The sequence below is a fragment of the Desarmillaria tabescens genome, assembly GCF_030435595.1.
Source record: "Desarmillaria tabescens strain CCBAS 213 chromosome Unknown EV420scaffold_133, whole genome shotgun sequence".
Classification (NCBI taxonomy): Eukaryota; Fungi; Basidiomycota; class Agaricomycetes; order Agaricales; family Physalacriaceae; genus Desarmillaria; species Desarmillaria tabescens.
Window position 1 is genome coordinate 21,496 of NW_026848432.1, and position 72,089 is coordinate 93,584.

The 72,089-nt window shown below is 47.6% G+C and overlaps 3 protein-coding genes across 3 annotated transcripts; 2 read left to right on the forward strand and 1 right to left on the reverse strand.

The window, feature by feature from the left end:
• Window positions 1-28,308: 28,308 nt before the first annotated feature.
• Window positions 28,309-29,551, reverse strand: EV420DRAFT_1673726 (lectin; the record flags this gene model as incomplete). The annotated part of the gene is made up of 4 exons (XM_060479126.1): window positions 29,491-29,551; window positions 29,212-29,440; window positions 28,789-29,161; window positions 28,309-28,734 (listed from the first exon to the last, which is right to left on the reverse strand). Coding segments are annotated over exons 1-4 (1,056 nt in total), but the record flags the coding sequence as incomplete, so codon positions are not given.
• Window positions 29,552-31,700: 2,149 nt separating this feature from the next.
• On the forward strand, window positions 31,701-36,106 carry EV420DRAFT_1623533 (uncharacterized protein; the record flags this gene model as incomplete). The annotated part of the gene is made up of 16 exons (XM_060475949.1): window positions 31,701-31,767; window positions 31,812-31,879; window positions 31,932-32,040; window positions 32,101-32,549; window positions 32,716-32,788; window positions 32,837-32,876; window positions 33,004-33,088; window positions 33,138-33,183; window positions 33,241-33,301; window positions 33,350-33,370; window positions 33,420-33,458; window positions 33,510-33,640; window positions 33,690-33,932; window positions 35,585-35,644; window positions 35,698-36,002; window positions 36,062-36,106. 16 exons carry the CDS (start codon window positions 31,701-31,703, stop codon window positions 36,104-36,106), a joined length of 1,842 nt encoding a protein of 613 aa, XP_060322151.1.
• Window positions 36,107-56,419: 20,313 nt separating this feature from the next.
• Window positions 56,420-57,017, forward strand: EV420DRAFT_1591257 (uncharacterized protein). The gene has a single exon (XM_060474922.1). The coding sequence runs from the start codon at window positions 56,701-56,703 to the stop codon at window positions 56,965-56,967; it is 267 nt and encodes an 88-aa protein (XP_060322152.1). The 5' UTR covers window positions 56,420-56,700; the 3' UTR covers window positions 56,968-57,017.
• The last annotated feature ends 15,072 nt before the right edge of the window (window positions 57,018-72,089 follow it).

Consider the following 72,089-nt stretch of genomic DNA (forward strand, 5'->3'; position numbering starts at 1 on the left):
GGAGCTGGGATTGAGCCTGTGCGAGGAGGGGAAGGAGGAGAAAAGGGATCATCGTAGCCATATGGACGTTTGATTGGGAGGCTGTCTTTATTATGATAAGGACTTAGACGAATTGCCGGCGGCGGGCTAATCAGATAGAAACATGCTTTCGTATTATAGATACGCTTTATTATTCATACACTTATCAAGCTTAGTTATACATTTATACTGAGTAATGATTATTCTTCTCCGGTCGTCACGCCTGAAATCTGGCTAATCGTTCTGGGGTGGGTTGGAAACATTCGGGAATTTTGGTCTTCTCCCAAGGTTCTCCTTGTATCAGAGCCGCGAGACCTTTGGCACATGCAGGTATACGCGCCATTCCTTGTTTTATGTGTCAGCATAGACGATCTTTGTTTGAAGGAATAGACCTGTACCATGGCCTGCATGACCCGCACAGATGAACGCGCCAGGTTTGTCGTGTAGTTCGCCGACGAATGGGACCACTACGTGTTTACAGATAGTTCGTAAGTTTCGAGATTTTTTCTCAAATAAGTACACTCACTTTCCGGAGTGTAACCCATAGTCCCTGCCATGACGATTAAAGAGCGACTGAAATAGATAATATACTACCCACCTGTCCAGTCATGTAAGAGACCCTCACCCACCGCTTCCGTTCCCCAGTTTTCAAAGTACGTCGGCATGGCAGTCTTCAGATGCTCAGTAATCTCCGGAACCTTGACGCTGTCGTCCGTCTGCCCCACAATAACCGAGTCGGGTACTTTGAACCTGCCACCACCGATGATGATAATACCATCCTTGGGACGCTGGATCATATAGTCGTATCCACCCTGAGTTCAGGTTAGAAAGTTTCTCCAATCCAAATGGAATGAGACGTACATGTCCCCACTGATACGCGTACGTATGTGAGAGCATATTCTTGCCAGAGTACGCCTTGGTGGGGACGATGGCTGAGCATTGCCCGCGGATGGGGATGATGCCCTCAATGAACTCTGGTAGTAGCGTAGCTGTAAACGCGTTGGTCGCGTATACCACCTTGTTTGCCGTGATAGCCCCTCGCGGAGTCTCGATGATCCACCCCCCATTCGGTGTTGGGTTCACTGCCGTAGCTGGTGTAGATGTCTGAAGGTTGAGACCGTATTTCTCGATACACTGAGTGAAAAGATATGCGACCAGTTTGTAGGGGTAGAGCGATGCAGCAGGGAAGGCGGCTACTAAAACGGCTTCGGGGATTCTAGAGAGCTAAGAGTGGGTAAGGACAAGGGTAGGTAGGGGTGTTGATTGAGACTTACGCGTTTCGCTTCTGCTGGATCAGGATACCACTCGATGATGCCATCAATAGGACCACTGTCTGCTTGGAATTCTTTGTAAGAGCTGGTAAGTTGGTCGGCACACTCCTGGTCCATGGCTACGTCAAGCGATTTTCCTCTCCACCAGTCGCAGTCAATATTTTCCTTCTCAATGAGTTCGGCCACCAAGTTGAGGTTGTCCTATCGGTCGTCAGACCAACTCCGATGGGATGTTAAGGAATGCTCACCATCTCATTCTGAATCACCTTCAAAGCTTGTTCCTTACCGAACCTGGCTTTATACCTACTATAGCCTGTATTACTACCATGAATACTCTTTATTCAACCAATTGAACAATAACAACGCACCTCGATAACAGTCTGGCCTACAATGACCACCATTTCTCCCAGTAGCACCGTCACACATCTCCCTCGCTTCCAACACGACTACACTTTTCGGAGGGTTCTCTCCCGTGAGGAGAAAGTACGCCGTCGACGCGCCCGTGATACCTGAACCGATAATCACGACATTTGCCGTGGCAGGCAATGTTTCAGTGGTACGATGTCCGATGAGAGGCGACGAACGGACCCCCTGCAACCAGAATGAAAGACAAGGATTTGGGCTAGGGAATCCTGGAGTAGACATGATCGAGTATTAGCGTAGGCAGAGTAGTGTTCAAAGTATATCTCTACCGAGAGCGGCCCGGTAGCTAACAAAGACATATATAGAGGAGCTTATCAACGAGCGTAGTGACCACGGGGATATTAGTTGCTGACAGATGATACGAGATGGAAGCAAATATGGTACTACCAAATCTGTGTCGTGGTAATGGTGATGCGAGTTCTTGCAGGGGTGTAAGTACTGCGGTGGGTAGCATTGAAGTTTACGCCTGAGTTAATGGAAAGTCCAGGCAGGCAGGCAAGGAAATCTTCAGTCGTCCCGCAGCGACAGCGATCAGCCTTGCAGAGGCAGCCAAGTAACGCAAGGAGAAGATATTCTTCAACTTCTTGCTTATACTGTGGCTTCAAACAACTCATTGTATACTTGCGGTGACTCTTTGAGTCTCACACGACCCCGGGACGAGTTTACTGGTATTTCCGTCAGGATAATTACTAGAGAAAAAATATCATTGAGACAGTAAGAACTCTGGCGGAGACACGGACCTTCGTGATGATTTCTATGAAATTTCTGTCCTTCGCGGCTTGTTCGCGGCCAAGTGCTCTTCCGAGTCTTCGGCAGGCATCGGCAGGCCCAAAGAAATCTAGGCTCGGGCTATCGGGCCGTTGGAAATGCCGGCGGCTTCGAGGTTGCATGAACTTGGCGGGCCTTTTCTGTCTTATACCGTCACTACGATGACCTTGTTGGCCCGTCCTACCGCGAATTCGTCTGTCAGCTCTTGCAAGTAAGATCGTTAAATAAAACTCATAAATTCTTTTTCTCTCCCCACTCCGACAGGTTCGTATTCAAATTGTTTTCGCGCTCCAGTAATATCAATTCTTTGCAGGATGTAGCAACTGTACTGAACCATGATGAGCACGCAGAATAGAGCAGTGAAGGATGGAGAATATGCGGCAATGGTTCTAGCGAGTTATTGAACTCGATCCTTCTCTACTTTTGCTCTATAAGATGGCGTTGCCAACTTTAGGCCCTTATCAGCGAGGCGTACTGCCATTGGCACACCCCGATGTCAGCCATGTCAGCTCAATCTGACCGCCAAAAAAATATTGACATTTGCTCATGCTCGTGGCGGCCACGTTGGCATTTCTGCTGTCAACAGGATGAGGCGTGCAAGACCTTGTAGTGTCTTTGATATGTTCTGAATCATGTCGTCAAGGGACAAGACTCGTTCTCTCACTTACAGCCAGGCATCTTCAATCACCAACAATGTGACGTCGTTGTCTTCGGTTAAAGATGCTTGCTTCTCCGTAATTACATTAAACTTTATTAGACGCGACTCGTTGGCCACCTTTTCTGGAAAAGAACATATTAGATTAGTACCATGGTGCGTCTTATCTTTTTCCCTCCTGGCAGGGCCCTGATCTAAGTAGTCGTGTCTTAGAGCCTCGGAGCCCGGAATCCGCATTGAGGCCGTTCAATCTCATTCTCATCAGATGCAATCAACGGCGATGTTTTCGGAATGATAGTTGTGAGATATAAGAATGGTTCACGCTTGCAGCGTGGTCAATCACGACCCTGTCAATTACGATGCGACCTCTCTCAGTGCAGGGACTCATTTGGCTCCTCATCATCAGATGGGTTTCGATTGTTGTATTCGCCCATGAAAACATCGAACGCTGCGTAAGCTTCACTTTCATCCTGTGAGCTACCCTCTGACCGAGATCAGTGCAAGGAACTTTCCTTGACTCTCGATGTCGCCATTCCTGGTTCACAGCACTATGACTCTCATTCGAGCACCTACTTCTCGCTTGACCAGGGGGGCATGCAACCGGCTTGCGTGGTCTTTCCCTCGAATGCCTCCCAAGTATCTACGGCCGTATCTGTAGCTGCACGCCATGGGTGTCAGTTTGCAGTCACAAGTGGAGGTCATATGGCCTGGGTTGGTGCATCTAACATCGGTACCGAAGGATTTACCGTTGATCTCGCAAACATCAACATGATTGCCATCTCCGACAATGGCGGTAGTGTGACTCTAGGCTCCGGGTTACGCTGGAAAGATGTATACGACTATCTTGAGCCTCTCAATCTCACTACGGTTGGCGGTCGGGTGCCAAGTGTTGGAGTCGGAGGATTTATCGTTGGTGGTCCGTGAACTTCGTCCGCTAACAAAGATAAAAAATGCTGATGATATCCTCAGGAGGCATCTCGTTCCTCTCGTTTCGGCACGGGTTCGCCAGTTCGAACGTTATCAACTACGAAGTTGTCCTTTCATCGGGAGAAATCGTCAACGCCAACTCAACGAGTCACCCCACCCTTTACTGGGCTCTCAAACTTGGCAGTACCAACTTTGGGATCGTCACGCAATTCACCATGTCCGTGTTCCCCATGGACAGCGTCTTTGGTGGCGCCCAGGTCTTCGCGATAGAAGAATCTTCATCACTGGTGTTCTCCCTAGTCCAATCGTTGGGCTCCTTAAATGAAAATCCCGATCAATCACTCGCAGTGCTTCTCACATGGTCTGCTGCTACGCAGCAATACGTCGTCTGGGTCCCACGCATCCAGATGGACACCTCGAGTGTACTGCCGCCACTGGTATCCGCTTCGCCACTGCTCGATACTCTCAGGATAACCAAACTGAGCAACATCTTTGCAGAGTGGTCTGGCGAGGAGTCTGCAACTCGTGGGTACAACCAGTGGCTCTCCCTGACTATCAAGATAGATAGTCAACTCCCGCTAGATATCTTTTCGAAGGGCCAAGAGTTGTTTGGAACCATAATCGAACGAGCCGGATGCCATTGGGGTTTAGGTGTCCAGCCACTTTCGCGACGAATGATTCGAGCGGACGCGGAAAGGAACGGTGGTAGTCCGTCCTCGTTGTCCCTTGATGAAGACTTATTCGGTTCGTCTGACCTTCTTAAGATCTTGGACTATATTGATGGAAGATCACGTAGTTTTGATATTCATGTCCTCGTGGACGGATCCTGTCGATGGAGAAGGAATGCGTGCTGCGATTCGACAGCTGGCAGGGTGGTCTGAGCAGGAGGCTATTAAGAAGGAGCTGCTAGAAGATTTTGTTTATATGAACTACGCTTCGGGCGAGCAGGATGCTCTCATGAGGTCTATCAGCGCAGAAAGTCTCTCTCGCATGTTGGATGTCCAGAAGCAGTACGATCCTGGCAACGTTTTTGGGACGCTTTGGTCGGGAGGGTTCAAGTTACGAGACTCAAACGTAGTTACTGGAACTGGTCGGGACACCTCAGAACTATAGACGGGGCCTCACAAGCGGCGACTACTTAATAACGAGCGAAGATGGAGTCTTGTTAGAAGGAGTAGCGCGAATAATTGAAGTAGTGGTAATATCAACATAGCAGTACTACATTTGAGCGCGAACCGGGATCGGCTTGCGATGTTGGGTAACAAGTGGTACAAATCCACGAGACGATCAGTCGCTTTCACACCGAGCGCCAGGGTCTGGCTAATTCTGACAATATAAGTGCTTGAATCTGATTGTTGTCTTCCTCTCCGAGGTCTTTCACTCTCTAGTTTAGTCCTAGCTACTCCATCTTATTCAATAGCGACAGTCTAGTGGCCATGTTCTACGAGTCTCCATGGAAGATGAATTTGGTACATTCATCATGGTCAATGTTATCCATGTCGCGCAGACCGCATCGGTTCGCACTGGATCCGCCATGCTGGTGTTAGCGATATAATTGTCATAACATACTGAGTCCTTGCCGGCTACATTCTACTGCTGAAAACTATCTATGACAAGTTGTAGAAATTGTTACATCGGCTACTATCCATAGGGATCATTGTTGTCGTCATCACGAGTAAAATGTTAAGCACGTCGTCGAAAACTATTACCGAGGTGACTGGTGAAAGATCTCACCAGAGCATAAGATCGGATCCACTCGTCATAAAGCTGGGGATCGAAGGGTGGCATGTCCATTTCGTCAGCCCTCAAAGAAATGGCACTAAACCTGCCATACAACTTGAATTTCCAGTCAGACAGTGCTTCATCGAAATGGATCCACGGAATCATACTCCTTCCCGTAGGAAGGTAAGTGATCGAGTATCGATTCACAAAGAACTTGATGGATATTTCGGCGAAGTCATTATCTTGTGGAACCTCTTTAAGAGAGGCTATCCACCACCAGAGGCAGTCACTGGTGCGCTGGAAGTCCTTCGCTCCATCGAACGGAATAAAGATGCTGAGTTTTCTTACATCGCATAGGGTGAGGATAGGCGGTGCGTTTCCTAGAAGAGGCGCGGTAATTAGTACACAATCTATAATGAAGAAGGTAGTACCGACCAAGATATAGATTGTCGCAATTTATACTCAAGTCAAAAGGATCTGAGATTTCGACCAATCTGACAATCTCTTGTGCACTATCCCTACCGCCCTTTCCTGAGATTGAGAGTCCCCCGAGCTCGCGGAACGACAACGGGGACCAGAGTTGGGTGAAAAACTCCAGAAGACTAGAATCTTCGCCCACAGTAATAATCAGATTTTCGATCTCGGGACCTTGCTGGTTAAGCATAATCGTTTCTGGATCTATGGCAAGAGGTTGTAATGGCAGGGCATTAGTGATGGAACACTTATGGAGCTCTAGCCCTTGTAGTGGGAATGAACGGATAAGGGAGCATAGTTCCTCGCCAAGCAGTGAGACTTCGATCAAGCCGAGATACGTGACGTTGCGGAAGGCGGTAATGGAGGCATGCCACACATGTCGCGAGGGATTGAAAAAGGACCAGTTCACCTGTTCAAGGAAGATTGTACAGATATCTTCGTGTCGAGAGAGTTCCCATAAAAGTGAGGGGAGGTATGGGTCACTGGGGCTACCGGGTCGGCCTAGACTTTTGATGAGGAATCCGTCGTAGCCAGGTTTAAGGAGGTGTTTGAGGGAGGGTGCTTCGAAGATGCGGGTGCAGAGATCTTGACAAGTGTACGGGAGGCCGAAGTTCGTACTGAGGGTGAGGTAGGGATTGTCACTGGGCCTTTGTAGGAAGCTGAGAAATGATTAGAATCTTGTAAGCAAGTCAGAAGATTGGCAACTTACTTCGTCCGTGGCTTTGCCATGTATATCGGACAGTCGGAGGGTAAAGCAGAGGGGAGAATCCGGGTTGACAGACAAATGATCCGACCATGAACGGCGTTTTATATGACGATCTGCAGTGCCACATTTGAAGACAAAGACAAAAACGTTGAAAAAGCTAACAGTGTTGGCCTTGCTTTTTGGAAATGTAAATACGGCCCTTTATTGTAGGCTTTGACCAATAGCGATCGCCCCCTTGTTGTCTTAAACAGTACTCGGCCACGAATGGAAGGATATGCTGGCACTTACCTTGCGACGTCTATATGACCAGGAATTTGAAACCTGCTAGTGAGGGTCAAGTCGTCCGCGTCCAGGCGTCATCCCCGCAGTAGAAAAGATACGACAAAAAAGCCCCTAGGCAAGGCCATTGATATGAACGGTGCTGTAAACGGCGAATCGACAGTGTTGCCTTAAAGTTGAGGCCAACCTCGACGAAGTTTGAGCTTGACCTTCTGCAAGATTCGGTTTGATTCTTTAAGTGTGAACCTAGATAATCGAAACAAAACATATAAATTTGAGTGGTTCTCCAGGTGAAGTACAGACCGATTCAATGGGCGCTCGAAAAGTTCACGGATAAGAGGTTACTATTCTAGGGTTAGGGTTATTTGCCTTTCTTCGGTTTTCACTCCGCCGAGCAGGGTGAAGCTCCAACATCCAAAGATCACTCAACTCGCACCTCCTTCCTGGTTGTGCTATCTGTTTCGGGATGCAACAGCGTCTTCATATCCATCATTCAGAAACAAGGCGCCGGCTCTACTGCTCAACATCGTCCCGCCAACTTTCGCTCTTGATCCCCTTCTTTTCGAAAAGGATAGCGTGTTTCGTCCGACTATCGGCCCGGGTATAACCAACCTGTTTTAGTGGCTACAATGTTTCACTCCGCTCGGCGGGGTGAATCCCTGCCATCTAAAGACCACTCAACTGGCACCTCCTTACTAGGTCTCCCACCATGATCTTCTATCCTCTTGACCATCTCTGGTCTCCTCTTTCTCTTTCTTGTGTCTTTGGGCGGGGGTTCGTACAATGACCCTGTCACTGTGTGCTGGCAATGCCGCACATTCTTCACAGAGACCTTAATCCGATGAGCGTTGCGCCGCATATTGCGCGAACTATGTAGGGCGATGTCCTAGTGAAATTAGGGGCTGTACTTTTCTTTGCTCCAAGCATCAACGCACGATGGTTCTCCATAGCCTCTGTGCTATAGCGTGTCCCTGGAAAGGCTATTGCTGCCATGGAGTGCCGTCACAAAGCCTCCTGGTCCCAGCACCTTTCCTTGTTCACCCCTATATTCATAGGTGCGCACTTTCAATCTCATCTCGCCCCGTTGAACGGGGTGAATGGAAATTTGGTCGATTACTCGCTCGCAATTAATCACTCCGTCTGCTAGATGTCGTCTTCGGACGCTATTTCTTTCTCTCTCATGTTGTCCTTTGACACTATTTCTTCATTCGTTGTTCGTATGCTTTGTCGACGGGTTTCGTATAATGATCCCGTCTTTGCTCTTTGACGCTATCTCTTCCTCTTTGCTCGTTGAAGGCTGCTGAGCCTTTTCACTGTACACAGAAAGAAGGCATCGCACATTCCTGCATTTCACACCCTAGTATACTGTCCTTATTGTTGCTCCCCACGTCGTTCATGACGCTACACTGGCGACGCTTTATACAAATGCCGTGGTGTCACCACATCGGGGTCCTTACACTGCAATTATCTCACTGCAATGTCTTTCCTTCTGGTACATATTATGCATGATTTGTCCCTGTAATCCCTTCAAATCCGTGAGACGTTCTTGGCTGGTGACTGAGGATATCACAGCGGCATGAGGGATTGTGGTCTGTGACACGTTCCGTGTCAGCACATAGCCCCGGCGTTTCTTTTTGGGACCTAGACCGGTTATCTATTTATCTTCGGGCCTCGATTCATTGTTGCTGAAGTTCTGTCCCTAATGACAGCAAAATACGTCAAGTTCTCAACTGTGAGATAAAACAAGCATGCATATCTATGTGTTAGTAGCCCGAACAAAGTAGTATTGCTAGTTTTTGATTAGTTTGGAAGGGAGAAAAAAAGTCAGCGTCAACTGGGCGCCGCCGCGCCGGATAAGGAAAAAAAAAAAAGACGGTGGGTTATAAGTAATTTCAGAAAGATAGAGAAAAGAATTTCAGAGGCATGAACTCAAGAGAAAAAAGAGGCATAGGGATTTGATTCGAGCTACGCTCGCGGAACCGTCTCTCCTGACTCATTGAAAGGCCCCAAATCAGTCGCACTCATCCAAGAGCTATCGTCAGTACCTGCTTCCTCAAACCCGGCAGGAGGCGCAGAGATCAGTGTCTTCCATGAAGCATCCGTGTAATACCTCTCCGACGACCCGTCGTTGTATGCAATCAATATCCCGGCGGCAACCCAAGCTCCAGAAACGGGCGGCTGATTCTCTCCATCAACAGCAATGACATTTAGGTCCGGATCCAACTGGGGGATCGAATATGCTTGCATAGATCTCCAGTCACTTCCATTACCGATGTTACCACCATTGACATACAGCGTATATGCATTATCCCTGAAGAGCTACGGTCAGAAAGCGGTAGAAAAGAGGGGGGCAGTACACATACGTGGTGATAACGACCTTTCCACACACAGCAGCTCTCCCATAGGGCGAAGTGATAGTCTTGCGGAAGGGCCTATGCCCAACAGGTGCAGTCTGGTGTGCGTCAGTTTCGTTGGTCCAGATCCGCCTCGTACCCGTCACGTTGACCGCTGGCGGGAGTACAAACGGCTGACCCCAAGGCGTGCTTGTCCCTGCCATAATCGAGACCGCATTACCCCATGAAGCGTCGTCGAAGCTAGGGTTCGTCCAACCGGACGGTGGTACAGTTCGCAGTGTCTTCCACGTACTATCGGTGATGATAGTCTCGGTGGTGCCATCTTTATAGTCAACAAGGATCGTGGCTATAAGCGATGCGGCATCTCCAACTGTGTTGTTCACAGCGATAGCAAAGACATTGTCATTTTCGGGCTGCAGGCCTGCAGTGTATGCGGCGGGATGAGTCCAACCGTTTCCTGATCCGATCTCCACACCGTTTACAGTGATGGAATAAAGATCATCACTATGATCGTGTGAGTATCAGGCGCTTGCATGGAAAGGAGGAGACTGACCTCGAAATGATGATAGTCGCGCATACCGGGCACTTGGACCTTAAAGCCGGATTGTCTTGCGGAAGGGTCGTACTCCGAGAGGCATCGGCCTCTCTCCCGTCCAAATCCAGGTAGACCCGTCAAAATCGAGTGTCGGGGCGACGGCACGCGCATCTAACGATCGTAGCGCTACCGTGCCTGCAGAGACATCGGCAGCGATGTCTGCAGATACGTCTGCGGTGACGTCCGCAGAGATATCTACAGGATTATCAGGCGACGAAGAAAGAGCGGTATGTAAGGTATCTAACCTGCAATTGGGTGCAATATAATTCCGCCCACAACGGACAAGAATACGGGTAGCAAGAGAACAACTAGACGAGACAAGTCAGTCTGGCAAAGCAGGATGTTGGTGAATGAGTGCCCACCCTTGCATAACATCGTAAGAGCGAGGTCGATGTTTCTGCGAGCAAATGTCGAAGCCCTATATACTGAAGGATTTCGACAAACGGGTAGTCGGCACAATGAAAACGCTGTATTCCTGACAGTGTACATGGAGAGGAGAAGGGCTTCAAAAAATCTTTCGTGCCAGTCTTCAATTTCCACTGTCTTGTGAACAAGTCGCATGATGCAAGGCGGAAGATTGCATCGTGTTCTAAGAAGGTTTCTTGATTAGACACATGCAGCACTTTGAGTGGTGCAATCGCGCGGTGCATGCGTATATCCCCGAGGAGCTAGTCTATGCAGGAATCGACAAAGAAATTCGTGTCACGGAGACCAGTCAGCGACATGTATTACCAGTGTGTAATCGTTCTGCGTGTCAGATGTTAGGATGGTAGAAGAAGGTAACAGAGATCATACAGATTTTTTTGCCATATCATTGTGAAGCGACTGGTTGCATGTGCATCGAGAGCTTCGTTTAAGCGCGCAACCGGTCCTGATGGTATCAATGAACGAATATTTCCGTGAACCCCACCGGAATAAGGAGAAGCACGTACCGTTTTCTTCTTTGCTGTCCCGTTTTCCTTCCCATAAGTCCTATACAGGGTAGTGAAAGATAGGATATGGCCATTTGGCAGCAACCGCTTTACAAGAACTAGCGGTGGAGCATTTCACAGATATCCAAGGATGCGTTGTTCATCGTTGAGCATTGGGCTCTACGTTTCTTCCGTGGTTATGATAGATGAAAGGAATGATATGTAGGAATGATTCTCTGGAGCTAGCTGGCGCCAATTTGTGCGGTACGTTGCCCGGACTAGCCCTTTAAGCCAATAATGGTCGAGACGCTGCAATTGCAAGAAGATGGAGACAATGTTTTCCCGCAGGAAGTGATCTCGAGTACAAATTCCGGACACGTCGTGTTCTATTGGTGTAATATAGACATTCAATATGGCACCGAACACACTTAATGACGAAGCACGGACCTTTGCAGGTTAATGCCTCTTGGCAGTCCAAGGTAGTACGAGTCTCGTGTTTACGAAGCACTGGTCTGATGGGCAGCTACATGACGGAGTGCCGAGCCAATTATAAAGGATGGTTTCATCTGTTCTAACAGAATAAACAATTAAAGACAGCTAAAAAGAGAAGAACTTACTGGTGATGTCAATGAATAGCCTACGGCAGTGGCGCATTGACTACTCCAGAGAGAGAATACGGGACCTCTGTAACGCTCATCCGTATGCAAACATCAGGATCTGCCGTCTCGAGACTAGTCAGCAAACTCCTACGCAAGTGATGCATTTCTAGCACTCCGCCATTCAATAAATTGGCAAGGAGCCGATAGTGGGATGAATATCCACCCTGGACTTTAACATGCATAGGCACCGAGGCAGCCAACTGCTGGCGTTCTTGCCGTGAGACACAATGTACCAGGCAAACATATATTGAAGACCGACGTATTGATCTTCTCTCCTCTCCCATCGACTGATTGTCCATTTTACCCTTTTCATCGACTTCTCATGATTTGAGCATCCTGTAATTCACGGAAAAGTCTTCTTGAGAAAAATACAGTTTCTCGAGGTCATCCCTAGGCCAAGATAGAGAGACATGGATCCAGCATACTACGCAAGTTCGCAAATGCCAAGCGATCGTTTGGCAACAATCCTGCAACGTCAAGGTGCTGGTCGGGAGACTTAGTCTAGATGAAGTAGCAATCCACTCTTATTCGCGAAGTCAGGCTGTGGGGGAGGTTGAGATAGAAGCGGACGTGCAGTTCGTCGTGGTGGTTGCACTGAGAGTGCGGCAGACGACCGGCATTCCCGCGGCATTGCTGCCGAAGGCAGCTCCAGCCGCGGCAATCAGCATAAACGACAACAGTCTCAACCTTCTATCAACAGTGCTGCGACAATCGCCTAGCCATCATTTGCACTGCTCCGGATTTCTTTACCAAAAGTAATCTCATTTTATCGGTTTTTGTATATATTCACGCGCACGACAGATATAATGCCAGACCCTTCAAGTTCTTCCACCCTTCCGCTCGAACTTGTCCAGAAGATATTTGGCCATTATCTCAAAGACCGCAAATACCCCGTGCAGTCTTTTGATTTTTCCGATGGACTGTGGGTACTTGGCCAAGTCAGCAGCGCTTGGAGAAATGCATCCTTGTCGTCAAAATCGTTGTGGTCTACCATAGAAATCACGATTAAACATCCTTCCTCTAAAAAACCTGGTATCATCGCGGATGATATAATGGTTTTGATGAACTTAGCACCATTGTCCGATGCGTGCCCGAATCCAGAGGTTCGTGCTGTGTCAATCCATGCGGCGAATCAGGTTCTCGCTGAAATCCTCCATCGCTCTGGAGATCTCCCCCTTGACATTTTCCTATCATTCCCAATTCCCTCTGCAGTAAATCCAACTTCCCCTACTTGGAGCCGTCTTTTCACTCTGCTCTTGGCAGAATCGTCACGTTGGCGATCGTTTGTTTTGGCGGCGCCTGATGTCATATGGGAGAGTTTCAGTGAGGTGTCTCCTTCTCACTGCCCACTCCTACGCGATATAGATGCTTTCTGTGAGGGAGGATTCTCCTCCATCCCCATTCTCCGCACTTGCACCAATGTCAAGAAACTGAGCATCCACTCCTTAAAACGCAGCAGCAGCATTTCTGAAAGCACTGTAATCCATATGCCATTTCTACAGGACCTTGAAGTTGGCGGTGTAGATATGCTCAATGTCATAACTGCACCGAACGTCAGTACACTGAGGTTAACGGGAAGCGCATATCCACAAGCACTACCCAATACCTCGGTCCCTGACTTCCTTCATCGTTCGAGATGCTCCCTCGTTGCGCTGGACTTGACCTTCTGCACAAACATTGACCTCATCGATATCCTATCTAATATCCAATCACTTCATTCTTTCTCCGTCTCAGTCTTCTTCGGGGAAGAACTGTCTGGATCACTCGTGAAGATGAAGTCCGACTCGTCTTTCCTGCCAAAGCTGCAGGAACTGAACCTAAGTATCGATCAATTTCGAACCGGCGTCGAAAGTAACTGCTATGCGGAATTGATTCTTGACGTGGTTGAGTCTAGGATTGCTGGCGGAGCATTGAAAAGTGTCACTGTAGAGCCTATGAATGTCGAGATGAAAAAGATTTCCAAGTCGCGACTGGACGCCCTCAATGCTCTTCCAAATGTCAATATCAAGTTGATGGATGGTTTGATATAACATTGTCGTAGGGACGGTTTTCAGTACTAATCATCGCTAAAACTTCTTGGATCTTGCCAAATACGAACGGTGTTGAAGTACAATCCTAAGGCTAGATGTGCACAACTCTCAAGAGTGTTAAAAGAAATAAGCAATCGGTTGTGAAATCAAACAACCTTGTACGTTAACAGCCCGAACAAAGCAATACTAGATTGTGACTATCAGAAAGGAGAAAAATAGCGAGCTCGCTGAACAGAAATAAGGGAAATTCTGGAGAAATTTACGGAAACGATAAAGGATCAAGGACACTGTAGATATAAGCCTGAGAAAAAGCCGTAACATAGAAACGTACAGATCAATCTCGAAATTGAAACTATTTCAGCCTAAGCCCGCGGAACCGTCTCTCCTGACTCAGAGAAAGGCCCCAAATCAGTCGCACTCATCCAAGAGCTATCGTCAGTACCTGCTTGCTCAAAACCGGCAGAAGGCGCAGAGTTCAACGTTTTCCACGAGGCATCCGTATAATACCTCTCCGACGACCCGTCGTTGTATGCAATCAATATCCCGGCAGCAACCCAAGCTCTGGAATTGGGCATAACATTCTCGCCATCGACAGCAACGTCATTTACGTCCGAATCCAACTGTGGGATCGAATATGCTTGCATGGATCTCCAAGCTCGCCCGCTGCCAATGTTATCACCGTTGACATACAAAGTATATGCGTTGTCCCTAGATAATCACGGTTAGATGAATAGGAGGACAGAAGAGAAGAAACAGAACGCATACGCAGTGATAACCACCTTTCCACAGACAGCAGCTTTCCCGTAGGGCGAAGTGATAGTCTTGCGGAAGGGCCTATGTCCAACAGGCACAGTCCCCTGTGCGTTACTTTCGTTGGTCCAGATCTCCCTCGTACCCGTCATGTTCATCACCGGCGGTAGTACAAACGGCTGGCCCCAAGGTGTACTTGTCCCTGCCAGAATCGATACCGCGTTACCCCAAGCAGAATCATTGAAACTTGGATTCGCCCAGCCCGAAGGTGGTACCGTTTTGAGTGTCTTCCAGGTATTGTCAGTGACGATGGTCTCCGAGGTGCCATCTTTGTAATCAACATGGATTGTGACTATAAGCGATGCGGCGTTTCCATATAGGTTGTTCACAGCGATGGCAAAGACATTCTCGTTTTCAGGCTGTAGAGCAGCAGTATAGACAGCTGGCTGACCCCAACCATTCCCTGATCCAATCTCTGCGCCATTGACAACGATAGAATAAGTGTCATCACTATGAGTGTGTGAGTACACGTTTGCGCGGGAAGAGAGGGTCCGACCTAGATATGAGGATAGCCGCGCATACGGGGCACTTGGTCTTTGAAGCCGGGGTTGTCTTGCGGAAGGGTCGTACTCCGAGAGGCATTGGTTTCTCTCCCGTCCAAATCCAGGTAGAGTTGTGAAAGTCGAGCGTAGGCGCGACAGCACGTGCATCCAATGACCGAACGGATGATAGGCCAGCAGGGGCATCTAAAATATTATGAGCGTAGTAAACGGAACGACGGGAAAGTTCTCACCTGCACTACGCGGCAACAGAGTTCCGGTTACGACGGATAAGAAAACAGGTATGAGATACACAACTACAGGACGGGGTTAGTTCTATGAGCACAAAACAGAGGGCGGGGGGTATCGCACACTTAGAAAACATCTTTGCAGGTAAGCTTGATGATGATTTCTTCCTGAAATCATACAACCCTTTATAAGACGACGAATCCCATGAACGTCCTAGCCTCAAAGATGAAAGCAAACATTGAACTGCCAGGTAGGATTGGCATGCCCAACAGCTCTATAGAGACTACTGTCAGCGGTCTTCGATTGATTCTGTCTCATGTTACAGAAGGTTCTGTAAGGACATCTAAGCCATTCATGCCGCCAGGTAAGAGGGCGCGAGAAAGAAGCGGGATAGCCTCCCTTCATGTACTGTCGAAATAACCTCTGACTGTCAACCTGACAGTTCTAGGTGAATAAACACAGGTGAAGCGAAATTTCAATCAAGCTGCCTGCTTAGAAAAGAGACTCGACGCTTTGAACAAGATGCAGCCTATGCTATAACAGTTGAATGACCTAGTGGAAAGCATGATAATGTGGTAGTGACGCGAGGCGCAGGTGAAGAGAAGGATGACAGTCAGCGAATTACGACGGGCAGCTTTCATTGAAGTGGTCCACGCCATGCTGATGGTCAAACAACGTTCACGATTCTGAATAACATATTTCAGATTTGGTGCTAATGAAGGAATGGATTCATCGTTGACGTACAAGATATGTTTATCAAGGTTTCGACCATCTCCTCTCGCAATATTTGACTGGTTGTTCATTGGTATCTCATCCAAATCGACCACGTTGAATCGAGAACTGTTTATAGATAATCATTAATCAACGCCAGTCCAGTCAATAGAGATTCTTCAACATCAGCGACACCTTCCCGAAAAAGTTCTCTTCTCCCTCGTTCGCCTCCGTTTGAGGATAGCAGGGCACCGTCTGCTCAAATAGATTGTACTTATCGCGACAAGGATCTTGGCGATGAGTCCGCTGGAGCCTACAATTTTGTTCGACGCGGTAGAGCTGTAGAGGTGGTAGCGTTAGTCCTTTCGGGACCTTGTGATATAGAAAACAATACAAACGACGGCATACATGTGCTAGAGCCAGTTTTTTTCGGCACGTTTTGGCTGTCAGACTTGGGCTCGCTGGCTCAATGATGTCGAGGCGAGCATTATCACTCCTCAAGTTCAAGACCTGCAGGAGTAGCCATTGTTGGGTCGACCACTACGACTTAAATGCTGGTGGGCCAGTCCCATCCTGAACACGGTGAGCTGAAGGAGCAAGGAGAAATGCCGACTGAGGACATACGGCTTGTAGGTGCTCTCAATCAACGCCCACCCAGCCTTCGCAGTCCAAATCCCGCCCAATGATCGACACCAGCGTTGATTTCTATACAGTATCGACGCTCTTTCGCTCATTACAGAGCTGAAACCTGGGTCGGAGCAGAGCAGTATGGGCGTGTCTGTATAATAATGGAGAGATAGATAAAGCTCATTCGGATGAGAAATTGAAGGTAGAGTTGCCGTCAATGGAAAGGTCGCGACTGCTTGTGTCGTTTGGAGAAGGAAAAGGCGGGAACGGACGACAGGACCGTTACCGCCGGCAAAACGCAAGCACGAGCCGCGGCAACTCGGCACAACCAGACTTGAATCAGGCTGTAAAAACCTTTGTTCACCAACTTTTTGGAGTAAATCGTACCAATCCTAGCACGACCAAATTCCAAGGTTTTCACAACATATTCCTTGTACAAACTCTTCCCATTGGAGACTAAGTACCTTAATATCTGAACCCGCTTCCTCATTTTATCGGCATGTTCAAAGCATACTTTGGAAACATGAGAGTATTTTACTTTGCAGACCTACGTACATTTCTTCGTGCAAGTGGCTGATGATCAGATTAGAGAGACACATTGCAGATCTATTAGGCGAGTACCTCGGTGAAAAACAAGTGAAAAAATTCCTTCACGCTTATATTATTTTATTTCGAAGTGATAATTACACAGAGTTAGATTTAGTATACCTAAGTAATTTTTTTTTTTTTTTTTTCATTGGATTTTTTTAAAGACGAGGGAATAAAAAAAGGATAGTCATCAAACAATGTTGACTGTTTGGATCCACACATCAGTTGCATCGTTAAAATGCTTAACAAAATACATTAGTCTCAAACACATCTGCAAAAAAGAAACACTCCTGCTCGCTGCATACGTGTTATGGATATCGGGTATCCGTTGATTCGGTGCATGAGTCAACATATGCCCGTACTCGGCCTTCTCGGTCTTAACACTGACTCACTCGTACTTTCTGTTACTTTCTCTATTCTTCGTATTGATACTAGAATATTATGGAACATTGTAGAATAATAATGACTCGAACCTTTCCTTAGTATATAATCTCATAGGTAACATTGTATTAAAAAGCTTTTACCAATCTACCACTTTCAGGACACCTTCACTGCATGAACCATCAGCTATGCTTAGCGCTTGCTGAACAACTCGTTGGATATGCCTAGCGCTTTCTGACACCAACCCGAAGGTTATGCCTAGTGCTTGCCTTCACCCACAACCCGTAATAGCTTCATGCTTACAGGTCTTTTATATCGGTAATTGCTCCACACTTACCGGCTACTTCCCTCAGTAATTGCTTCGCACTTACTGATTTCCTTTATTTCGCAAACTGGACCACTCAGGTCTCCTCATGAACCCTCGCCAGAATCCATTATATTCCCTAATGACATACATCATTTCTAATTAATCTCACCTCACTTCGATCACCACTCCTCGCCTCGTGCTCACATCTCCAGATTTCGGCAGATCCATAACAATATGCCAAGTAGGTCTCAAGGATCACCACATCAAACATTCCTGTTTTGTTGTCCCCATAGAAGTAACTCAGTGTCAGCTCAGCAGAATACGTCTTGACGCCCACGTCAGGAGAGACGAGGCCCTCAACCAGCGTTATACCATTGAGGGTACTGGTAAATGGGCTATGCACGAGGAGGACCGTGATGTTAAGGCTCCTTCAAAGTATCTCCCAGAGACCCATGTGAGGTTGAAGGGCTAGAAAGACTTAATGAGATGCAGGAGACGAGAGAGAAAGTATGTACCTCTGTAGAATAGATTGTTTGGCCTGCTGTGGGAGAGACGAAACCTTGGCCATTTATTAAGTCTCTGGCAGAGACTAATGTGGAGAGGGCGAGTGCAGGAAAGATGTAGAGAGAGGATAACTTCATGACAGAATCTGGGGAGTAGGTAGAGGCTAACAGACAGGACTTTATGTATGCATACAATGTTCCACACTGTGGGCTGTTAAGACCGTAGGAGAAAATGCAAACCTACAGATGACTGAGGCTCCGACCATGGTGTCATGACAAGGCAGATTCGTGGAGGGAGGGAAGACACAACCCTTCCCTCATATGAGTCTTTCGATTTGTTGATTGGTGGATTGAATATTGAGTTTCAAAATACACAGACCAACCCAATTGCGGAATCTTCTCTGACCAACCAAAGATCCATATTATAATATGTATGCTCTCAAGCCTAATGCTGAGGTATAAATTTACAGTTTAAAATAATGCATGTTATCTGCCCCATATTTGGAAAGATACATTGATTAACTACCCATGAATTGAGCCGGAGAAAGTGCATATGGAGACGTACGTAGGAAGTTGACAGCGTGGACATGGATGATGTCATTGAGGTATTTCATCAGTGACTAGCACTTTCTGGAAATGACGAATTAGCATCTCATGATCTGAGGTTTATTTCCCCAGAAGAAAGTACCAGTTCGTATTTTCTCCCATTCAGATTGTGGAGAACAAGATCTGGCATGCAATACAGTATGACCACCGGGATCTCTGGCAGCATGATCAAAAGGTACCAGAAATAGCTGCTTTGGTATTATTGATCGTAATCGTCAAGAATGCCTCATGCACGAGGATTAGAATCGAGATGAAATGAACGATCCATGCTTCTTTAGCAGTAATCTAAAAGCAAAATCAAGTCAGTCAAATTGAGTAGATAGTCCGACAAAGAATACACTGACTGTCATCCATCTCCCTCCTGATGAGTACTAGTATGCCTGGATGATGGTGAGAACTAAGAAAATGATAACGTTGGCTTTGCGGAGACAGCTTGCTGGATCATTAGACTCCATAATGATACAGCCATTCCCAGCGCAACGCTCACTGAGAGGAAAACTTGGAGATCTTGCAATTACACGCAAGGCACGATATAATGCTTTTGGCAGGAGGGGAGATCGGAGAGTAGCTAATCAGTAATGCACAGTGACAGCCTATGAATTTGAACCACCAGTCCAGTATCAAGGTCTAATCAGCATATAGCCCTTCCCAAACAAAACCCCATCACCGATGAAGAGACCGAGGTTCTCACCTGCCAGTTCAGATCTCATCAAAATGGTGTGTATCGTGAAGGTAGCGACATGAACTGGCGTGACGTTCAGTGGACATTTCATCAGTAAAACAAAACATATTACTTCAAGTATCCTGGGTCTGGCATAATGAATATCTCTTCTTTTGAGTAGTCGTCGCCTGTTCGGAATTGGTCACTTGGTGGTATGTGTCCAAGCCAAAACAAACCATAAGCACACATTGTTTATTGCACAAACAAAAGGCCCTTCTCTGGCCGTCTTGCATGTTCTTCCGTCCGACCCCCGCCACCTTCTCCAAAAAATCATCTACACAATAGATAGCTCAACAACGTTGTGACCACTACGTCAAGCAACGAGCATCTTCAGCATACAAGTCCTGTTCCACATTCAAACTCCTCGAACTCGACAGCCAGCTCAATTTCCTCGACGAACGATGATGTGAACATCATCATTGATCTTGGTGCAGCACCTGGAGGGAGGATCCAGGTAGTATCATAGCGTTTAGGGTATGGATCCGAGGAGGACAGTGAGCCATTACTGTCCACCCTTCCCTGGGTGCGATCCAAATGAAGACCTGCAGAATCGTCGCATCCTCATAGCGACTTTGACCCCCTCAATATCGACAGAATGGAAGAGGAGATTGCTCGTAGTGAAAGCAAAGGTCGTGGGACCATTGTCGCTGTTGACCTCCTTCCAATGAACCCCATTCCTGGCGTTCAGTCTCTCCAGAAGGACTTTCTTGACCCTAAAACAGATGTGGCCATTATGAACCTCTTGCATTCATCCATACCTGGGCTCAGACGGCGGAAGATGGGTAAAGCCTTGGTGGATGTCGTGCTCTCAGATATGGCCCGAATATCTCTGGGAATGATTTGCATGACTCTGAGGAACCATATCAGCTTTGTCTGGCCGTGCAAGCATTTGCAAACTGAGGAGCAGATTGGTCGACAGTATGAAGGCATGTTGGTGTAAGTACGTGTTTTTTTTTCTTTCTCGTTCTTCCTTATTAATAATAAACAAATCAAGGCCTCGGACAGAATATCAGATGTTCTCTGGCTTGTCGCATGTTAGTATCTCCATTTTATGTATATGTGAGCTGACGGGGACTAATGTTTGCTGCTCACTGCTCAGGACCAAAACATTACGAACAGATACAGAAAATGAATGTTCCTCGTTTGGGAGTGCTAGCACCAAGCATCGGCAGGGAACTTCATGGTGAGCGAAATTTTTGGTCTTGCATTTTGACTACAATAAAAATGCCTTGATGTTTCCAGTGTAGGAAATCGCGAAAACTTCAGCTGCGATCATAAACACATTTGTCTGCCAAACTTTTCTGATTCTATTTTACTTGATCACCACGCGATAGATAAGAAATGCTGAGGTTGAGGCTGTCATCTATAAACTATCTCAAGGCCACGGGCGCTAAAAGGACCAGTACTCCACTTGAAACTTGAGACTGCCTGTCGCACTTTCTCTCCCCTTCATGCTCTTGTCTCATTTGTACACGTTGAATCAGAATTGAGAATCAGCAGTGACCAGCAGGATTTCAAGTGCTTCTCAGCAGGATGTCTTCAATGGTGAGTCATCTTTCACCCTATTTCCTTCATCCGCTGTATCTAGTCACTTTTTCTGACTCCCCTCCTTACAGGCATCCTTCTCGTCCTACTCCTTCACCGCATGCGCGACTGTGATCCTCTATGACGTGCTCCTCTACCTTCCTACTGAAATTGATAATGTCTGGCTTCCCTGGCCCGTACATCCCCTCTTACTGCTGTTCGCATTGAACCGCTACCTGCCCTTGGTCTATGTGGTGATGACCATCAACTGGCTTCTGCATAAGCCCACTCGTGCCCAGTGCCATCAATTTGCCTTTGTCGTGGGCCTGCTCATGGCCCTTGGGGTTTTCACATTGCAGGTGGTCCTCATGATTCGCACGTATGCAATATGGGATCGACACAGAGCGGTATTCTGGTGTTTTATTGGACTTGGTGTCTTCTGCTTTATACCAGGGGTAGTTTGCCTTGCTATAGAACTCAAGACGGTGCAATGTACGTTGTTTATCATCCATGCTTTCGAAGCACTCAATACAATCCAATTTATAGTCATCGAACCGCCGTTTGATCTCCCTGGCTGCTTGAGCATTTCTCCAACCACAGCCGAAGTGTTCTTTGTCCCTGTACTCATTTCAGAGATGGTCATTGCTTCACTCATGCTTTTTAAGGGTGTACAGCACCTCTGCCATTCTTCTCATCCTTTTCTCATCGAGTTTTACATCTCTGGGATGTTCTTTTATGCATGCCTCTTCCTCATTACTCTTGCAAATATCCTTGCCCCCACGTGGGCCAACACACCCTTCCTTGATTATGTTCAGCTTATCCTTCATTCCATCCTGAGCAGCCGCATCGTGCTGCTCATTGTCAAGCAGCGATGAATACATTGACGCTATCTTGATGAAGAGCCGTACACGGATGATATTGAACTGTCGGCTAAAAATCATCAGAAGATACCAGGTCAGTCTAATGAGATGTTTGCCCCTGATGGTCCTAGAAACGACTTGAAGAATATGCCAGTATAGGGAACAGCATTTCGAACTGCAGAAGAACACAGCCGACCGTGGAAACGTTTTGCACCTGAATAGAAGCCGATTCAGGTGCAGGAATACCACACAATTGAATGCAGAAGGTCGCCGTTGACAGGTGCATTGCCCTAGATGACCATCGCCAGTGTAGATTTCTTATGTTAGTGGTCACAGTACGTCAAATGAGTTCAGAAATGGACGATCAGAAAACTAGCCTGGACAGACGTGATAAGGTACCTCACTCAAATCCTCTAGGGGCCTTTTCAGAAGATTGTAATCACTGCTTCCAACATGCGGGCCGCTGACTACAATTGTATACATGACGAGTATCGTGGCTTATATCTAGGAGAAGGAATATAAATGCCACGCAATGCATGAACCTATCAGGGCTCAATATATTAAATGAAAGAAACACAGATGGAGCGACACCTTTGGACTAGCGCACTGTGTGCTAGAGGATACAAAAAGCATGGAAACTAATAGAAACACTTGTGACTTTGTTCCTATCTGGCCTACTTGTGCAACGCATCTGCAGCTGAAGTCCAGGTCCAATGATTGCCTTTTTGGGAGCTTACATCACCACAGTGATGAGGGTTGTCGACATCGGACTGTCTGATGTCAACCACCCTCATCGATTCTCCTCTGAGTCCGTGTCTGTCAAAGGCGAGTGTACTGATTTACTTCTGTGATTTATTAATGACTGTACTCAAATAATACCCAGAGGAGGCTCACTGTCTAGAGTGTTCAATGCTGTGTGATAGCTCGCTTATCTGAATGATCTAGGGTCATCATGGAAGTGGAATCTGGGCAGAATTTTCCTAGTCTAAGCCCACATGCTCCCACTCAACGTCCGCTGCATTTCGAGCGTTGACACTTTGGAACTACTTAAACATAGAACAGCAGGAATTTCCCACTTCTGTACTCCCCAATGCTTGCCAGTGCGTTACCTAGTACTCTGGTGAACGGGACTGGTATAACACCCCCAGATTTATATAAGATGTCGGTAACGCTTTCACGTTTGCAGGCTAGTCTGTCCTGACTCCAATACCTCAGAACAGGTCCTTTGGTATGCATTCAATCCTTGATATAGGAAAAGCGGTGGTCGCTCATCGACACTCATCTTTCATGCAGTTAATCAGCACCTTTCTAAATCTCACATTATATGGTGTTCTGTGTGATCAAGTCTGTTAGTGGACATATCCCTATCATCGTACGCATGTTCTTGACTGTTCTTTTAGACATATACTATATCTCCTTTCCGAAAGACCATCTGGTGACAAAGAGCATCGTATATGTTCTCTGGCTTGTCGAGACTGTTCAGACTGTTATCAATATTTCCGATATGTTCGACATCTTCTGTTACGACTTTGGGAACCTTTTTGAACTTGACAATGTACATCTCACATGGTTCAACATTCTCATTCTCTCTGGATTTGGTGCGCACTTTTCTTTATGCCTAATTACGCTTCGAGTTACTGAAATAGTTGTAGTTGGCTGTGTCTGTCAATTATTCTATGCCTGGCGAATGTATAAATTCAGCAAGAAGACGCGATGGATAAGTCTTACTCTGTCAATGGTAAGCTTTGTTCGTAAATGCATGGTGGCCGCTTTCTAATGAACCAAATCTCGATCCTCATCAAAGTTCACTTTTATTCAATTTGTGGGTGCTATTGGTTGTGGCATTACAGCACAGAGTCATGACCACTACTCAGACCTTCAGACAAACTTGACGATCAAAGTGGCTACAATGGTGAGCAGGGTTGTCGTTGTGCCCCCCCCCCCCCCTCCCCTTTGACCATTGACGATTTGCAGATATGGTTGGGTGGAGCACTTTATGTGATGCTGCCATTGCTTTATGCATGACTTATCTTGTAAGTGAAGTATGGGAATAGCATTTAGGTCTCGACTGATCATTGTTGCCTAGAGTTAAGTCAAGCTCACACCGGTCTCAAATCTACTCAGGTACTTATTTCCAGGCTGATACGACTAACCATCAAAACCAGGACAGCAACAGGTCAATCATATACCATGAATCTGGATCAATTGGCTTATTTGTTGCCTTTGCAGCTACACTCGCTGTCATTGATATCGCGCTCTTTCTCGCATATCCTAATAACAACTACCACACTGTTCCGGCAATCTGCTTGGTAAAGGTTTATTTGAATACCATCCTTGCTGTTTGCAACAGTCGTATGACAATGCAGATTCGCGGAGGGAGGGAAGATGCAACTCTTCACTCATATGAGTCTTTTGATTTGTTACATGGTGGATTGAATGTCGAGCTTCGAGAAACACAGACCAGCACAAATGCAGAATCTTCTGGGGGTCCCGAAGGAGGCGAAAGCAAGAAGACCATCGCACTTCTTCCCAAGGCAAATGGTTCAACACGGGACGTACTAGACATGAAGGTGATACTTTCCCTCAAATCAGGCAATTAATCTCATGCCACTTCTGTGTAGCCAGAATGAATGATATGGCACTCTATATGCATTGGTTAACCCTCGCGCGGATGCTCTTATGTACAGCTATAATTACGATACGGATGTCCCAAATTAATGATCGCATGCAACGTAATGGACGGATACAAGAGAGTCAACTTGGACAATGCTTCGAAGCTTTACTTCATGCCCAATGCATCTGAAACCATAAGGCTTACCTACCATCTATAATCTTACACCGTGACCTCTGTTGACGAGACGCCGCACGGACGATACTACTGAAGATTTTTGCCTTCAGATAGTTTCTGACCGGGAGAAGCGGTCCTCCAAAGCTGTCTAAGAAGAGGAAGCTGTCGCCTGCCCACCCTGAGGAGACCAATAGACACAGCAAAAACCAACCTCCAAAGAGTACCATCTCCGAGATCGAAGGTTTGAACGGAGATACAGGTGATGTGACAAGCCCAACCAATCTGATTCAGGATTTAGGCGAGGGTTGAGGTGAGCCATTGGACAAGAATGTCGAAGTGAAGGAAATTCCCTCTATATATATTATCTCCATGATCATTATAGCGATGCTGTGACCTGTGCAAGAGGCGAGTTGGAGGGAAAAGACAGATCATGTTGTGTTTCGATGACGTTTTGCTGAATGAACAAAGTCCCTTGAGGCTCCTTGGCATTACTTTTCTTTCGACCACCTTTGAGGCTTTGACTCACAAATTTCTGTCGAAGGGCAAAGCTTGTTGCAATGTTGACATGGTGCGACAGGTGATCTTCTTGCTCATTGGTGGGTTTATGCTACACAGCCCTGGTATATTTGCGAAGCATGTGGTCCATTGTTCCATGGTCAGATCACGGAGAGAATATCCCTGTGACAAATGTGCATTGCCACGGGCACTGGGAAGGTACCAGAAATCTGGCAAGTATCATTACTTCATTAGCTTCTTGTCTCTGTGTCTGCTCTGGTGGTGGTGGTGGTGGGATGTTCCTTTTTGCTTTAAGTCCTCTTGTTTGGTTGATCCACACATACTAACACTGCGAATCCTATCCAGACAGCAACGGTTCCCACTCATCACCCCCTTTACTAATTTCCAGAAATTTGAGGGCGATTGTCGCGTATTATTATCTCTGTTATAAGTCTCAGTGAGCCACTTTAACTAATGCTTACTGCTCACTGAAATCTTGCAAACAGATATAGAGATACAGTGAGAACGTGGTGACTACTTCAGGGTGAGCGAGAATTTCAGTCTCGTGTTCTGACCTGTTCTAGCAGCTTCGGCGTTCCCGGTATAGGAAATACGGTGGCCATAAAACACGTTTGTCTCCGAACGGTTTCAATTCTATCTTTCTTGACGTAAATGTTACCACCCGGTACTTAAGAACTACTATCGGTGAGGCTAGAGCACCAGACCGTGAACCATCTCAGGGCCACAAGCGCTAAAAGGACCGGTATGAGACCGCATGCTTTTCGCGGTCTCTCTTTAATAGTCCCTCTCTCTCCTCTATGCACATTAAAGTAGAATTAAGAATAGGTGGTGACCAGTGGAATTTTGTTCCCAACTAGTTCGATCTAAGGATGTCATTAGTGAGTCATGCTTCGTCCTATTTCCCTCATCTGCTGTACTCAGTTGCTTATTTTTAACTTCACCCCATACAGGCATCCTCGAATTTTGTCACACCTTACTCTTTCACTGCGGGCGCGACTGTGCTCCTCTATGACCTGATTCTCCTCCTCCCTACTGAAATTGATTATATGTGGCTTCCCCGGCCTGTACACCCGCTTCTGCTGCTGTTCGCATTGAACCGTTACTTACCCTTGGTGGATATGGCGTTCAACATCAACTGGCTCCTGCACAGGACCAGTGCGATCCAGTGCGGCGTGTATTCCTTCATTACAGGCCCACTCATAGCCTTTGGGTTTTTCACATCGCAGATTATCCTCATGATCCGCACATATGCAATATGGGATAGACACCAAGCGGTATTCTGGTGTTTTATTGGGACTGAGGTCTGTTGTTTGACACCAGAGGTAGTCGGCCTTGTTATAGAACTCAAGGTGGTCCAATGTGAGCTACTTGTCATCTGCGCTTTTAAACTAGCAGAGTTCAATACCTTCCAGCTGCACAGTCATCCAACATTCCTGGCTGCTTCATTTTCTTTCCATCCTTGCCAGAGTTGTTCTACATCCCAGTGCTCATTTCAGAGACGATCATTGCTTCACTCACACTCTTCAAGGGCATACAGCACCTCCGCCATTCATCGCATCCTTTCGTCACAGAGCTTTATGCCTCTGGAATGTTCTTTTATGTGTGCCTCTTCCTCATTTCTCTTGCCAATATCCTTGTTCCCACATGGACCGATGCCATCACACCCTTCCTCAGTTATTTTCAGTGCATCCTCCATTCATCCTGAGCAGCTGCGTCATGCTACTCATTCTCAGGCAGAAAGGGACACGTCGACCTGCAGAAGAGCTGTATATGGGTGACTTTGAACTGTCTGAATGCTACACATTTGACTGTGCCCGAACATGCTCAGACTCGGAAGTTCAAGTGGAATCGAATATCTGTTCGTCATGTTGACCCTGACGTCGTGCATATTACAAGAGCAGGAGAATGAGCTTTATTACTAGTGGACAATGCGCACGGAATGACCTCGTGCATTAGCACTCCAAGGATCGTGAGATACGACTGTACAAGAGGCAGAGAAAAGGCCTAAAATATAGGCCCCAGCGTCCTGCGTTTCCTTGACGTGCAAGGCATTGTTAGGGCATGCAGGCCTTCGAAGAATGACTACACCCCACGTTAAGAAGAAGATTAACAACTGAAGTTCGCTTGATGGCTGAAGCCTGGACGTTAACGTAACTTATAGGATGGCCTGGAGGGTCGGGAAAGGACTAAACACCTGGAACGAGATCGAATGCATCCTTCAAGCGTCGAGATGTGGTGCTTGCATCTTTGTCGGGTACATGTTACGCCTCAAGCCGAAGGAGTCATAGTATACTTGCTATCTGAGCCAAGCTGCAGAGAGATAACCCAGATGAAGATGGCTGCCCGACTGTGTCCTGTTCAGTGTCACTTGGTAGAGCGAAAGAAAAAGGGATGCTACTTGCCGAATCAGAAGTTGTGTTATTCTCAATTCTGAAAAGAATCACTTAGAACCTTCAAGGTTAAAGATCAATCAATGTACACTATCGAATGCGTTCTTGGGGCCGCTATTATTTGTGTCCAAGCAAGGATCTGAGCGTGATGATAATCCTCTTGCCACATCGATGGATTAAGCTTGTGGTGGTGGTCTGGTGCTCAATACATGCAGCGCGTCATCGTGTACACTGGTCTGCACTGGTCACGATGCGAAACAGGGCGGGTAAGGGAGAATAACCAATGTTAAATGGTGAAAGCACAGATCTGAGAACAAGGAAGCAAACGAAGCAAACGGTAGTGCCAAAAGGAAAGAGAAACAGACAAGGTAAAAAAGAAGGACAAGGAAATGATGAATCTGAGGAATGCTAAGCATTGGGAACAGTAGCATCATCACCAACAGGGCTGCCCGACCATAACGTTGCACCAACCCACTCACTATCATCCGCATCAGGCTGCTCAAACCCAGCAGGAGGAAGCGCATTCAGAGTCTTCCACGTCCCATCTGTTAAATACATCTCTGACGACCCATCATTATACGCAATCAACACCCCCACTCTGAGCCAGACCCTAGTATTTCCTTGGAGATTCGCACCATCGACAGCAACGACATTCACGTCCGGTTCCAACTGTGGGAGGGAATACGCCTGCATGGCCCTCCAGGTTGATCCTGTTCTGACGATTTTACCATTGACGTAGAGCGTGTATGAGTCTTCCCTGGAAGACCACAAGCACAATGAGCATGAGTAAAGGAAAACAGCATGAGACATACACGGAGAGAACAATCTTGCCGCAGACAGCGGATTTCCCATAAGGCGAAGTGAACGTCTTTGTGGAAGAGCCTATGACCATGAGGAGCACTCCCGCTAGAAATACTCTCCTTCGTCTGCAGCCACCCCTGCAGTTGTCATATTGATAGCAGGCGGGAGCACCAGAGCACCCCACGGTGAAGCCATCGAAGGACCCTCCACATCCGCAGCAGTCCATGTGGAATCATCAAAGCTCGGGCTCGTCCATCCACTGGGTGCCACACCTTTAAGCGTCTTCCATGTAGAGTTGCTGATGATAGTCTCAGTTGTGCCATCCGTGTAGTCGACGAGGATTGTAGCAATGAGGCCAGCGGAGCCTTCGGCAGTGTTGCTCATGCCGATGGCAAAGACGTTCTTGCTGTCCGGGTTTAGACCAGCAGTGTAGACGACGGCTCCCTGCTGGGGAGCTCTCCCGGTACCGATCTGTTGGCCATTGACATAGACGGGACACTGGTCATCGCTAGGCATACTTGTGTGAGTATAAGTGAGGAGGTGATGGAGCAAACCTACCAAGCTACGATAATTGTCGCGCAAGTGGGGCACTTCATGGCTGAGGAGGGAATCTCCACACGGAATGGCCGCATGCCTGCAGGTGCAGTATGGGCCATCCCTGTTTGTTCTCCTGTCCAGATGTAACTAGACTTGCTGAAGTCGAGTATGGGTGCGACGGCGCGTGCATCCAACAGTTGGGGTAGTAAGGCGTCGGAAGAGAGATCGCTGGCAGCATCTGCAGAGATTTCTACATCACTGTAAGATAGGGAAGAGAAAGTAGTATATGGTGTATCTGACCTGATGTAGGTAGCGCACTTCCGGCCATGGTGGACAAGAAGGCAGGTAAGAGGAGTAAGACTAGATAATAATGAGTTAGTTGTCACGTACTCTGCGATGCCAATGGATAAGAGCTCACCCTTGAAGAACATTGTAGAAATGAACTCGATGGCTTCTCCAAGAGATGCTTGAATCCTTTTATACCGCAAGAATAGCCAAGAAAACCAAGGATGAGCTCTCAGTGACAGGAACCATGGAAATGTGTTGTAGATCCGACGAACGGGACGAAAAAACCGCAAAATCCCGAGTGAGACTGGTATCATGGTTCTCCAGCACCTGCTCTTTCGTGATGAGAATTGTGATAGAGATGGTGAATGGTAAGAGCAATGTCTGAAGCATCTTATGGCCTGCTCAGGTGCCCATGCTCATACAAACAGCAAATACGATGATCACAATTGAGTTATAGTCAACTAGCGGGCGAGTCCTTAGCTGAGCATCATTCTGCATGTCATATGCAGTTATAATGCGAAAAGAAAAGTAGTCGAAACGACATGTATGGATTTTTCTCTTTGTTTGGTGGGTTTACGCTCGTAAAAGGATAATATGACCTTGACTATAGATGCAGACTAGAGAAGGGCATCTTGCATGCCACGCCACATCAACGACTGGTGAGTTCGACAAATGTTGATAGTGATATCCATTGATCATAGATTTCGTCTTGTAAATGCGTAGCATGTGGAGTGACTATGTTTTGGACAGTTAGTATCATAATACGAAGTTAAGAAGCCTGGAAAAGCTTGCCCCACTGCAAATGAAAGTTTGAGAAGCCACCATTGACAGGCAAGGTGCCTAACTTGTCAGAAGGAGTAGCTGGTCCTACGTTCGCGAACCGTGCAAATTCACAGCATTAGGCTGTTTGATTGTGCGAGCAGCTTGAATTGCATGAGAAGTTGGAGGCACCAAGAAATTCTTCAGCACTGGTTGAAACAGCGCCTTCAACGTCGAAGAACTGAATCATCATTGGAGATCCAGAATCACTAGTATTGGATATCAGCGCTTTAGCGAGGAAGACGGTATATGAGTAAACTCCCGTGCATGTTTAGTGCAGTAACCTGTCTCTATCCAGCTCTTTTACAGTAAGAACGGCTCCCAGCTAGCCGTGTTAGCTTCAGAAAATCCTTCAAGGAAAGATACTTGGAAGAAATCATTATCTTCGGGCCTCATCGTGGTTCATGGTTGCATATTGGAGGTAAAAGACAGTGTCCTGACTCTTTCTGGGATTAGCAAATAGGCACGTCACTTGATCCATGTAGACCTGCATATCGCGTTCGTGATGAACGTATGGCAGGAAATAGAAGAGTCCGGTAGAGGTAACCCAATGAATAATCGGACTCTATAGATACTGATAGTCATACCTGCATCACACCCGAATCCGAATTAGATGGCCAAGATAGAGCACCAGAAGAAGTGATCTACTGCAGGAATATATCCCTTCAGGCTGGCGAGCAATGATTCATTGTACATGCGTTCGAGGATAATAACACAGTATATTCTTGTACTTGTATGCCATCGATACGTTGTGTACTGGAATACAATACTTCATGGTTTGTTTCAAGAACTACGCTGTTATCATGGTACCTAGAGAAAGATGGTTATAGGGCATCCACTGCATGGAACTGGCAGACTGACGAGAGCACCTGCTATTGCCTGAGAGTGAGTATTGAGTTGAGCTATCCTTCAAAATGTCGTATTGTTTGAGAGAGAACTGTATAGGAAAGTGGAGCCCTGGCTGGCGAACAAGTTGAGAAAGGGACGTAAGGCAGGATGAAATCGGCCTGATTTTCTTCAAAGTCCAATTTGCCGACCGGACCGGTTCGGCTCCAGATCCTCCTCCAACCTCCTTCACTCTTATTCAAAGTCCCTCCACAGCCCCCCCAACTCAATAATTTAGTTTGCATGGGAGTGCCATCATCTGATGTAGAGTAGTATAGCAACGATAATTGATCATCTCTTGTCTGGGTTGGCCGTCGGATCTGTCAGTGGATTTGACCTCGACATGCTCTGCCAGTGGGAACTTGGAAAGGCCTGCATTCACTGCTTTCATCTCTTGACCATAATTTCAACTCTTTGCCTGCATACGGTTCATATTCTATCTATTTTGATAACGTAACTGGCCCTGCCCCGTCTCTTATTGAGCTGCTTGGTCTCTTGAGCATTTTTCTACTCTAGCAATGTGCTTGCTTCTGATCTTAGGCACCGGTATCACTTTTAGTGTCTTAAATGGGGCGGTTGCACAGCGTACGTGTTTTCTCCACACATAGACATTGGTCTCATAAATTCAGTCTCTCCAAAGAAATATCTTACCCTGCCACTTGGTGAGGTATGGCCCCTTGGTTGGCTGAACGATCAGGTAAAGTGTTTACATCTGACTTACTTGAAGCCTTTCTGAATTATCTCCTTAGCTTGACGTCCAGACCAATGGTATGGCCGGACATCTACACGAGTTTTATAACTATGTCAAGGACAGTGACTGGATCAGCAGCTTTTCTTCCTATTCCAACCTCAAAGAAGGTAAAAATCGAAGGCCTTCTTCTGCACACTCACTTCTGAATCAATTTATTTTCTCTCTAGCTGGAAGCTACTGGTTCAATGGGATGGTGCCTCATGGCGTCCTTACCTCAAACTCTGAGATACAAGCACAGGCATACCAATTCCTCGACTATGTTCTCACCCATCAAGAAACCACTGGATGGCTCGGACCCGAGGCAGGTAATAACTGCACAAGATACCTCTGGGGTCGTTACCCTTTCTTTTTTGGAGCAATCCAAATGGTCGAATATAATTCATCGCTTATGGACCGCGTTGTTACCGCCATGCATAATTTCGTCCCTCTGGCAAACGAAATGATTAGAAAGGGAGAGGGTTTGGAGGTTTGGACGAACGCAAGATGGGAAGATTTTGTAATTACCCTCCAGTGGCTGTATGACTATCACCCCAATGGGAACGAGGACCTTCTTTTGGACACTATGCTCCAGCTCAAGTGGAGTGGCATGCCATGGGAGGAAGTATTTCAAGTAGAGGTGGGTATTGTCACTTAACAGGCCCTGCTCTGGTATTTATTGCTAATTTGTAGAACTTTCCTCGTGGGCCTGCGGAGAATCTGGAGAATCCTATCGGAAATGATTACAGCATAAGTTGTATGCGACAAAATAATCTCCTCATTTTGTTGATGAATCCTACCTGCAGTGGCATGGTGTGAACGTCGCAGAGGGCATGAAAGCACTTCCTGCTACATACCGCTTCACCCATAATCAATCTGGTATCTTCGTTTTTTCCGGTTTCTCTGGTTGGCATTGAAACATGATAGACTTGGACCTCGCATCCACTGGCTGGGATCTCTTGTTCGAGTACCACAGATGACCGTCTGGGATCTATGGAGCAGATGAATACCTCGCTGGGATGGAGGCCACACGGGGGTAGGTATTTAATTTATTCATATACACAATTGTGCTCATCATCACCTCGATTCTTTAGAACAGAATTATGCACAGTCATGGAGACTATGTTCAGCGGTTCATATTTGTACCAGATGATTGGGGACACAAAGTTCCTGGATAGGGTTTGAATGTTCCTTTTCTCCTCGTTTAAATCTATAACTTTAATTCTAGGTTGAGAGGATCACTTATAATGCGTTACCCGGAACGCTAATGGGAGGTGAGCGAACCTGATGGATTCAAATACATCTGCAACAGTATTCTTACCTGCCTCTAGACATGTGGGCAAGACAGTATGACCAACAGCAGAATCAGATCACATCGAAGAACATGACACCGTCAGTTTGATTTTCTTTTGCGTAGTTTCTAAGACTTACATACTCCAGAGATCCTTTTGCTGTAAACTCGTACGTGTCGAAGTTTTCTTCTTTGTTCCAATACTGACAAGAACCGAAGTGGGTATGCCAACGTCTTTGGATTAGAACCCTATTACCTGTTAGTTGTTCGCATTCTTGAAAATTCTTTAGTATTGACAGAAAACTCCAGATGCTGCACCGTCAACCACCCTCAAGGCTATCCGAAATTCATAACTAATTCATTCCTGACCACAGCGGACCAGTCCTCTCTCGTCCAGGCTTATCTCGGTCCCTTGAAGGCATCTACAATGCTATCCAGAAGTGAGTTTCCTCAATATCCATCTGGCTTACTCGTATTCATTCCTTGTAGACAATGCGGTGACCATCAGCGTCGATACACTATACCCGTTCAGCGATATGTTATCATACATTGTCACTGCATCCAAGGCATTCACGTTCTATGTGCGCATATCAAGCTGGGTCGTTGATGGAACAATTGCGATGAACGGAGGCTCGACCGAACCAATGTCTCCTAGTAATAGTTTATTCGCAATCACTATTCCTTCTGGGACCACAAAATTTGTATTAAACCTCCCTGCTGAGATAACCACTGGTAAGTTCCCTGATGATGTTGTTGTGACTGCAGCCTATTTATGCATGTAATTTTGCAATCTAGAGTGTTTTACACGCATACTGAGAAATAGTGAGCGAGCGGATTAAAACTACGCATCGACACTAATGCTATGCGGTGCAATGATATGGAATATAACTTATGGCATAAGAAGCAACAGGATTCTAAACAGGACTTAGTCACAGCACTGTACCTGACGGGCATGCGTAATGAGAAGGCCAAACTATATACCCAATACCTTAGGCTCTAACTTACAAGCACACTTGCGGGAGCTAGATAAAACCTTGAAGATTGCACTGACACTGAGAACACTTAGCGCGCTCGCTAACTGTGATGCGCCGTACCTGAAAATCCGGGGAAATCCTTAAGCGAGCTGACAGATATCACCGGCACGAGCTTGGGCAATGGGCTTTGGCCGAAGTCCACGAGCCCGCATTCCATTGTTCTGAGTCCCATTGTTCGAAGACTCACTTGTTGCCGTGTCTACGAGAAGCCTCTGTGAATCCAAGAAAGAAGTCCTGAATGACATACACCAGAACTGATAGTTCCGTGTGCCTAGACCTGTCGGTTGCTAGAGAACAAGCCCGCGGGTGTCGGGAGAGCACCTCTTGGCACACGTTTAGCGAGCTCACTATAGAAATGAGACTAAAACTGGGAAGTCCGACTCGGATGCTCAGTAAGGCGGCGGTGGCAACGTGCTACGCATGTAGGAGTCTGGGTACTGCGTGACGTTTGTAATTCTAATTCCCCTGTAGTATAAGTAGACTGGTTAGAGTAGGTAGAGGAAAAGTTTCGAGCCCCCGAGTTTCCGTGCACATGTTGAAGGCGGTACTGTAACAAAGGATCAGTTTGTGACTTTGAGCTGTGCATAGAATTAGCGAGCTCACTCAGAGAAATATGAGATACCCTTTTGATAAGACTTTTGAGAACTTAGTCAGAGTGAATACAAATCAGTGACGCTGTTTCTGTTCTGTTGAGTGTGATAAGTCTGTTCGGAGAATGTTTTGAAGTGGAGATCTGAGATCTGTTCTGTTCTGTTCTGTTCTGTTCTGTTCTGTTCTGTTTCAGTCTGTTCCGTGTCAGTTCTGTCGAAGTTCCATTTCTGAATCTGTTTTCCGAGCGCTTCTGAAGTGTTCTTGAGTTGAGATAACCTGCTGGAGTTAGTTGGAGAACCCCTACATACAGTTGTGTAGCGAGCAGGCTAAGTCAGTGCTTGCCTGTGGTGTTCTTTTAGCGAGCTCACTAAAGTTTCGGTGTGTATTACCTCTGTTTCTGTTGGGATCAGTGTCCCTTGTGTATTATAACTCAAATCTGCCTTGAAGGTCACGTCACACCAGTGAACGACCTTCCTGTAAAAAGTTCCTAGACTTAGGAAGTCATTAGAGAAAGCTTAGCTTCACTAAGAGCGCTGAGAATAAGAGAAACTCTTTGAGATATTGAAGTATAGTTGGATCGCATTAGAAATAATCGCTCCCCCTAGAACTTATGAGGGTGATTGTAGTTTGTGTAGTTGTGTGAGTGTGTGTGTGGGTTTTTGAGGTTCGCCCTTTAGCCCGCTCACTATTCCACAGGTGCCCACAGCCAGCCTCTTCAATGTGATGCCACTAAAGCTGTCCCATCGAACCTGTCTACAGAAAGTCGTCTCCATGGTGCTGTTGCTCTTCACCGAGGTCCCCTTCACTATGCACTCAATGGTGAGTCATTTTCTTCTCTATTCGTGCCCCCAACCTAACAGTGGTGTAACTAGTAACCTTCAACAAAACGATTATCAAAGCAAACACCATTGAGCCCCGCGCCTCTGACTATGAGTTTGAGGCCACTTCACCATGGGCCTACGCTATCGACCCATCTACAGCTCAATACGTCTATGCCTCCCCAGCTGATGGCGTTCTCCCTTCGCCAATCTTTGACAAGGGATCACCACCTGGTTCAATTACTGTATCAGCGTGCTCGATTGAGTGGGGACTCGCAGGGGCTACATTCGTTAATGTTCCCCCAACGAAACTGAGATGTATTGGGAGTGTTGAGACTATTGTGCTTAAACCTTATGGGGTGGGAGTTTTTGTCTTGTGTTGTATCAGGTAACGTACTGATTATTTATTTTTGGGCAGTCGACCAAGTTGAGGATTAGCGAGTTCCCGGTTTTCAGTTCTTAGCGGGGCATCTTATTGGGGTATGCTCAGTAGCACTCCTAGACGACATTCAACCTCACGTACATCTCATCATGCCAGGCGACTGATAATCGGATTAGAGAGCGCATATCTCAATTCCGGAGCAGGTTCACTTAAACAAGTTAAAGTCATACGACTTTTGTCGATGGACTGGGTCCTCAATTTTGACCAGACAGTTTACACCCAATGACCAAAATTAAGAAAAACTGATTTGATAGAGCCTACTAGCCGTAGCAAAGGGGCAAAACAAGGTAACTAAAGCATATCAGAAAGATCAACCAAGTACAAATGCGAGAAGTGAAGATTAAGGAACAAACGAAACACATCGCAACTGGGAAAAAATCACCTCAGGCATGTTATGGTTTATTCATTTCATTTCTTTTCTTTTCCTTCATTACATAGTCAGGCTTACTCTATGGTGCAATTCCTATCGGATGGTTCCCACAGTACTATTTTTAGCCTAGTCACCGTGTATTTAAGTAGTGCCTCAGCTGGTTTAAACCCTAGCTTCGGCTAAGGTTTAATCTACCTAACTCAAAGCTCCTTTCTTCGCGACTATCTAAGTTCGCTCCTGACTCACTTTCCATCGCCTTTGACCTCTAAGTGTATCATCCACTGAAGTGCGAGTGGCGATCCTTGGTTGATCTAAGTCAATTAAGAGTTAGTGGCTAACATTTAGCCGAAGCTCGCCCTACGTTGCCCAGCGCCGCACAAACGCTGCCCAACATTCATCCGACACTCGTGATTGTGGCAGTAGTCTTTTGGGTCTTACCCATAATACTACCGGATCCAATCTTCACCCTCTTTATCGTCGTCCTGATTGTGTTTGTGATCCAAGTCTACACCACGGCCATAGTGCTAGCCGCTTCACTTCTGGTACTCTACGTGGGGTACCTGCAGATCTGAACCAATACGAACCCCGTTCATATATCCCTAAAAATCGCGTCATTACTAGCAGTTATTCTGTTAATATTGACAGACCCGTTCCTGATCGACAACATCGAGTTAATGACCAGTTCCACCTATGAAACTGACCTTAACCTGATAATCGCCGTACTCGCAGCTCTCACTATACTAGCCCTGTCAGTCGTATGGTCAACCGTAACTGTCAGACCTTTGACAAAATAAGCCCACGAACGGATGCCCTTATCCGACGCCATTCCCACAATCTCTGCCGTTTTTATCGTCTTTTTCTTGTTCATCTCCTTACTCCAGATACGTCGGTGCTGCCAGAGGCAACAAAACCTCAGGGCGCAGCTACCCTTCCATTACGTTCCAACAACGCCCGCATACCCACTGCAAATAATCGACATTCCCCCGGCCTCTCAACAAACCCTTCACGATGGCCGACCCATCACACCCAGAGGACCTGGAGAGTCCCTCTACGGATCGTCGCGATCCAGCTCAGGAACCTACGAGTCGAGCACCGACTCCTACAGAAGCGCATCCGCCGAGTCCATCGACATCACCGATACCTGGGGGGTACTCCTTGACCGAGGAGACTCGCCCGTACCAGGCCTCTTCGCTCAGTCTCCAGTCGCAAGCGAGTCAGGAGAAGAAGGAGGGCATATGGAGCCGGGCGAAGAAGAGGATGTCGATACCGAGTACGAAGGGGATGAGCTCACCGAGCTCGAAAGAATCCGTCTCGCAGACCTCCTCGACGGCCTCCTCACGGAGAACGAGGGGGATGAGGACGATTCTGGAGTCCGCCCCATCGACCGCGAAGGGGGATATTACGGAGGAAGTACATGGGAGCAAGTTCGAGGAAGAAGGATCGCCTCGGACGACGCGAGGGACCGGGCAAGGCTTGCAGCGTCCTGAGGGCGCAGGGATGATTTCAGCGAAGATTCCAGAGAGCTTGCCCTTGGGGCCTCCGCCGCGACTACCACCCATCCAAATGGAACAAGGACCGTTCCAACTTCCTGGCCTCCAGACCGCGGGGAGCCAGTCGCCTGGTACCCCAGTACCAGTTGGGTCTATGCCGACCCAAGGGAAGAGACTCCTCTGGCCGGAGTCCCGACCCACGGGACAGGGGCAGATCCCGCCCCTCCAGCTGACCCCATGCCGGTCCCCGCCGTCACCACGCACAAGCCAACGGATCGGGAGCTCTGGAGCAAGTTCCCTGACTACAATGAGGAGGAGCTTGGAACAGTTGCCGGAGCCGGGGACCTCTCCGGAGTCCCCAGTTTTACCCCGTCAGTCGCAGGTCGGGCATTCACCGACCCCGTCCCTATCACCCAGCGTCCGTGGCCCCTTCTTTACCACACGCTCATCGAGTCCCTCCGACTCCCTCGAGATGCCCGGCTCGCCCCAGAAGTCCAGGCCCGAATGGACCGAGCAAGAGCAGATGATGCACGCATCCACAGAGCCGAGATCGACGCCCTCCACGGACCCAACGGCCTCTGGGACTTACCCCTCAAACCCGACGCAACCCCCGCCGAAGTCCAGCGAAGAATGGGCACCGCAGCCCTACGATATTCAGGAGCTGTCCAGCGAGCAGGAACTGACCTGGAGGCGCGAAGGAGAGCCTGGAACTCCTACGAGGCAGAGATCAACGATCCGGATTCCGACATTGGACGATGGAGGAGGAACCGAGAAATCGACCGCCTCGCCCGAGAGAGGAAGGAGGCAGAGGATGCCCAGTCATCCACCGAACAGCAGCCTGGAGAAGACGGTGATGGACGCGGTGAGGACGGTCCTCCTGGACCAGATACCTCCGATCCCCACAATCTTTGAAATCCTCCCTTGGCATGGATTGTACGAAATAATGATGGAGGACATGGAGAAGGACCCACAGTGGCTCCTTACGGAGGCGGGGGAGGATTATCGACACGCAAAGTACATGGGAGACGTGTACTTAATGAAAAATATACTGGAGGTGGAGACTTGGCACCGAGCGGCCCTCATCTGGAACCGGGTTCAACCCGAGATCCCTCAACCGGGATGTGAGCCGTATCGACGACCCCAACCGATGCCTCACCCGCTCGAAACCATGAAGTTCGTCGCTGGAGGAGGAGGGGATGATGACGGATTAGACGACGGCTACGCGGACGAAGGGGCAGGACCCTCCCATGCCAACAAAGGGAAGGGATCCACCGTACCCCCAATACTGCCTTCGGGGCCACCTAAAGTCCCCGCAAACTTCGGGCCATATCCCCCACCCGGGGACAATCCTCGCCTGCGGTCACTCCCTCGTCTGCCCAACCCACCAGTGCCTCCTGTCCCGCCATCGCCGCCCGATCCCATTCCCCCTTGGCAACTAGCTCCCGGGGCAGTCAACAACCCGTGGAACGACGTAAAACCCAAGTTGATCACACAGCCTGAATACTTCACCGGAGTTTCATCGGACATTAATCGCTTCCTTCATCATTGCGAGGCATACTTCCAGGTCTTCCCTATGTATTACACTATGAACGACCAAGGACAAAACCCCTATCGGATTACCTTCGCGATGGGGTACCTACGGGGCGAAGTGCAACAATGGTGGGGCGACCAGTACTACCGCTACCGAGACCCGCACAGACACTGGAGATTTCCCACCTGGGAAGAATTCTCTCGGGACTTAACCGTGCAGTTCCGCAAAGTAGCCGAGTTGGCCATATGGAAGCAAGAATGGAAAAAGGTTCGCCAGGCGGATTTCAAATCGGCAGTGGAGTTCTTCGCCAAGTTTGAAAGGTTGGCTCACAAGTGCGAGGAATTCGGAGATGAAAAGCAGATGTTCGAAGCCGTCGAAGCAGCGATAAGGCCTACGGTGTGAAATACGGTTATGCATGGGGACAATGAGCGCCCCACAACCTATGCCCAATGGAAGGCATGCGTCTTAAGGATAGATGCCAACTACAGATACGGAGTTGCCCAAGGATTGGGCAGTAAGTCCTCCCAGAACCAAGGAGGGTCTGGTCAAGGCAATCAACTATCACAGAAGAGCGGGGGGCAAGGGTCAAGTGGCGATAAGAAGGATGCCACGGGGACGACATACGGTGGTGCCGGGCAGCCGATGGAGATTGATAAGCTGCAGAGTGACAAACGATGCTTCAAATGCGGAAACACCGGATGGAGCCGCGACCATAAGTGCCCAACAGACAAATCGAAGTGGCTCCCTGTTAAACTCCCCCCCCCGCAAGAAGATCCCCACTCAACGACTACGACAGCTACTCGCCGAGGCAGAAAAGGAGGAATTAGGAAAGGACACAAAGGTCGAAGAGGTCAAGGACGATAAGTCGTCAAAAGACGAGCCGGCGTCGAAATAAGCGATTCGACGGCGTCGGCAAAGGACTTAGTTTCATCTGGTGCACGCTCATGTACTTCTAGCCGGACTTATACTACGTATGTAGGTACCCCGTATGATCAATACACCAATTTTTTCGCCGCGTTACCCGTAGAAGAAACTAAGAATGAAGAATCGCAAAATCGCCACGGCGTAGGAGGGGATTTCCGCCACTCTACGCAGTCTGCATTCAGTACTGAACCCCGAGGGGCTGTCCGAGCTCAGGAACCCCCGCTCGACCGCACAGGGAAAGCCCCTCAAGGGCAGAGCCCCCTAGGTACGAGTCCGACTGCACCCCAGACATGGGGAGGTCACCCCGGAGAGGGAGAAAGGCCGACAACCCAGCCTGTCGGGCCTGCGGCTACACCATCTGTTCTGGCAGGAAGCGTTGGAAAAGCAGCTGAGGCGAGGAACCCTAAGGACCACCCTCACCCAGTAGCCACCCAAACGGCAAACAGTGAGGACCCGGCGGGCGAGCCAATATGTGTGCCCCCATGAAGGGTTACCCGAAGTACCGCCGGGGCTAGGAAGAGCGGTAAGCACGGAACAAAAGGGGAGGTTACAACGCCGTGCACAAGCGCCCTTGGCCAGGGCTGAACACAGGGCAGCGAGCCCTCCTCCCCCAACTCGACGGAAGGTGACCAAGTGCCGCTGAGGGGCCCTCTTCGGCCCGGTGACCAAATGCCACCTCGAGGCAAGACTCCTTCGGTTTTATTAGAAGAGGTGGAAGATGAAGAAGCCTACCTCCGGTCCGACATCCCGACCATGGCGCCAAAGGGGACCCCCTCAATCGCTCCCTCTCTCACCGCGACCCCCAACGACCAAAAGGTCATTCCCGACATGTATTACGAACCCCATGGTATACTGTGGACCCGTCGGGCCTTGCGCATCGCGAGGGGAGACGCCGCAGCACGCGCCGTCCTTAACGGGTGGGTACACCCACGACGAAGGGGGGAGGTGACGGATCGCCTATGCCACCAATTGGAAGAGCAGACGGAGACAGCCGCCCAAGCAAGGGAGAAGTGGCAATGGATGGAGGATTTGCAGAAGCCCCCGATGTACATACGAGGGAGAAAAGGACGAAATGTGTCGATAAAAGTACAGTTGGAAACTTTGGATACGAGGGAGACCCATGCCCTGAGTGCCTTAGTCGACAGCGGAGCCACAGGCAGCTCGATTGATCGTGCCTGGGCCCAGGCGCACGACCTCAACCTCAAAAGAGCAGCTCGACCTGTTCCGGTTTACAATGCCGACGGCACCAGGAATAAAGGGGGAGACATAATGGAATACGCCGAGGTCAGACTACGAATTGGGGACCACGTGGAACGAATCGACCTAGCCGTGGTCGATTTGGGCTCCACTCCTCTCTTCCTCGGCCATGATTGGCTACAGCGTCACAACCCGTTAATAGACTGGAACACCGGGGCCGTCACCTTAGCCTGCTGTGCTTGCCGGAAAATCCCGTTTTCCCTCCCCGACACTGACCCCTCGGCATGATGGGAAGAGTATGAGGAAGGAGACACCATCCTCGTCGTCGACTTTGAGGAAGCCTTTCATGTGCGAGCTATGGGGACCAAAGCCAATGAACTGGCAGCCCAGGCCAACGCGAAAAAGACCACTAAAACGTTCGAAGAAATTGTACCCGAGGAATACCGTGAATTCGAAGACGTATTCGCCAAAGAAAGCTTCAACGAGCTGCCCCCACGCAAACCCTGGGATCACACCATCGAGCTAATCCCCAATGCTAGCACCAACCTGGACTGCAAGGTCTATCCCCTCAATCCCACAGAACAAGAGGAACTAGATAGGTTCCTCGACGAGAACCTGTCTACTGGCCGCATACAAGCATCCAAATCCCCCATGGCCTCCCCATTTTTCTTCATAAAAAAGAAAGACGGGAAGCTGCACCCCGTACAAGATTACCGAAAGCTTAACGAGATGACTATCAAGAACTGTTACCCGTTACCGCTTATCGGAGAACTGATGGATAGGCTGAAAAAGGCCAAGTACTTTACCAAACTGGATGTATGGTGGGGATATAATAACGTGCGGATTAAGCAGGGGGACGAGTGGAAAGCGGCGTTCCGGACCAACCGCGGGCTCTACGAACCTCTAGTAATGTTCTTCGGACTCACCAACTCTCCCGCCACGTTTCAATGGATGATGAACGACATCTTCAAAGACCTTATCGCAGCAGGAGAAGTATCGGTATACCTGGACGACATCCTCATCGCGTCCAAGACCAAGGCCGAGCACAAACGAATTGTGCGAAGGGTACTCCAGATCCTACGAGAAAACAAGTTGTTTCTCAAGGCAGAGAAGTGCGAGTTCGAGGTGGAAGAGACCGAATACCTGGGAGTCATCATTAGCGAAGGGAGGATCCGCATGGACCCCGTCAAAATTGCGGGTCTCCTGGACTGGCCGACCCCCGGAAAGAAACAGGAGTTACAGTCTTTCCTCGGGTTTTGCAACTTTTACCGGCGGTTTATCCGGGATTACAGTAAACATGTTAAACCGTTGACTTCCCTCACCGGCAAGCAGGACTGGAAGTGGGGGGAGGCCCAGCAGAGAGCGTTTGAGAAGCTCAAGGAGTTGTTCCGTGAAGATGTAGTGTTGGCCATCCCTTTGGATGAAGGGCAATTCTGAGTAGAGGCAGATTCAAGTGAAGGGGCCGTAGGGGCGGTGCTGTCCCAATGGCAAGCGGAGAAGTGGCGGCCCATAGCCTTCCTTTCTAAAGCCCTCTCGGTCACCGAAAGGAATTATGAAATCTACGACAAGGAACTCTTGGCCATAATGATCGCCCTCGAAGAATGGCGCCAGTACCTCATGGGAGCGAGGGAGGACTTCGAAATATGGACAGACCATTCCAACCTCCAATACTTCCACAAGCCCCAGAAGCTCAACCGAAGGCAAGCCCGATGGGTGACGGAGTTGGCGGAATATCAATTCACCTTACATCATAAGCCGGGGGCGCAAAACTGCAAGGCGGACCTTCTATCTCGGAGGGCCGATCACGATCAAGGAAAGGAGGATAACCACAACATCGTAGTCCTTAAAGCGGAGCATTTTAGGGCCCTAATAATGCCCACCACGGAGGAGCTACATGAAAAGATCAAGGCTGCTACTCATGATCCTCGACGCTGGGATAGAGGGATTTCGGACTCCCTAAACCATGAAAAGGGGGTATCTCGCAACCAAGACATGTTGTGGTATGACGGACGTATCTATGTGCCTGTAAGCCGCGAACTTCGCAGGCAGATCATCGCCCTCAAACACAATCATATTACTGCCGGACACCCTGGCATCGAGAAGACCAAGGAATTGGTGCTGCGAGACTACTGGTGGCCACGAATGCACCGAGATGTGGAGGCCTACGTAAAGGGATGCGATGTCTGCCAACGAACCAAGGCAGATCGTCACCCAAAAAGGGCTCCTCTACACCCCAATGAGGTCCCGACTCGCCCTTGGACCCATATTTCGGTAGACATGATCACCAAGTTGCCGAATTCCAAGGGGTTTGACTCCATCCTAGTTATCGTCGATCGCTTCTCCAGACGATCATTCCCATTGCGTGCACCGAAGAACTCACCTCCCTCGGCTTCGCCAAAATCCTGAGGGATTATGTCTACATACCCTACAGAGTGATGCCTGAAAAGGTCATCTCGGACCGCGGCTCAGTCTTTGTATCCAGATTCATGAAAGAATTCTACACCCTCATTCACGTCGAAGGAAACCCCTCTACCGCCTATCACCCACAGACAGACAGACAAACAGAAAGGGTCAATCAAGAAATTGAAAAATACCTGAAAATGTTCGTCAGTGACCGACAAGACGATTGGAGCAAATGGCTGCCCTTAGCAGCCTTCACCCACAATAATCGCCAGCATTCGTCAACCGGATACTCCCCATATAAGGTAGTATTCGGAAGAGACAGCCAGGTCATCACCACACAACAAAAACCAACAGCGGTTCCAGCGGCAGCAAAATTGGTAGCAGAAATAGAGAAGGCACAGAGGGAAACAAAAGCGTCTCTGGAAAAGGTGGCAGAGTCGATGAAGAAGGCATATGACAAGCACAAAAGTGCGGCCATAGAATATCGTGTTGGGGACAAGGTGTGGCTCGACACGACCAACCTTCATCTCCCACGACCCACCAAGAAATTGGGAGATCAACGAGTCGGCCCGTTCACCATCACCGCCAAGAAAGGAATCTCAGTGTACGAATTGGAACTACCCGCACGATGGAAGATCCATAATTGATTCAATGAATCTCTGCTCACTCCATACTCTCCTCCTTTGTTTCCCAATCAACCGCGGCCAGAACGACCACCCCCTGAACTGATCGATGACGAAGAAGAATACGAAATCGAAGAAATAGTCGAACAACGAGACAAAATAATCAGTCGGGGAAGGACTCGTCGCACAATAACCGAATACCTGGTGAAGTGGAAAGGTTACCCGATGGAGGAAAACTCTTGGGTCAAACGTTCAAACATGGCTAACGCCGAGGAGTTAGTCAATGAGTACGAGGCGAAGATCCAACGTATAAAAGGAAAGATAACAAGGGCCGATGATGGGTTGTCATATAACAGCGACACCCAACAAGACTCTTATTCCTCTTCTTTTCCCTCTTCGCCATCCAACGTGCCAAACGTGGACCATGACGAAGAAGAATCGGAAGTTAACATCGAGAACCTACAACGAATCCATGAAAATTGGGACTGGGATAGTGAGGATGACCGCAACGACAACGACATCGTCTACGACACCGAATCCGCGGGGGAGAGTTCAACCTCATTCAGGACGAACGAGTCTTGAGGAGGGGGTAATGTTACGGTTTATTCTTTTCTTTTCTTTTCTTTTCCTTCATTACATAGTCAGGCTTACTCTATGGTGCGATTCCTATCGGACGGTTCCCACAGTACTATTTTTAGCCTAGTCACCGTGTATTTAAGTAGTGCCTCAGCTGGTTTAAACCCCAGCTTCGGCTAAGGTTTAATCTACCTAACTCAAAGCTCCTTTCTTCGCGACTATCTAAGTTCGCTCCTGACTCACTTTCCATCGCCTTTGACCTCTAAGTGTATCGTCCACCGAAGTGTGAGTGGCGATCCTTGGTTGATCTAAGTCGATTAAGAGTTAGTGGCTAACAAGGCATTAGGAATAGTAATGTGCCCACAGGTGGTCACGTTGCCACCGGGGTACACCGTTGCACTACCCTGCATGCTATCATCCACATCCGGCACTCAAAACCAGCGGGAGGAAGCCTATTCAAAGTCTTCCACGATCCATCTGTGGGATACATCTCTGACGTCCCGTCGTTGTACGCAATCAGCACACCCGCACTGACATAGATCTTGTAATCGGGTCTAGGGTTTGCCCCATTGATAGCGATGAGGTTCACATCCGGATCCAACTTCGGGATTGAATATGCTTGCATGGTCGTCCAGCCAGTCCCACTGCCGATGTTGTCATCATTCACGTATAGGGTGTACGATTGGTCCCTAGAAAGAACGATGAGATGGAACAAAGGAAAGCATGAGTAGACGTACGCAGAGAGAACGACCTTCCTGCAGACAGCGGCTTTCCCATAGGGCAACGTGATGGTCTTGCAGAAGGGCCTATGACCGAGATGAGCATTCCCGCTAGAAATGCTCTCATTCGTCCAAATCCAGTGAGCCCCGGTCATGTTCAAAGCGGGAGGAAGGATAGGCGACCCAAAAGGTGTGCTTGCCATAGGTCCTTCTGATACTGCAGCAGTCCATGCCGAATCACAGTAGCTTGGGCTAGTCCACCCACCGGGAGGAACAGCTTTCAAGGTCTTCCACGTGGTATCGGTAATGATGGTTTCAGTCATACCATCTGAATAGTCCACGAGGATGGTAGCGATAAGTCCAGCTGGTCCACCGATGTTATTTACAGCAATCGCGACATCATTATGGCCTTCTGGATCCAAGCCAACAGTGAAAACATAGGATATTACATCATAGGGGTAGGATGATGTGGTGTTAGAGGCATTGAAACGAAGGCAAGCCCCTGATCCAACTTCTCTTCCATTGACGAAGAGTGAAAAGTTATCATCGCTAGGTATAATTGAGTACAGGTGCATCAAAACAATTGGTGGATAAACTCACCAAGTGATGAGAACTGTCGTGCATACCGGACATTTCGTGCTCGAGGAAGGGATTGCTTTATGGAACGGTCACACGCCTGCAGGCACGATGTCTAATGGTCCGATTTGCTCTCCCGTCCAGATCCACGTGGAACGGGTAAAGTCGAGTATGGGTGCGACAGCATGGGCATCTAATGATTGCTCCAAGGAAACGTCTAGATATTAATGATTGAGCCAATGAGCAGCAAGCCATACAGTGCTTTTCACCAGTGTTGCCCCTGGGTCCTGCGTTTACGATGCCAAACAGAGCGGGTAAGAGGAGCAAAACTAATAGAGCATGTAGTCAGGTCTACAAGCACAAAAAGACCTCTCACCCTTAGAGAACATCTTCGATAGAACTGCGGTAGAACTTTGCTCGATGATGACTCCCAGCAGGGTTGTGAATCCCTTTATACTAAAGATGAATTCCATAAATCTCCTAGCCACAATGATAAATGCATACCATCGAGCTTCCAAGCACGGATTGACGAGACCACCAGAAGGCCAAAGAATTGTCTGCTCTTTGATCGATCCTGTTTCACATTATGGCGCATAAGATGCTAGATGTGAGGTAATCGCGTCCAAGCCATTAGCACTGCCAGGTTGGAACACACATCGAACAGACAATTCAAGGTTGGATTCTGAGTCAATTGTTTCTATTCATGTGCTGTCATTTTTTGGAGTCAGTGTTCAAATGTTCAAGATGGTTATGCCAGTGTATCAGCTGAGCAACTTGAAGGGAAGGAGAGCGACATCTAGTCCAAACAAGCTACTGGATAAGGAGATATTGAAAGTAAAGTAGCAGCCCTAGGCTTCGTTATATGCAACAATCCTAGTGTTAGCATTAGCCAAGTCAGAGCATGTGATAAATGATGCATACGAATGGTTCTCGAAACTTGAAAGGATGTACAGCGTCTTGCTTGGATAAGATGAATGCATCAGTACAACGAAAGAGGAATGAACGAAAGAGAAAAGCACCTTATACCAGGCAGACAATTCAAGGCCAGTGCACCAATACTCTCCTCCGTCATCTAGTTGTCCACTTCAGCCTCTTCATCAACACCTCATGGTTTGTGCGGTACCATTTCCACATACTAGTGGTGGCGATATCGCTTTTCTTGAGTGCCATTCCTGGTCGAAGTTGAAGTCTATGTAGCAGAATACATGGTCCATATGACTGGCGAATTCTGATCCTGTCTTGCATGTAAGGATAACGGTCACTGGCAGGGAGACTGCCACTAGTCTAGATGCAGCTATATGCCATTCCTATACGAGAGCCAGGCGGAGGTCGAGATAGAAGTTGGCGTGCAGCTGGTCATGGTGGTTGCGGTAAGAAGGGAAACGGCAAATCCTGAAGGTTCATCCGATTAAGGGTAGATCGCGGTCACGATCTAGTTCACATTTGCTAATCGTTATCGAACCGGCTAACACCGTGTCATGGCATCTATATTGTGAGCACCTGAGTAGTAAAATTATGCCGTGAGGTGGCCACAGTCAATCCTGACTCTGGCATAAAACGACGGATCATTGTAAATTGGTGATTTTATAGATCGGTGTACAACAGACAACGGCGACCACAATGACAATCAAAACAACATAACAGATAAGGGTATATATTTGTAGCATACTCAATCGCAAGCTTCAGAAAGAAGAAGGGGAGGTCAATGAAACAGCCTAAGCCAACAGCACAACAACAGTCTCCGCATCAGAATGGATGAATTCTGTCGCATTAATCCAAGTGCTATCGTCTAAACCTATTGCCTCAAAACCATCTGGGGTAGGTTCAGTCAAAGTCTTCCACGAATCATCCATATACAGAGTCTCTGACGTCCCATCGTTGTACGCCAGCAGTACGCCTGCGATGAGCCCTGCAAAACTAGGCTCAATGTTGTTGCTATCAATGGCAATAACAACCGGATCCACGGTTTCATTTAGCATGGGGACAGAATATGCCTGCATGTACCGCCAACCGATGTCACTGCTGCCGACGTTATCGCCATTAATATACACGGTATATGCATCGTCCCTACACAAGATCAGAAGACGGAACAGATAGCAAGCTCGAAGACAAAAGAAGACTCACGCAGTAATCACAACCTTACCACACACAGCAGCTTTCCCATACGGCAGAGCCACAGTCTTTCGGAAGGGCCTGTGGCCAATAGGATCAACCCCGGATCCATCAGTCTCGTTCGTCCGGATCCAGCTGACTCCCATCATATTCAGAGCAGGAGGGAGTGGCAGGATGTCCCGAGGAGTAGCTTCGGAGACTGCTTCAATCCATGCTGAATCATTGAAGCTAGAGCTCGTCCATCCACCCAGTGGCACAGCTTGAAGTGTCTTCCAGGTAGAGTCGGTAACGAAAGTCTCTGTCATACCATCTGTGTAGTCAACGAGAATGGTGGCGATGAAGCTGGAATCTCCTCCGGTGCTATTCACGGCGATGGCAAAAACGTTGGTAGCGCCAGAGTTCAAACCAGCTGTGTAGACGGCTGAGCTGTTGGAACCGCTCCCACTCCCAATCTCGGCTCCGTTCACAACGATGGAGTATGGGTCTTCACTGGATGTACTGATGAATACATCAAGTATTCACTTCATGAGGGAAAACTCGCCTAGAAATTATGATAGTGGAACAAACTGGGGAAGTCCCGTTTGAAGAGGGGATTGTTTTACGGAATGGACGAACACCGATGGCTTGCTCTCCCGTCCAGATCCAATTCGAGTCTTCAAAGTCGATAGTCGGCACAATAGCGCGCCTCAACAATGATATGTTCGAAGTTAAGTTGACGGCAGCATCCGCACTGGTATCTGCTTGGTCATAAGAATACACGAAAGAATTATGATATACCAAGAATCTCACCTGCGATGAGCGGTAACAGGCTTCCGGTAACAGCAGGCAACACAAATGATGACAAGAGAAGTGCGACTATAATTTGTGGTGAGCTCTATGTTAAGGGTACTCGCTATCTCTCACCCTTATAGTGCATCTTGGAACAGAACTCCGAGTTGGGAACTACCTCAAGAGCGGACGGGTCGTTTTATACAGCTCGTATAGGATAAGTATAGTTCAAATATCAAAGGATACTGTGGGGCTGACAGTTCAAATGCACAGAACAGCAGCTCTGGGTAAATAATTACCATGGACTTCAACTTCTTATCATCTTCCTAAATGGAACGGAGACGTACAAATTCTGATCTTTATCCCTCAAAAATAATGGGTCTTATCCAAAGGTTGACGAGGTTATTAATAACGCGTCCCTCCTAGAGCAAGAGGTATTATCAAGCTTGAAAAGGCTTATGAATATATAATCCTTACAAGTCGATGTTACCGTTTTCGAAAATTTCATTGGTAAGTAAAAATAATGAGCGTGGTAGAACCGATGAAGCACCCTAGGTAATCCTCACAATAAAAGAGCAAATCGGAAGAATACCATGGCATCATGACCAGAAAGAGAGTAGGCGTCTATTACCTGCCTTCGTCCTGTTGATATTATTGAACCGAAGGTTCGATGGTCACATCAGGAACAAAACATACCCGTTTCCTCTCACCACGCTTGATGCTCTGGAACTTCGCCATCAAAGAACAGCTAAAATTTATTTTTCAAGTACCCAGTGCAGGCCAGCTTCGTGGTATTATTCGATTGAGAAGATGCATGACGCGCTTTAGAGCTCTACAGCAGATTCGCGTAACCAATAGCAGACTATCATCAGGACGTCTTGCTTGGACCTAGCTCTTGGATAGTGATCTCCCAGCAAGAAGCATTCAAAATGTACACAGCTGCCCACTGGAGAGAAAGAAGCTTCGAACACAATGGAATCCAACGTGCAAGTTAGCCGCCACTACAGCCTATTGCTACTTACTGCCATATTACGAAGTGAAGATGCTTGCTAAAGGGACCATACACCGTCGTCGCTCCTACACAAAGAAGATTTCAATGACCAGTGATTAAATGATGACGGAAGCTTGCAGCTCAGAGATGCGAAGTTCATGAATGGACGCAAGAGGGACAAGTTGAAGAAAGAGCCGAGACGCGGCATAGGCCGGCGTCCGGCTCCAGCGGCAGGATCCGGCATATATCGGCACTACCTACTGCTTCCAACAAGTTTCCAATGCCTTAAATTGACGCATCGACCTCCAAAGACACGAAGTTTGGTCTGTGTAGCCTCACAACGGCGCTGAAAGTCAGCATTCCATGTACTCCTGCCGAAACTCTGTGCTGACTAATAGTGAGTCATTGTCAAGACGAGTAAGATTTCTATGGCCAGCGTCAAAGTCCTCGAATGCTTTCTTTAGTAAAGATTCCTCCGTTATGAACCGACAATCCTATAAACTGCGATTGGAAGGGCAAAAAACAGTTGGGTGGTACGGCGATGCTATAGGCCGCCATGGTGCTAAACTTCGCAAGCTCACTATGATTGTTCATTGTCTCATTAACATTCGAACGAGTTCATGGACATACCCAGACAGTATACTGAGTAGTGGGAGATTTCAGCAAGTCGGACCAAGTTCAACATGTACAGCTCTCCGACGAGTCAAAAGCGATGAACGCTTGACAGGGGCTGAGCAATAGCTCTGATACGTCGATGTGCAATATCATTATGTACTTGGCCAGCCCGACTTTGCTTCCGGTGCCACATTGTTATCGCAATGTCCGGACTTGGTATCATCTTTGTTGCAGGTTCAATGCGGTATATTCTGGCGCAGCCTGGTAGATACGTGCAAGGGGTAGTGTTACGAGACCGAGATATTAAATGTGGAATTGAGATAGAAAATGATAATGCGACTGTGAAATCGACATGTCCAGCATGTTACTCTAAAGACAAACGAATACCCAAATCAGAATCAGTGTTGGTAGGTGTCCCAACCTGCAGAACCACTATGACGGAGCTTTCTTGACGCCCCGGATAAAAATGTCAGATTAACCTGTCTCCGACACGATCACTTTGACGGTGCCAATAAAACGCTATTATGTCCTATTCATTTCGTAGTAAGATCGAGGCTCTTGTGGAAGGTGAATATCTTACCTTTTGTATCCCGAACGACAATGCCATTCCAATTGGAGCTAATGTGATATGGGTCAACATAAACTCGGTGGGAGTGCATGAATACTTACGCGTGGTCAAAGACATCTTCCAAAAGGGCGAGTTTCCGGTTGGATAAGGAAGGATAGAAGCACTAATTCTAATAGCAATTGGTGGTCATCATCTTCTTTCGACAAATAAATCATAAGCACTAACACAATAGTACAAATGACGTATATGGCAAAGGCTAAGAAACGGAAGAAGAGGCTTGGAGGGAAGATCGAAGAGAGATTGTCATCGGTGCCGGTTGACCCCAGTCTTCTTCTAGTTTTCCACAAGATGACTGCCATGAACACTTGGAAATTTATAAGTCTTTAGAAAACACAATGGCGTGCCTTATCTTACCTTCTAAAATAATCATAATTGATGTCTCGACCAGGACAATGGTGGCTGTAATAAGAGTCCTACGAAATCATATTACTTATTGAGCGAGGCGTCGGTTGCAGACTCACGGCGAAGTGGCTGTTGAATGACAATATAATCTCCATTGATCGAGTTCGATGCTCTCCCGTTGTTGAAGACCGATCTAGGACACGCGTCAGGGCATCTTCCAAGTGCAAGGAGCAGCTCTTGTTACCAAGAGAGTCGCGAAGAAAACCACCATATAGATAAACGAAGGAACTGCCAGCAGCAGCTAGATGAATGCTATATAAGTATAAGAATCGAATCGAACGAGAGCGACTAACCAATGTCTGTGTTCGAGCTGATAACGCCAATGACCTCCCATAGATTGCGTAGGACAAAGCAAGAAAGACCTTGTACCACCGTGAAGTCAGCGCATGTACTAAGTGGTAAGATTTACGGAACGACAAGCGTACCTCAACCAAAAATGCTAGACAGAAAGATACAAGCCTGGAAAGACGTTCACAATAGAAAGACCTTTACAGAAGGATACGTACAAAACAGGGGCGCCATAGATCAAACAGGATTGGAAGAGGCAAAGAGCAAAGGAGGGTGGTGGTCCAAATTGCTGGCCAGGAATCATCAGGAGCATGTAACAGAGGTCATATACAATGCCGGAAATAATCATCGTATGCCAAGTTCTCATCCTGCGCACACGAGCGGAGAACAAGGCAGGCATTAGGACGACCAGTAAAAGAGTCAAACCCAAAAGTTGGAGACAGTTGAAGACGGCCACAACAGCCCGGATGGTGTGAGTATCCATCGACACTATGCGGAGCATTAGTGCGTTTTCGCATATGGCAGTCATCACTTACTCTTCAGTTTCCAAGTGACGGACAGACGAATGGAAGGAATGAAAGAATCACATATAACCAATCTCTCACAGTGGACCTAGGGATAGGTCACAGGCTGACATTGCAGAACGAGACAACGACGCCTTACATAGAAATCTAGTTGTTTCATATCCCGTCTGATTCGGTGTATCAATGTAGTGTGGGTACCGGCACAAAGTCATTCGACGTCAGGTATCGTCATCTCTATGTTGTTGACCTTGGGTCTGCGGATATGATGTACTAAAAGGGGACTTCGGGTTGAGCGGATACGTTGGACAAGTATAAAACAGAACAAATTTGACGGGAAGATTTTTTGATTGGATAAGATCCAAGGCATGGGGATTGTACATCGCATGCGAGTTTTTCTAAACAGATTGTTTAGTTACAATCATGAACGCGGACAGAGTAGACTCAACTGGCATAAGTTACAAGGCATGAGACTTCGATTTTTGACCGGCGACACCATGTAACTTGTTGATAGAAGCCTACTTATAGAAGAGGTTCCGAAACCGAAATCGCTTCGATGGGGTATCAGTTCCCAAGCATAGCTGAACTCGAGCATCCCGTCAGTGATTTCAATATGTCGCACTCCTAGTCAAGTCTTAGTTCTTCGAATAAAATGGCCGAATGTTGTGGAGCCTGCACGACACCGGCGTGAGTAAACGATTTTGAGAAAGTGTAGCTCATAACGGCCATCTAGATGGTTATCAATCGCAAGACCGTCCGGATCCTTGAACATGGATCCGACGCCTAGACCGTCACACGCGCACCGATGAGAGCGGACATGGGCAGGGCGGGCAGGACAGGGCAGGACAGGACATACCAATCGTTTTGGTCATGCTAAAGGGCTGCTTGGCAACCAACTCCCTCGAAATATGCAGGACACCGAAGAAAATGTCTCAATTCGGAAGTCATCGATATACACATCGCAATTGTGCTTCTACATCTTCTACTGGAAGTCATATATCTGTGAAGAACTATCAGCAAACAAGTGTCATGGAAACCCGACAAAGGAACATACACTTCTGGGGATCTATGCAAATAGAGGGTCAGTGGTGTTACCCGAACAAACGAAACTGGACCTACTTTTACTGAATTCCTTCTCTCTATGCTTGGCTACAAACCTTTCTAACGACAGTACCATCAACTTGACCACCTCTTCTCCGATCTCAGCTCTCCCTTCTTCATTATCCTCCAAAATGGATACCACATCCCGATATCGCTCGATAGCGTCACTAAACAGGTCATAGAACCTCGAAAACCTCTCCTTCGTAGCCGCTTCCCCCCGTATCACTGCTTAACGCGTGCATAAGCGGAGAAAAGTTACAATCGAAATACGCCGCTTTGGCCGGACGAAAGTGTAATTTATGGTGTTTTGCATTGCCTTGGAGAGCATGTCGATCAACGCATCATGCTTGGGATCCAAGAGGACGTTTCCCCGAAGGAAGGCGATGTAATTGAGGAGAAAGAAGGAGGAAAGCGAAGCCTGCTTCTGTGTGCGCGACAATACGTTGACGCCGTTAATTGTCGGATTAACCACGTCATCTGCCATAAGGAATGCTTAAATACGACTTGACACCGAAGAGGATGGCTATACTCACAGACATAGTGCTTCAGGATGACACGCTCATCACCTTCACCAGGTTTTGAGAGCTGTGAGAGGATTGACAGCATCGGCACGATCCAGTACTTGCCTGCCTTGCCCTTCTAGACATTTGCGACACCAAGCCCCACGCATGTCGACGTGTCCCTTCTGTGTGTCATTGGGTGTCGACAGTGTAAAGGGCGAAGCAGGATGCGTTAGATGGGTTGAGGGCAACGGCAACATGCATAAGAAAGCAACCAAGGGAACGAGAGTCTCCAGAAAATGGGTTGATGGGAAAATCAGAGCCTGGCGGTGGCATAGAACCTTCCGCAACAAGTTTTGTGCAGCGTTGCGTCAATTTCTTTGCTCCAGTTTCGACCAACAGAGTCTAGCTACGATGTCAGAAGAATAAACAGGATAGATACTACAACGCACCATTTTCATTGAGTCATCCTCGTCCTTTTGAATGCAACGGCTGCATCGAGACGCTCTAATACATCTCTATATGCGTCGAGCTGGTTCGGCTGTGGTCTGGCGGTGGTAAGCATGGCACATTGGGAAGGAAACGGTGCACGTACCCACGGAGAGCCAACACTTCCTCGACTTAGATACCCTCTTTGTTGCTCACCAGCTTGTCGATCTTGAGTGATGCCTTACTCAATGTCTGCTAGGCATCAATCGTCCGTTCCTCCTCGAAGAAAGGCGACGTACTGCTTGCATGTTGGTTGAGGATTTGCGTGATATATACAGCAGTAGGGCAGATGTTCCCGCCTCGGCGACGCGAGCATCAAAACTATTGAGAATTGCTGCTTGGTTAACTCTTTGCCGATAAGAAAATGGATAGAATTTACGTGTCATTCCGGGATGTTTGCCTCGCTTTACTGAGGTTGTGCTCCAGCTACAAGAGTTGAGGTACAATTTACGAGGGTAGCGGTCGCAAAGGATGCGCCAGCTCGATTTCTGCTGTTTCATCGTACATAGTGTTGGCGTTGGAGGTAGTGGTGGTAAAGAGCAAGGAGCCGGATCACCGGACCGATCTCTCCGCAGCGTTTTCCTTCGGGATGACCGCACACCGATTTTCTAAACTCTTTGAAACTCTGTGACAGGCCATCAATGCATCAATGTTGGAACGGATTTTCTCGCTGAAATAGGTCAACGTTGAACTCCATTCCATTCCTCCAAAACGGCACTGAATAGTCGGCCTTCTTCTTATCATCTCTTGTCTTTTTTTCCCTTTCCTTGTTTCCCTTTTCAATGGCCGCGTTGAACGGCCAAGGCTACAGGCGGGCGACAAAGTGATGGGTACGCTTTGCTTGATTCCCTCTGCATGAATATTGAATATTGACTAATTCAGTATAAAAGTACCTAGTAGTATCTACGACTGTCAAATCGTACAGTTATCATCACTTGGACACCCCTTCGTCCTACCGAGACGTCATTCGCGTACAAGTTCTTGACACTTCGCGACCATTGCGCCATTGACTCTGAGAGTCAGACAAAGGTTCGTTTCCATGGTGGTGCCTCTGGGTAGGGACATCAGCAAAAACCCCCAACGGTTGCAATCATTACTATTCTTGGAATATCTTATCAGTGCCGATATTCGGCTGACAATCAATATCATAATCGCATCAATTTGTAATTGTATTATAATCCGCTGCGACGCTTGTGGATCTTACAACTGCATACAGCCCGATTGCAACCAAATTGCAACACTCTTACCATGGTATTGTAAATGTGCATCAGCTTATTTCCAGTAATACTTCAAGTTCATCCTTCCTTGTGCCGCATTTATTAGTAGGGAACAAATTGGTTTGATAGTGTTGCAAGCATTGCATTATGTCAATGTGAAAGATGTTTTACTAGTACATAGGTCTTGGCCAGAATTACAATGAATCGCTAGTACAAGCAGACAGAAAGCAACTACAGCATAGTATCATCGAATGGCGGCAGGAAAGCGCGGACTGGGCCATAAAATAATCAAAGTCCTTTCAAACTCCGCCGTTCCAGGTTTCGCGCTCCCGGATCGCGTCATTGCACGTGATGTTGACCTTTTGTTGATGCAAATTCCGACTCCCTTTCTCTCGTTCTTTCCATCACCATCGTTCCTCAGTTCTTCATCGATACTCCACGAAAAAGTCTGTGATAATTCTCCAATCAATTCAAGTCCTTCTGATGGTGTTCTTTCTGTCCTAGGTGCCTCTATTCATTCACTTCTAGCTCATGGCCAGGGAGAACGGTGTTGCGGTTGAATATTTCTTCGAGTATGTGGACCGTAGATTTATCTCTTCTATTGTTACTGACTACACTTCTCTATTTGCCTCAGAACTCGACCACATTGACATTCTCTCCACCCCCAGCTATGGCAGCTGTGCGACAATCCCGTGTACGGTGTGAGTTCCTTGTAGACTTTGCTTCAAGATTATTTCTATGTTCTAGGACTCGTTGGTGCCTTTGCGATATCTGTTTAGGGATGGAGGACATTCCCGCAGTCAAGGTGAGTCAAGACTGCCGGCTACTTTCGATGCAATGATTTGTTTTGACGCTGCAGCCACTCGCTCATTAATACCCCTGCCGTGACGACGCCATTATCAAGTGCATTGATAAATCTATAGCCGCTGACGCTCGCAAGAACCTGCTGAGGGAGGGTAATGAGTACGTACATTTATATCTGAGTATGCTCATACTGACTGGGTGCTTGATAGGTGGGCTTTCCATCGAAGGAATGGTGCGCCGCGAAAGACTGGAGGATCGTATGGCTCGTTTGTGCACCTCTCGAGGACATTAAATACATACTAGATGTCATTTTGTGTACCTTATGCTGCAATAAATTTATCCTTTCGTGCTTTGCATTGTACGCTTCGCTAGCTGAATGAATGATATGATCCATTTAATTGCTTGAGTAATGGTCATATCGTTCACTTAGTTGGCTCTTACGGAGGCCTGATATGAAAGTTGTATTCACATACAATCATGATAATTCTATCAGGTCATATGAGAACCACCATTCTTGTAGAAATTATATTCCGATTATAATATGGGTACAACACGGTTATAAAATGTACGCGTCGACGATAATCAATTATAACTGATTATACATACTACAAGTGATTATTGCGATTACAAGCCTCTCGCATGTATTTGTAATCGTTCTGCATTTTTGCTGATGGATGTGCACCGTACCGTTACGGATACGACCGTAGCAATACGGCCGTAGACCGTATAAAAATTATCGGCCACGGTACGGTACGGTTGATGTCATATCCGTACCGTGTCCGTACCGTTGTCCGTATACGGACACTTTGACGACGACGATGGGTATCTGGTGCCAAAGTGTGAGTACTATATGCTTCTTTTAGGTCATAGGTACTGACCTTTATGGAATAAGATAGTTATCTGTCCCTCCCTCAATGACCGTATTCAAACCGTATGAATACGGCCGTATTTTGGGTCGTTAAAGTCGTCCACGGTACGGACCCGTATCCGTATACACCGTACGTAACCACCGTACTACGGATACGGTGCACATCCCTACCTCTGGGAAGCCACAAGCGCTTCCGAATTCCAGTTTCCAGGTCGTTGCCCAAGTAGGGGGCGCATCTTCTTGTGCAAATGCCAAACCCTAGCGCTATTTCGACATCCACATTACACAGCGCAACAAGAGCCTTGGTTACCTTGTTCCGCTACCTTCGCCACTCTGGAACTGCATTGTTTGTATTCTCATTGTCCTCCATGGTGACTTTTCTCTGCGCATATAAAGAAAGGTTGGAAGCGACCTTGGGCTCACACTATCTGACATCTTCAACCACTACAAGGAGCACTTTGCCAACTAAGTACATCTCAAGTAAATCATAGATTCCTCGTTATTACCAATGCTTATTGCTTCTCAGAAACATGTCACGCAATACCTACACCCACTTTGGACCTTTTCTAGGGCGCAAGCCTTCGCTCAGGCAGCTATCGCGCCACAGGACATTAAATACTAATCCCTCAAGCGATGCTATATACATCGACGGAACAGGAAGTGCCGAATATGACCAATACTTCTCTCCTCTACTGCGTCTTCTCTCCAGTGAGCGCGTCAATGGACGGAACCTCGTCAAGAGCATGACAATCGTTGCCATCGACTGGTCGCGTCTCATAGACCGTTTCAACTGTCATGCCGCCCTCAGGTCATTCCCAGATATCAGTGACCTCTGTATTTCAAATATCCGATGCAGCGTAGACGAGTTGCGGTCTCTCATCCTTTCGTTCCCCCATCTCACTTCCCTGGACCTGGAACGCGTCGCCTTCGACCACCAAGTTGAAGCAGTGCCGACTCAACCTGATAGCCGAGAGCAATACTCAAACATTGATCGGCCAACTATCACTCTCGACGCAAGTTCGGTCTCGGTTCCGGACCCTTTCTTGCCCCCGTCTCCCCTCCGCTTCCGTCAACTGCGGTATCTTGAAATTAAAGGGTCGAGCAACATTCTAGGGACGGCGAAAATACCAGGGACGGCGGACATTATGCATCGCATCGGCGCCCTTTCACAGGCCGTATCTAGTCTAACAATCGGACACATCAGCGTTGGTATGCCACTCTGAAAATTTTCGTTCCTTGTTCGCTGGCTCAAATTCTCTCAGATAGCCCAATTCCTATTTCCTAGATCTCTGGCCTTAACGAGCTCAACTTGACGATTGCCTTGGCTTTCGACTATAGCTATATCTTTGTCATCCGAAGTGTTTAGAATCCTGCCTGCTACGAACGCACTGCGAAGGCGGAATATCACGCTCTCGGGTTCTTGGGCAGGTGCTGGACTCGCCATTGGAGGGAGAATGATAAATGACTGAAATGCCTTTGACCATGCTTTGTGCGGTCCGAACCTTAACCTGGGAATTTTCACACTGAAAGCTGATCTTTCTGATCCGGAGGAGGATAGTGGTCCTAAGGCTCTGGCCTGGATGTGGGGCTATGATCTTTGCGGTGTTTGCGATTCTTACGCCCATCGGCAGCGGTTTGATACCACGATCTTTAGGTTATAAGCTCTGATTTATCGTTGCGCCCACACTGCTGCTTATCTTATAACTTAACGAATTGTAATGAACTTTTGCGAGTGCACGCCACTGTTATGTGCTAACACAATAAGTATTCATTCGTATATGATGTGGTAGGTTGACGCGTGTGTAGTAAGTGGGAATACCATGGGTATATTATATCCGTTCTAACAACTGCCTCGTTTCAAGGCTGCGTGGTGTGTTACCCGCTGAGCATCCATGGCATTGTAACCTTCTTGTCCGAGTCATCCAAAAGTTTGAAGACGGTCCTGTACAGAGCCCGACTCTTAGGAAGCCAATGCACACATAGCCAGTACATAATTGGCCCATAATTATATCCCTCCGAAGGAAGCTCCCAGAGTGGCCTCATCCTGAAGACGAGCCGATGCAAGTGTATATCGCGACGGCACAAAGCCTGATCGAATGCAGCCCAAATATCCTGATTCCAGTCGGGCATAGAGCCACTGTACAAAGAATCCATGTCGATTTCGAGTTCAATCAGGACCGCGATGAGTCGGTTAACGGTCGGGATGACATTAAGATTGGACGTCCACCATGCGACAGCAGCATCTGTCTCTGCGGAATCGTTGGACAACCGAAGAGTGATGTTAACGGATTTCACGTTGCCGAGGTTCAGTGCACCAGGCGATTCTAGAAGCGTCGTGTTAGTGTGGCCGACTTATTCACACAGGATCAGAAGCTTACCTATCTTAAAGTGTCCGCAACTGAAGTCATCGAGTGGGAACTCTAAAAGGCTCAAGAAAGCACGAATCCGACGAACCATCGCGTCATCGCACACAACACCTGTCTTTCCCCCGCAGATCTCGAGCCTGTCTAGTGCACGCAAAGAGGCAGGGGAATCACAACCAGCAAATAGGTCCAGAATGGTGAATTCGCCCTCATTGAAAGTCACAGAGAAGCGCGACAGCTCCGGTCCTTGCAGGTTACTTTGAAGTTCTCCGACAGATAAATCGGACGTTCCCCGAGGAACGTGGATCACTTCGACATCGTATTCCTCGACTTGGTTATCTTCAAAAACGAGTCATGTGAGCGTGGGCATGGAGGATACGAGGCTTTTGATGTCGTATTTGGTGCACTTGATTGATGTCAAGCCTAAGATGCTGATATGGGGGAATGATGAAAGTGCGGAACGGAATGATGCGCGATTTGCAACGTTGAACCAGTCTAGGCCTGTGAGCTCCATGGCATTTATTGGAACTTGTTCGTCTTTGAGTAGCTCAAGGAGCGGAACGAAGTATTGGTCATATCCCAAGATTAATGAGCTATCATCGTTGATATCCAGCTCTTGGACAGATTCATCGGTGGTTGGGCAAGGTGCGTTTGCAGGAATATCAAGAGCATGGCAGATCGATGGAGAGTACAAGATGTAATCGTAGAGATACCGACACGAGTATTTTTGCTCCTCGCCTAGTTGTAGGAAATCTTGGAGTGTCAATCGCACCATATGAGAAGAACTGGGATGATATAAGTAAGATTGTCGATACGACTTCGAAGGAAGCACCTACCAGAAGTCAGCGTACTTCAGAGAAAAGTGACAAGGATCTCCGAGTGGCGGCCTCACATCGATAACAAATTTTTTGATCCTCAGAGAACACCTGACACTGTATCAGAACCTGATGTTCATTCCGTGAGTCGCCGGCACACGGCTATCTAAGGTAGCTCAACGATAAGAATCGTAGAAAAACAAATGGACATCCCGGGGGAAAAATTGTGCGGCACCTTGGACAGTTCACTACCACCGCATCCAGAACGCGTCGTGAGAAGCACATAGACTTCAAACCCAGAGGGTTAGTTCACTTGTAAAGATTCGTCCAAAAACGATTCGAAGCAAATTTCGACGCGAACTAGTGATTGTTTGGCGAACCCTCAACTTTGTCAACAATAAAGGTAACCATAGAATGTTTGATTCTGGGAGTGTACGTCCACATCTTGAATAGTGTCGTGGATGAAGCTACCGGTTGACAGTTAGAACTTCACCTCTTTCTTCGACGGACCAAGCCGAACCAAGTTCGACGAATTTGAAAGCTCGGGTTTCTAACCATTTGGGTTAGGGTTCGGGGTACGACGGTGATGATCGGTCTCGTTCGGCAATAATGACGTGCTCAGCGCGCTTGCTCGGCAAAGTTCTGAGTTCTGCGAGTATCTAATAAAGCGGCTTGCCAGGCTAGCAAAGTTCGCAGTGCGCACTAAGGTTCAACGCGCAGCTGGCATGGACAATAAGTTGACTCTTCAACAAATGTTTCTGAAGAAATTTTCCTGTTCAAATTACTTCGAAATTGAACCGAGTGACCTCTCTTCGTTCTGTGACCTGATGACGTCACGCATCACGGGCCAATCTAAAATTGAACAAATTACCTTGCTTACCGAACCGTGTCTCTCTTGCCTATTACCATCATGAACATCTGCCAGCCGAAAACCGACCGTGACTACATCCCCATCTCAGACCATGGCCTGTAGGTTTTATTGTTTCTCTTTAGCACGAGTCTGTGACGAAATGTTGAACCTAGGATTGGAAACTTGCATACTGCGGCGTTGGTTAGCATCGACGGTTCAGGTATACCCTAGACCTGTGACCGGACCCCTACAATGAGCAAGCGTCGATGTAGGGGACCTGTAAAGCTGACTTTTAATTCATAGGCGACATGGTTAGGCATTTGCCGAGGCCCAAAAAGGCCATTCGAGTCGTTACCATATTGGGGTTTTGGTGGTGATCGCATCCATTTCGTTCAGATACTATCGCGTCTCGATGCGCAGCCATGTATTTTGTCTTCAAAACCTCGTATTACCATCTTTAAACTCGTATAATCCATATGGAGACCTTCTCAATTGTTAAAACATTATCTGACACCCTTGCATCCATCCGAAATGCCACCCTTGAGTTGCTTCACCATCGTATCACACAAACCATTGATTCTGACCGTGTCCCCTTCACGTACATCTGCTCATTACCCAAGGGTCAACAACTCATCTGTTACCGCTTCATTCTCTTGGCGTTTTTCGTGACATGTGGTCGAGAAGCTCCAAGAGAAGTCCAGCTCCGTGCCGCTCTTGCTTCTTATGAGCGTCGAGACTGAGCGGTCATTGCAGGGACAGGACCTTGGTTTTGCGGCTACAGATTTCGACGCAGTCGCCTTCTTGGGCTTTGGATTGAGGATGAACTGGGTTGATGAACTGGCAGCTGTTGGCGCTGCTGAGGATGAAATGGGAGTATAAAAGACATGTGTAGAGCAAAGAGATTCTTCTGGTAATGGATTCGATTGCTGGACCATGGCTAACGAAATGTACAGAGCAAAGTCGCGTCGAGACACAATAGTATCTGAACGAAATGGATGCGATCACCACCAAAACCCCAATATGGTAACGACTCGAATGGCCTTTTTGGGCCTCGGCAAATGCCTAACCATGTCGCCTATGAATTAAAAGTCAGCTTTACAGGTCCCCTACATCGACGCTTGCTCATTGTAGGGGTCCGGTCACAGGTCTAGGTATACCCTAAATAGAGCCTTATGAATAGATTTCTAATGGGCGCTGTGCAGTTGAGAGCTACTGTGTGCCAAACTTTGATTCCCCGTCTGTCTTCGCACGGATTCTGGACAAAGATAAAGGGGGTCATTTCTCGATCACGCCTAAGGTTCCGTTTACCACCAAGCAGAATTATCTTCCGAGTTCCAATGTAAGGAATTAGTGGACATTCCCTTCGTTCCTTTCAGCTGACTCTCGACTAGGTCCTTCAAACCAAGTTCATGAATGAGCAAGGCGTTGTTAGCGTCACAGGTTTGGCTATCGTATCTAACATCTATTCATCCTTGACGTGCTTTCCAGATTTTCTGCCTCGTCAGAAGACATCTGAAGGCCTTCCAACGACTGCAACACAGCCTTTACTTCACTGGCTCATCAGACGCGTCGAGGTGCGGATATTCTCGGTATTCTTCGGAGCAATTTTCTGAAGGCAAGTTTAGGTAGTACGAGGAACGATCCCTTTGGCTATGGAATGTGCCCCGGCATTTGATTATGCTCGCGCGGAACATACCACGACCATCCAGGATGACCCCTCTAGCTCTGTCTCTCAGATGAAGGCGACGTTCGTGTCGAAGGATTGCGCTTTAGACTTGAGATGTGTCGTCGATAGTACTATGGTATGTATACACAACTATTGCTCCAATTTTTTGCCTACCGGTACCTAGGATAATGTTGCCTGCCCATCGGTCGAACTGTGCTTCCTTGATTTGTCGGCTAAGGGGCATAAAGGTCTTGGAGTACATGCAGACCTATCTCTAGAGGAGGGTCAATGTGTATGGTTCATTCTACGCATCCCACCAGTCTTAACGTCTACGAGAAACGAGGGTCTTGGAACGAACTGTCTGCCTACTACGGCGGCTGGTAATCCACCCTTGACCAAAGTAAGACATAAAGTATATACTGGAATTCGTTGTTAACATACAGTCTTTTGCAGGAGCTTATGCATGGTTTGCTCCTTGTAAGTCGTATAAATGAAGCCAAGCTTACACTAATAAACTTCTCAAGACCACAATCAAATACTGGGTTGATTGGATTCGGCACTCATCTTACAGTGGTTCATGGAAAGAAGCAGTGCACAGAAGCGCCTTAGCTTTGAAGCTTCTCATTTTTGAGCCAACTGGTATTTATGCTAGCATTACTTTCGGTTCCTTGATCAACATACCCTCTGTATAGGCGCTGTTGTGGCTAGCCCTACTTTCAGTCTACCGGAGTACATCGGAGGCACCAGGAACTGGTAAATAGTCATTGCGATATAGGAACGCACTCATTTGACCGGGCCGTAGGGATTATCGGTATGTTTTCTCTTTATTCCGTAGGTTGACAGCTACATGATCGATGACATAGTGCTTCGTGGATTCGGGACTCATCGTTTACTCTGTATGCCCTCATACGACTGGGATTCACTCATGAAGCAAACGGTACGGTGGTTTGTGTGTCTTGACGTATATGTGTCGAATCTGATGACACACTCAGCTTACATGGAATTCATTTTCGAACGTCTACGACACAAGAACGACGATGGAAGCTTGCAGATAATGTACACGATCCACGGTCAGTCGAATTGTGCGCTATTTGATGTAATCACTGACGCCCGACAAAGGCGGCAAGGATCTTGAAGAAATCGAGCTTAACCATCTTGATGGACACAAAGGTTCTAAGCCTGTTCGAATTGGAAATGGTGCTGCAGATCATCTACAATTGGTGAGACGATTGCCTTCACTTATTGTCAGGTACTTTAACCGAATCCAGGACATCTACGGCGAACTGTAAGTTCCCCCTCGTCGGCGAGAATCAAACACTGTTTAATTACTAGCGTACCAGCATGGATTGTATTTATCTTGGTCAGAAGGTATTTGGGTTTTCTAGTCGATATCATTGTTCTCACCTTATTTGTCGTCGCAAAGTTTGGCCGGCCTTTGGTACGTGGCTAATCTGACGTTCTTTCAGTTTAACGAGAACTTCTCATATAGGGCTACGACGACTGGTGAATACATCCTGCGTTTTTAGGTATTTTTGACTCTTATTATGTTGGTCTTAGGGTCCTTGTTCGTGAACTGTGCGTCAAGTATTCCTTTCATAGTACACCTGACCCTCACTTGCCTGGTGCAGAGTCGATTGTAAGACCGGCGATTGAGCCGTTCGCGTCACCCAGTCTGACCTTTTAACAGACGTCGTCGCAAACTTGAAGAACCCTGATTTGTCTGAGCCTTTCTTATTTTACTACCATAGGTCCTAGTACTTATACTTCTGCTCTGCTAGGTCTATATGGTTCGCGCCATCTTTAAACGTCCATTCTTCTAATATCCCCCGATCATTTAGGGAAGTAAGAAATAAGAAGCGCCACTTCACAGTGAGTGTCCTTATAGCGTTACGTTCATTTCTGAAACTTAGCCGGTATAATGATAGTATTCCAAGGTGCGCCCTGTTCCTCGTTAGTGAACCAGCAAACGCTCTACTTCGTTAATTTCAGATGATGCTGTGGTGAGTTTCAGCAATGCGCCGACTAAGCACCAAATGACTCTTTCCATTTATCTACTCATCTAGGGTGGCCATCGATCGAGGTACGCCTCGCTCCCCTTTCATTTTCCATACTTTCGGGGGACAATGAAACCATATGCCTACATATGCGTTCTAGTTCCCTGGTCACGTACAGAAGGAGAACTCACTAATTCATCTTTGTCAGGTTTGCGGCTGGCCGATAAGCGCTCGCTTCCGTGTCCTCAGCGCTACAAATGGCTAGAAGCTCGGGACTTTTTGTACGAAGAAATCATGCAAAAGGCTTGGAACCCGGAGAAACAGCACTTTGGACAAAGCTACGAGGAGACTCACGTCCTAGACTCTGCACTACTCATTATGCCGCTCGTGTTCTTCATGCAAGGGGTGAGTCTATGTCCGAGGATCATCAGGTGCGGAGGCGCTAAAGTAGCGCGTAATACAGTCGGACCCCAGATTTGTCAGTACCTTGAAACAGATATTGAAAACGCGAGAGAGGGGGGGTTTGACATCAAATGTAGGTCCTTGGGGTTGATTCCGACACAACGCGTGGGCCTGATCCGTCTCCCATTGATAGAATCTTATCTTCCGTTATGACGTACATAAATCCGATGATGGTGTCGGCGGGGAGGAAGGAACTTTTTGCTTGTGTACGCTCTGGTATGTTCTCCAAAACACTTTTGAGAGATGTAGGTGACGTGCACGCAGGGGTGTTGAAGCACTCACCCGTGCCGGGCAATACGATAGGACTATGCTTCCCAAGGCTGTTACGATGTTTGAGGTATGGACTCGGCTTTTTCCTGAATATTCCATGAAACGCTAATCTTGGTTAGGATTTCCTTCAATATCTTAACCATGTTGGTCTATGCACTGAGGAGGTATCTGAGGCAGGGGAAGGGTGAGTCTTAGCGCTGCATTGTCATGGAAATTATGGATTAACTTTTCCAGGCTGGGTAATGCTGTTCAAGGATTTACGTGAGTTAGGTTTCGTTACATGTATCGCCCTGGAACTCTAGAACTAACTCTTTTTGACTGGTAGCCACGTTACTCTGATATCCGCAGCGTATAATCTCTCTAGGACGCTAGCGAAGTCTAAGCCGCTGTGAACGGGAGAGGACGCGGTGTCATTATTCTAAGAAAAGGTGTTAAACAAAGATATTAATCTACAGAAAACTTGAGAATAGATTTTAAGTAATATAAGTCTAAGGATCTACGATTAGTGCGCAGGTTGTATCATATTCGAAAGCAAGCGAAAGAGAGAACCATCAGTCGATGGTGCGTCCAGACTGCAACAATACTGTTGCTACTATACAAATTTCAAGCAGCCCGACTTGAATGGCTTCGGCGGTTATCTCGAGAGACACGGCCTTATCGCCTCGCAAGATTTTTGCAATCGGTGTCGGAGGCGTGGAACCGTAAGTCGCCTTGAAGAGCTAAGTCCGAGAATCAGTCTCCATAGAGAGAAGGCACATAGCAGTTACTCACGCAGATGATATTTTCATACGGTACCCACGAATACCATTTGCCTCGGGCAAGCATGGCGCGCTGACTGAGGTATTTATCAGCAAAGTGATGGCCGGTACTGTCGGCTTGAATGACTCACGTTTTGTCTGCGCTGAGCGGCAGCCAGGATGCGACGGCCTGCCGCTCCAGAAGCTCACGTATCTCTACGACAGGACGGCTTTGCCATTCTATGATCGCGAAGTTGTGCCCTTCGTGATTTTGAAACAAAGTTTTGCCCTTCGAAGGCGAATCGTTGGTGATACGAAAGTATGGCCGGTCATTAGGTCCCGTGATTGTACTGTTGAGAATTGTAGATCTATACGAGAATGTAAATTTGTAGGTGGATTGTTGAGTAGAGGTCGAGGAGAATGGGAGAGCTCCATAGAGAGAGGCCTGTGGCGGGTTGGCGGGTGACCAAGGGGTGTTATTAATGGAATCTACTTTGTCGGGATTAAACCATCCTCCTTGAGCGTAGGGGTTGTTGGTATGCATGACGAGAGCGAGCGAGCGAGAGGGAGAAAGAGGGAGAGTGTGTCAGAGAGAAACCCGAGAAGGATACACTGGTTGGGCTGCTTGTTGAGTTCAATATCGTGACTCCCTTCGAATTTATAGGCGGCTCTGTACTTGCAGAAATGTATCAAATCGCCACTGATGGCTGTACGGGCGGGATGCAAAGTTGCTTAGAGTGTCCCAAAAGGCATTGAAACACTGGCAGAGATATGAGTTTCTTAACAATTCATGCATAGCTACAGTACAAGAATCGCAGCCATAGAATCACCAAAAATACTAGGCCGAGATGACGTTTCAAGCCACAAGGGCGATCCGGCATCATCCGCTGGTATCAAAGATTTGCGGTCGAGGTACATATCAATTGTTCAGAACCTGGAAAGAATCCATGTGGCAGCCACGCGCAGAAAAGCGAGGCACGATGATAGTACCACGGTGCGGACAAAACTCCGATTCCTGTAGAAGGCTTACAGTCAAATTTAGTACCCTTGAAAGGTCTTCAGAGCAGATTAATTGGGCGGAGGTACGCGATCAAGACTAGACACAGCCCAAAAGAGATTTTTAGGGTATACGTAGAAACCGTAGTAGAAACTGAGGTAGATTTCCTAGTATGCCAGCGGCACGCTCAGGTCCAACCAAATCCGACTCCCGAGGAGCAGCCGCATCAATTGTAACCAAGAAGGAAAGATCAACGTATCATCAAGACTGACTAGGAGCGCCCCTTCAAACGTCCGAGTGATATCGGCATGTCCGTCACTCAACAATGAAACTCAGGTCGGGTTTATCGTGAAGAGTAACTTGAAATTTTTCGTCAAAGAGACACAATGACGCCGACGGCCATGCCGACGGAGTCCATACATGTATAGACCATGCGAAATTTTGCTGATGATAGATATGCCTGAAACTTATTACCAGACAAGAAAGAAAACTTTTTTCGAAAGGTTCCCAAGGCTGTTAAACAATCCCTGCAAGAAATCTCAAGCGAAGAAGATAGTAAGAGGTAAAGAGCGGTATTCATCGTGAACACCGGAATCGACGTTGCACGTGAAGTTGGACTTGATGCGATCAGAACAATTTTCGGAAGCTTTTCTGCTTTCCTTCTCTCTATATACCTCCAAACGCGCTAGCACGTCTGGTATTGTTACTGTAGCAGATGGAAGGCCTATATGATCCCACGTTGGAGCTCGTCCAAGCCATTGTAAGCGGTGGCTCTCCGGCTCTCGAATCATAAAACACTCAATTTGAATCCAGAACAATATGCATATTATGGACCCGGACACAGTCGGCGATTCCAGTAATATCAATGTGTGTATATTAGGCGCGTAGCGGACCAAGTTTCTAACGGGAGCTCCATTCATTCAGGGCCCAAATATATTCTCGTATACTGCGCCAAACTTTAGTGCGCCTTTGTCAGGTTGGGTGGCGGCGCCAACGCCGTCCGATGGGTATAACGGGCACATCGTGAAGGACTTCAATGAAGAGACCTCCACTGATGAAAATATTCACCAATACTGTTCTCGTTGGCCACCTCATCGGACGCCCGTGACGTACTGTAACTGGATCTCAGTTAATCGCGACACCGTCCCTAAAGCCGCTCAGGAGAACCAAGTTGATGCGCTCAAATCCTCGTTCCAAGCCCTGTTGGCACGGGGAAACAAATTTATCACTGTTGACTCCCTTGATCAAATTGCGTGCGAGAGCAACGTCGTATCCGGGAAGTGGCTCATATTTTCCGATTCGAGAGGGTTAGGCGAGTTTTGGGAGGACGTTGTGCGGTTGGTCTGTTTGTTCCGTCGTAAGGGGTGCGCCAAGGTATCCCCGAACAAGGGTCACGACCGCTATGTCATCTGCATCTACGCCGATGATTACACAGACTTAGAAGATGTAAATGCTTTACGTGACGGCCTGCGGAGGATTGGCGTTACATGGAAGATTGGTTTCAAAATGGATGCCTATACACACCTTGGTATTTATGGAAAGAATGCTTGGGGAATTCGGCCTAATCGCTACTGGCAATGATTTTCACGTGTTTCTGTATTTCTGTATTCTTGATACTTTCCAAGCAGACCCAGATTCCTGTATCATCTCACGTTTCCTGATAGCAATATTGTCGAATAAATGTATCTCAAAGTGTATACGTATGAAATGTCTTTAAACCATTGATGAATACCAGTATCTAATTTAAGTGTACTTCCTGAGAAATCAACTCGACGTTCAAGATACCCCTGGCGCCCAAGGAAGACATACTCCTACTAACATTCTCGCAGGTTAACCACCCTCTTCTCATATCACTTGCCGCCGACAGACAGCGCAGCCTAACATCCAATTTCACCAACGAGCAGAACCGCTGCGAGCTCAAGAGCTCATCGAGACCAATCCAATTCAGCGGAGCCTCATGATACCGATTTAGTGTCAAATCAATGCAAATCTCGGCTACACGCCGTGACCCTACTGTTGCCAGAACCGGTCTGATCCACTTTTCGGGGGTGCTCGTAAGAAACCCCGAGCGGATGTGTATGTGGGTTAAATGCTGGTGCCCGCTCAGGTTTACGTAGATAGGTCGGGAGTTGTCTATATTGATATATATATTCCCAGTAAGCGACAATTGATGTAGACGAGTTCCCTGACAGTCATACCGTGATGTTCCAACTCAAAACGCTCCAAGGACTCCGTAGTCCCGGCCAAGACTTCATTCAAAACGACCACATCTGATGCCGACAAATGCGATGACTTTAAAGTGAGTAATTTTGACAGCGATACATCCGATTCTCCGGCCAGTAACCATTTAGGCAACGAGCGCAGCATAGACGGAGTCGACCCGTCGATTTCCAGCGTTTGGAGATAAGCTACGTCACTCGTACGTGCGGGAAATCGCGTTTCTTTGTCCTCAAAGACACTACACCGGGCTATTTTAAGGTGTTGCAGACCTGCACACTGCCCAAGGAGAATGTTGATATCAGCGATTGACAATGAACATGTTGATATTGTTACGGATGACACCAGCGGATGGGCATGCAGGACATCCCTGACATATAAGACCGCCTCCGGTGCTTGAGGAAGTGTCAAGCCACATAGCTCAATCCTCGTGACGTTCGTCAATAAAGCCGAAAAGGATGGTAGTAACTCGGACATGGATAATGTTCCATGAGCGTCGCCGGAGATTTTAAGCGTGCGGATATAGGGAATCAGGTGTGGAGAGGAGGATATGAGGTCGTACGACGATTTCAGTGATTCCGAGCGGTACATGCAATCGAAATAGACCTTGTCATGTAGGTACCTCCGACATGCAGGCAAGCAGTCTACGTGTGACTAGGCTACACTGCTTAAGCGTTTGACGATCATTTCGCAGATGGTAGACAACAAGGTCAACCAGTTCCTGTGGAAGGCAAGTCACAGAAAACGTTGCGGTGTTATTGGGGCCGGGCGCCTGTGCAGATGAAAATTTAGAATACAACATCATGGTGGAAGGATCGGAGGCAATCGTACAGACCATTATTGGCACGAGATGAAATAGTGCGATATCTTGCTTTTAAAGTTGGGCAGAATGGATCGGAAAATAGGCGGGCAGTGTGAACTGAGGAAGGATCGATAACATATGATGGTGAGGACTAAGGTTCGGCAACGGCCCATTACGTTACCGGGCTATGCTCTGCGCACCCGCACTGACCCATCAATTATTAACAGCAGTGAGGGAACTTTGTTGGGGAGTCAGTAGCCGCCACGAAATAGCAAAAATCAACGTTATTGAAACGTACAGTAATCGACTTCCAAGGGTCGTATGAAAAGGCCCCATTGAATAATTTCAAAAAGCAGCCATTGTAGGGAACGGTAAAACAGTGTCAAACTCGTCGGAGGATGTGGCCATCATTTACACACACTCGAACGACGGCAAATCAGGTAAAGGGATGGTTGCTGTTGAAGACTGGCCTATAAGACCTTTGGAGAATTTTCCTCGTCGACACATTGCGTGATGTCCCTAAAAATCCTGGGAAATGATAAATCAGTCGGTATTGCTCTGACAATCACAAGGATCGACCGCAACCTGACGCTGCGGTCACATGGCATATCGGTCGTACTATAGCGTTCTATATAGTACTTTGAAAAACCATACCGGGAGGCAGGGACGCGTCAAGCTCAAAGAAGAATCCGCATAACTCCACCTAAATCCAAAGATAGAAAATGAAAAAATAAAGTTGAAATCTCACAATAATAACCGCGCTTTCATTCAATCGACAACCAAGGTGGTGATAAATAAGAACGTGGGTGGATCTGATCGAGCAGTTGCTGCGGTGGCTGTGTATGCATCAAAAGCTCAAAAAAGGGGCAGGGCGGGACGTACTTGGTCTAACGCCGCAGCCAGATAGGATCTAATACGGTAGATTTAGATGACTGGATAATTTAAGCGGACAATCGCCAAAAATTCAGACGGGCTTGCAGTCGTAGTGAGGATAAATCGACGTCGATATATAAGCCCAAATTAAAGGTCCCCCTGATACACAAAGAAGAAAAAGAAATATACAAGCAGTCCGACAGTTAGAAATACAGCAAAGAGTCCGAACAATCTCCCCCCTCCTG

Bases quoted from the DNA above. Each gene is read 5' to 3' on its own strand.
- EV420DRAFT_1591257 (XM_060474922.1), top strand. From the start codon at position 56,701: ATGTGGACCGTAGATTTATCTCTTCTATTGTTACTGACTACACTTCTC.